The 70706-nt window shown below is 44.0% G+C and overlaps 3 protein-coding genes and 1 non-coding gene across 5 annotated transcripts; 2 read left to right on the plus strand and 2 right to left on the minus strand.

The window, feature by feature from the left end:
* The first annotated feature begins 2770 nt into the window (after window positions 1-2770).
* Ube4a (ubiquitination factor E4A) lies at window positions 2771-46545 on the plus strand. Of its 2 annotated transcripts, none has more exons than XM_028866417.2 (21): window positions 2771-2875; window positions 4830-4921; window positions 8076-8236; window positions 15455-15628; window positions 16469-16581; window positions 18276-18428; window positions 19509-19668; window positions 20431-20633; window positions 21661-21852; window positions 23267-23600; window positions 24703-24823; window positions 26760-27064; window positions 28294-28426; window positions 29481-29668; window positions 32512-32612; window positions 32725-32838; window positions 35037-35211; window positions 37465-37645; window positions 38561-38708; window positions 40074-40231; window positions 43710-46545. In XM_028866417.2, exons 3-21 carry the CDS (start codon window positions 8116-8118, stop codon window positions 43834-43836), a joined length of 3201 nt encoding a protein of 1066 aa, XP_028722250.1. In that variant the 5' UTR covers window positions 2771-2875; window positions 4830-4921; window positions 8076-8115; the 3' UTR covers window positions 43837-46545. The 2 variants fall into 2 exon arrangements, with proteins under 2 accessions (XP_028722250.1, XP_028722251.1); XM_028866418.1 differs by having other exon boundaries at window positions 2772-2887; window positions 43710-43934.
* Window positions 10317-13080, minus strand: LOC114691192 (N-acetylglucosaminyl-phosphatidylinositol biosynthetic protein-like). Its single transcript, XM_037207550.1, has one exon. The coding sequence runs from the start codon at window positions 12733-12735 to the stop codon at window positions 11293-11295; it is 1443 nt and encodes a 480-aa protein (XP_037063445.1). The 5' UTR covers window positions 12736-13080; the 3' UTR covers window positions 10317-11292.
* A 2177-nt stretch (window positions 46546-48722) lies between the features above and the next one.
* Window positions 48723-55024, plus strand: Atp5mg (ATP synthase membrane subunit g). Its single transcript, XM_028866415.2, has 3 exons — window positions 48723-48855; window positions 53295-53455; window positions 54824-55024. Exons 1-3 carry the CDS (start codon window positions 48804-48806, stop codon window positions 54920-54922), a joined length of 312 nt encoding a protein of 103 aa, XP_028722248.1. The 5' UTR covers window positions 48723-48803; the 3' UTR covers window positions 54923-55024.
* Window positions 55025-69606: 14582 nt separating this feature from the next.
* Window positions 69607-69737, minus strand: LOC114691304. Its single transcript, XR_003734190.1, has one exon. It is a non-coding gene; the product is annotated as a U6atac minor spliceosomal RNA (small nuclear RNA).
* Between the last annotated feature and the right edge of the window lie 969 nt (window positions 69738-70706).

Raw genomic sequence — 70706 nt, forward strand, 5'->3', positions numbered from 1 at the left:
TAATCTCTAACACCAATTTGCTTTTTAGATTTTTCCAGACAGGGTTTCCCTGTGTAGCCCTGGTTGTCCTGGAACTAGCTCTGTAGACCACACTGGGCCTTGAACTCAGAGATCTGCCTACCTCTGCCTCCTGACTACTGACTACTGAAATTAAAGGTGTGCACCACCATGCCACGCTTCTAATACCAAGTCTGTGATTGTATGTATGCATGTTGTACACATGTGCACGTGTGTGGAGGTCAGAAGACAACTGCTTTCCTCCTACCTTTATATGGGTTCCAGGGATTGAACTCTAGGGACCAACCTTTTGCAGCAAGTACCATGAACTGCTGAGCCATCGCTCCTACCCTGAAACGTTTAATTTTTAAAACTAAACTTCAATTCTCAAAGGTTGTCTTTGATCTACACACATTTGCACACCTGCACTCACACTCACACATCACAAAGGCACACTCATATACACACCTGAATTTTTTCCCTATTTGATGTCTTTAGGAGGTAGAACAGCAGTAGATACTCAAACACTGCACAGTGCTTTTATGTATGTGATAAAAATATGCATGACACAAAATTTGTTATTTTATAGTCTTTTGTTATTTTGATTTGGTGTTTTAGGGGTAAGATCTTGCTTTGTGGCTCAGGCTGGTCTTGAACTTAATCAGAATCCTCCTAGCTCAGTCTCCCAAGTGCTAGGATTATAGGCATATTGCACATGCCTGACTAAAGTTACCATTTTAGCAATCCTGATGATTATTAAAGCACATTTGTTGATGTGGGACTTGCTCTGGATGGACCATCCAATGGCCCCGGAGCTCCAGTGTGATAACCAGGGAGGAAGAAGCCCACTGTTAACGGCATTCTCTGCTGCTTGCTGTCAAGGGTAACCAGCCTCTGCCACGAGCTCTTACCACCATGGCATTTTCCTTTGACTTGGCTGACCTTAGATGGAAAGGTCTGAAACTGGGAGCCAAAATCAGTCCTTGCCTCTTGGCATTGTTTCCGCGGGTATTTTATCACAGCAATGAAAACCACAGTCACTTTTGAGTGTGCCGTTCCACAGCATTAAGTGCTTTCCAACTGTGGGGCAGCTGTCACCACTGTTCATTTCCAGAACGTCTTCATCACCATGAACAGAGACTCTGAGCCCATTCCCTACCCATCCCTAACCCTTAGTAACATTTTCCTGCTTCCTATCTCTATAAATTTGCCTATTCTAGGTACTGCATATACATGGACTCACACAGCATGTGTCCCTTTGTGTCCAGCCTACTTCAAGTAGCAGGTTTCCAAGGTCTGTCCAGTTTTAGCATGTATTAGAGCGCTATTCCTTTTTAACACCATAAGCTTGTGTTAGGCTTATGTAATCTATGTTAATATCTGTTTACCCATTAATGGACATTCAGGGTTGTTTCTACCTTTTGACTACTGTGAATCCTGCTGTACTCTGGTGGACAAATTCCTATTTAAACCCTACTTTCAGTTTGTAAGGGACATCATAAAATTTAGGTTACTGATTCATGTAATAATGCTATGTTTAACAGTTTCAGAAATCACCAAAATGTTTTCTAAAGAGGCTGCACTATTTTAAATTCCCATCATCAAAAGATAAGGGTTCCGCCCAGCAGTGGTGGCACATGCCTTTAATCCCAGCACTTGGGAGGCAGAGGCAGGTGGATCTCTGTGAGTTTGAGGCCAGCCTGGGCTACAGAGTGAGTTCCAGGAAAGGCTCCAAAGCTACACAAGAGAAACCCTGTCTCAACAACAACAACAAAAGATAAGGGTTCCAATCTCCCCTCCTCCCATCGCCCCTCTCTTCTTGAGAGTTTTGCCACATAACCCAGAAAAGGCTGGAATCTGTGTATCCCAGGAGTTCCTAACTTGTGAGTTGAGACCCCTTTTCGTGCTCGTGGGCGCATGGGTGGGGGTGGGGTTTGTGGTGGAGCATATCAGATATTTCCATTACGATTTGTAACAGTAGAAAAATTGCAGTTATGAAGTAGCAATGAAAATAATTTTATGGTTGGGGTCACCACAACATGAACTGTCTTAAAGGGTTAAAGCATTTGGAAGGTTGAGAACTGCTGTATAACCCATACTGGCCTGAACTTCTTGATCTTCTTCTCTAACCTCCCTCCCCAGGGCTTGGATTTCAGGTATGGACTACCACACTCAGTGAGTTCTAGTTCTTTATATATATTCTTAATATTAATCCTTGATTGCTTATGACATGCAATTTTCCCCTCATTTTCTCATTTTGTGAACAGTACTCTTGCTGCTTTCATTAATTTTGTGTACCTCAAAACAGACTAGTAGGATGTATACTGTTACCATTGTATATATAAAACTAAGTCCAACCCAAAATAGCACAGTGCTTGGCACCAAAACCAGCTCAAAACTTCTTAGACATTGTCTTTGTTGGTATTGTTAACTACGAAGAGTAAGTGGATCGGCTCCAAAAAGCCATAGGACAGGTGGGAGTGGAAAAAAACAAAGCCGCAGTTTGTGAGCAGAGCCAGAGATCACAATATTGCATCTGCCCTCAAGAGGTGGATTTCCAGGGTCCAGCTTAACATTCCACTGAACGCCGAACCAGCCCCGCCCCGCCCCGCCCCGTCGCCTCGCCCAATCCCAAGGCCACTTCCGGCCCGCCCCCCTGCTAGCCGCCAGCTAGTGTGCGCGTGCGCCCTGCCGGTGTTTTGCCTGCCATTAGTGGGCGAGGACCGACAACGCCCCTACTTCCGGCGCAGGGTAGAGACCAGACAGGCGCGGCGCTCAGCGATGATGTCAGCTCCGGTTGCCTTTGCTGAGTCGGAAGTGGGAACCTTTTGGTCGCTGTGGCTGTGAGGTGTCGTCGTTGTTGCCCTTTCAGGCTCCGGTAAGACAGAAGGTATCTTCAGGGGAGGAAAGTGTTGGGCCTGCGGCCGGGGTTTTCAGCTAAGCAATTGCCAGTGCAGGCCTCTGCACACTTGCAGCTCTCCCATGCCTGACCTGGGTCCCTCCTCTTGAACTTCGACCCTGTCTGATCTGGAAACCCTTATGGTGCTCCAGCGTCGGGTGTCTCTGCACATGTTCTTCTTTGCCAAACCCTGCTAGAAAGGACCCTAATGTCGGCTGTGGCTGTCTTTCGACTTCTTTTATCTAGGACCTGCGCCGGGTGGGTGGGTCTCCCTCCTGCCCACGAATCTCTTGCCAAACCCCAAGATAAAATATAAAGAGTGGACGACAGAAAGCCAGATGCAAACGGGACGAAATGAAGCTAGAGTCATAGTAATCACCCCAGTTGAGTGCATGTAGCAAGATGTTGATGTTTAAAGCGAGTGATGGGCTTGTCGCTGTAACTCTTCTGAGATTCTGCTCGAGTTTTTCTTGGATTGAGAAAACATTCTCAGATTGAGTGACCACAACTCAGAAGCTTTGTATTCAGTGGTGTTCCCTTTAGGATCCGTTTTTGTCTCCTAGAGCAAGAATGGGTTTTGTCTCGCTGTCATTGACTTTTTTGATTCCAGAGAGAAAACTATAAAATGCGTCCCAAGACAGGATGCTAGGGTTTGGTGGAGTTTGGGTTTTTTCCTCTTTTTTTTTATTTGGTTTTTGTTTTGTTTTTGGTTGGGGCATGTATGTGTTTCACTTGATGAAGTCCTTCTAGCTTGCAGATAAATGTGTTACAAGGATTTTCGTTGCAATACCACAGGTAGCACTAAAGCTATTTCTAGGTAGAGCATGTTAGCCTGGAAACATTTTTTTATTCCAAAATAGAGACTTTATGGAGTACGATTTGGTACAGCTTAATTGGGCAGGGACTTTCTGGGATTGGAACACAAGCGCTGGTATATAGTAAATGCCCTAGCACTGAACTATACCCCACCCCACCCAACCCTATCCATAGAGCTTGGTTTCGACAGTCTCTGTTTTAAAGTGCTACTGGTAGTTCTACTTTAAAACCAGATCAGACATGATCTTAAAATATCTGTATGCTCAGAGGAGCCAATAGTTGCCTTAAAAAATTAACATTACTCTACATAAGTGAAAGTTTAAATCAGGAGAGGATGGGAGAAATTTATGGGACCAATGGTAGACACTTCTTATAGATGTAGACTTTTGTAGTAGGTATACAGAGTGAAATTTGTTATCAAGGAAGACTTATTAAAAACAAATCAAATCCAAAGGCTTTGAAGGGCTGGTGGTTGTACCATCCCAAAAGCTAACAACGGAATGGGTGTGTTTCTGTCTGGCAGCTGAAAACAAGAGATTTGTTTATTTTTATTACTGTTAGTGTTTCTTTTCTAAAAGGATATTTTACTTATGTGTACATGTAAGGGCATTGGATCCCCAAGAGCTGTAGTTATAGGAAGTTATGAACAACATGGGTGCTGGAAACTGAACTCTAGTCCTATAGAAGAGCAGCAAGTGCTCTTAACTGCCAAGCCACTTCTCCAAGCTTTTGTTTGTTTCTTTCTTTCATGTAAAGATGTTTTTTTAACTTTATTTATGGGTGTATCTGTAAGAGTGTGTGGATACCTCCAGAGAACAGAAGCGGTTGCTAGACCCCTCAGAGTTGGAATTGCAGGCAGCTGTGAGCTGTCCAGTTATGGGTACTGGGGTCCATGCGCTGGTCCTCGAATGGAGCTGTAAATCATCCTAAATGAGCCATCTCTTCAACCCTTCATTTATTTCTGAGTCAGGGTCTCACTGTGTAGCCTAGACTGGCCTCTTGCTTCCACTTCCCAAGTGCAAGGATTAAAGGTGAGCACCACAGTACTCAAACTGAGAAATTTAAAACAAACAAAATATCAAGGTTCCATTTTATGAGACTTTTCTTTTCTTTCTAGGTACTTTAATTTACATGTGTAAGCTCAATGACTATATCTAAACTGGAATCTCCACAGAGATTTTCATCAGGTGATCGGCCCTCCTTTTCCCTGTAAGTTGTTACACCATTTAGCCTTGTTTCTAAAGAAAGAAATTCTCTGTACTGGTTTTAAGAAAATATAAAAAAGATGAGTTTAGTAGGGTAGGCGAAAACTGTTGTGGTGATGGTTGTTGTTTGTTTGTTTTGTTTTGTTTTATTTTGTTTTTTCAAGACAGGATTTCTTGTCTGTGTAACTAGCTGTCCTGGAACTCAGTTTGTAGCCCAGGCTGGCCTTGAACTTGTAGTGATTCTTCTGCCTCTGTCTGCAAGTGCTGGGATTAAAGACGTGTGCCACCACCACCGCCCAGCTCAATTATATTTTTAAAAATTACTCAAGCCAGGCATGGTAATACATGCCTTTAATCTTAGCACTTGGAGACTGAGGCAGAAGAATCACTACAAGTTCAAGGCCAGCCTGGGCTACACAGTGAGACCCTGCTTCATTCAATAACAACAGCAAAGGCCTGGAGATGACTCAGTGGGTCAGAGCTATTGATGCCCCAGCATGAGAACCTGAGTTTAAATCCTCAGCACCTATATAAAGAGCTAGATGTGTCCACATGTACATCTGCAACCCCAGCACTATGGGGAATGGAGACAGGTAGTGCTTGCTGGCTCTCATCTTAGCTCCAGGTTCAGTAAGAGAGCCTGTCTCCAGTGAGAAAGGAGAGTGATGAAATAGGAACCCCAATATCCTCAATTGGCCTCTATAGCTGTATACATATATGCCTCATACCTGTATCACACACACATACACACTTAAAACTGACTTATGCAGTTATGGACTTTGCCTGCATACCTGTGTGCCACACACACACACACACACACACTCTTCAAGCTAACTTTTGCATTTAATTGACTTCTATAACTGAAGTCTGGAAGGTGGCAACCCTAGGCTTGTGTTTTACTAGCCTAGCAACCAAAGAAGAAAGAGTTCCCTTCTTAATCGATTCAGCCAGAAGTCCAAAGACAATGTTCACTGATTCCTGTAAGCCTTTATAGGGTCTTTTGCTCATTCTTAGATCAGTCACTTTGTCCTCTACCCCGCTTCTTGGAACCGGTGGATGAGATCAATGCATCTGGATATATGTCTTGAGTGAAATTGATCCTCAGAGGAGAAAACTATGGTAATATTGAGGGAAAAGATGCCATTTTGTCTCTGGAATATTGCCAAGAGTTCACTATACGTTTTGCCATCTTTTAGCGTTCAGGATACCTTGGGGTAGGGGAACGGTGGTAGGGAGCCAACAATGAGACGACAGTTGAGTGTGGCATCACATGAATTAGAGGAGAACTAAGCTTATCCAGTGGTTATATGGGAGAAAGTCCTCTCAAGGACTGTTAATTCCAACATAAAATATGATACTTTTTATTAAGTTCAACTGAATATACATGGCAAAGAAAAAGTAAAGCAGCACCTAAGAGTTTATTTCCTTAGAGTAGGAAAGCCATGCACCATCCTCGAGGAGGCTAGAATGACTGGCAGTCACTATGGCTAATTAGCTTTTAGCTCTGATGCAGTAAAATAGCAGAGGCCATAAAGCAACTGACTGAAATATCTCAGAAGTGCCAAGAAGTGATATAAACTCTCTTCCTCCAGTAATTAAGGGTGACTTTTCCAATTTGTAGTAGCTTTTCTTAATATGATTTTGTAAGGAGCCTTACTTCCATGAACTGAAGGTAAGTTAAGCGTGGTGATTTGTTCCTATAATCTCAACACTGGGGTAGCTGAAACAAAGAGGATCATGCACTCAGGCCAGCCTTGGCAAGACCATATAATGGTGATGCACTCCTGTAATTCTAGCACTCAGAAGGCAGAGACAGGAGGAGCATAAGTTTCAAGCGAGCCATCAAGTTCCAGGGAAGCTTCGGCTTTATAGTGAGGCTCTGTCTCAAAAACACAGACTAATTAACTAATTAACTAATGGTAGATCAAATGTTCTTCCTCCTCCCTATCCTATCACCTCATCTTTGAGGTGTTTTATCTATATTATGTTAGTCTCCCTGACAGTTGAATTTGGTTTTTGAATATAAAAAAATAGATAAGCAGTAAAAATTAGTATAGAATCAAAAAACCTAGTTGAGCATAATGAATGCCAGTAACTCCAGTACTCTAAAGGCTGAGGCAGGAGGATCATTAGTTCAAGGCCAGCCTAGGCGATATAAAAAGATCCTATCCCATTTTAACAGAAAAAAAAAAAAAAATCAAACAAGAATGTTTAGACTTTAGTTGAAGAATGATCTGTAGTTTTGTTTTTATTTGTTTGTTTGTTGTTTGTTTTGTGTGAGGAGATGTTTTGCCTGCACATATGTCTGTGTACCATGTGCATGCTTGGTGACTGTGGAGGCCAGAAGAGGGCATCAGATGCCCTGGGATTGGAGTTACAGGCAGTAGTGAGCTGCCATGTGGGTGCTGGGAATTGAACCTACGTCTTCCAGAATGGCAGCTGGCACTCTTAATCGATGAGCCATCTCTCCAGCTCCAGATCTGTAGTTTTAAACCTGTGAGTAGAATTAGGTTACTTAATATACATGAGAGACCTACAAACATACAGCTAATCTGATTCTGTCCTTGATCCAGCATTCATATCTGTTCAGCATTCCAAATCTGACTATCAAGCCAGGCATGGTGGTGCATGCTTGTAATCCTATCACTTAGGTGTATGCAGAAGGATTAGGAGTTCAAGGTCCTCCTGAGCTACATAATGAATTTGAGCGCCCCCTCCCCTCTCCATGTATGAAAACCTGCCTTTTAGAAAAAGAAGAAATCAGTTCCTGTATAGCTAAGGAATTCCCAGCTTCAGCCCTGCATTGTAGCGGTCTGGGCAGGTGGCAGGTGCCACCTCATCTTCTGCATGTAAATGAAAACTGGTCTGCCAGCTTAACAACTTACGGGAAATTCAGAATTCTCATGGTGGTACGTCTCAGTGCTGTGGTTACAGTTAGTGGGGAATCGCAGTCACTGACTGTCTTAGCTGTATCCAGTTGGTAGGTTTGTAACCATCTTGCCAAATATGTCTTGAGTTTGGGAACAGGAATTGGCAGGTCTTACTCCAGAGCATTTTCAAATGCGTGGTGCTCAAGAAATGGGAAAAGAACAAGGGTGGGTCTGCTCCAGTGCTTGTGTTACCTGTGCTTCTGAATCTAATTCTTGTCCTTTGCGTAGCCCCGCCCCCTAGACTGGATGGAGGAGACCCTAAAGTGAAATGACAGACCAGGAGAATAACAACAACATCTCAAGTAACCCCTTTGCTGCTCTTTTCGGCTCCCTGGCTGATGCCAAGCAGTTTGCAGCAATCCAAAAAGAGCAGCTGAAGCAGCAATCTGGTAAGTAGAGGAGCCAGTGGCAGCAGATGCCACGACCCAGAGCCGGGCCTTCCCAGGGGAAGGGCTCTTTAGGAAATTCACTGCTGTTAGAACTTAAGTTTGGGGCAGAGGTTGTTTTGCTTTTATTTTCTATCTGTCTGTCTTGGTTTGAAGGCAAGCGTTGGTTTGTTGTTGGTTTTCACGGCTTGCTTTGTCTGAGGGGCCTCCCCTGTGCTGTCCTCACTCACATAAAAAGAGGTTGGCTAGCCGGTCGGTGGTGGCACACGCCTTTAATCCCAGCACTCGGGAGGCAGAGGTAGGTGGGTCTCTGTGAGTTCAAGGCCAGCCTGGACTACCAAGTGAGTTCCAGGAAAAGGCACAAAGCTACACAGAGAAACCCTGTCTTGAAAAACCAAAAAAAAAGAGGTTGGCTAACAGGTGCTTCCAGAGGGGCAGGTGACAGCCCTGATCCCGAGGCTGTCGGGTGTTTCAGTAAAGGGAAATCTGCTGTCTGGTAGCAGCTGTGTAGCGTAGGAAGCCAAGGTGGTGTGGTAAGCAAGCTGCACGCAGCTGTAGAAACCAGATCTCAGAATCATAAAAGCCGTCTGGTCTCTTGACAAAAAAGAGCTGTTCTTAAGCCAGCACTTGGGAAGACCTCTCAGGTGAAGTATATCTTTGGTTCTGCTGAGTGGCCCCCTTTGTAGCTCACTGCTGCTTAGGACAGACTGCTAAGAATCTAATCTTAGCTTTAATATGAAAAAAATGAAACTCAGAATAATCTCTCAATAGCCAGAAAAGTGTTCCTCATTTGGAACTGAATTTAAGATTGAGTACAGCTCCTTTCTATCTGGAGACAGACCGGAGAGATTAGAATATATTTGTCCCCTGGGACAAATTGTCCCCTGGGAGAGTCACAACATTCAAACTAGAAATGACCACACACACACACACACACACACACACACACACATACACACACCAAAAAAAAAAAAAAATAGTGTTTTTTTTTTTTTTTCCTTTTGATAAAGGAGAAGTGGTTTACGTTTTCCCTTCATTTATTTAAAAAGGTGTGTCGTTGAGGTGTGCTGCTGAGTTTGGCCTCGATTTACGATTCGGATTGACTAGGCAGGAGGGAAGAGGACAGACAGGGGAAGAAGAGGTTGTAGACGGAGGAAGAGAAAGGAAGTGTGAGGCTTTCGAACTGGCTGTGATCGGGCTGAGAGCATCGTAAGCCGCAAGCTGTAGGAACAGGGCAAGGACATGCTTTCTGTCACTGGCTTGGTACCTCATCACTTAGTTTGTTTACACTGAGCTCCTCATGCCACCAGGTCCAACCTGTTTGTCACCAGCAATTAGTATTCCGCCAGAACCTTTGGCCTCCTGTGCTGAGCTTCAGGTCTGTGAACTCATACAGGGAAGCATATCTTACTTCTGAGAGTTTGGTCCAATTTTCAGAATACCACTTTGTCAAGAAAGAAAAGAAGTCGGCCAGGGAGTAGTGGTGCACACCTTTAATCCCAGCACTGAGGAGGCAGAGGCAGGCAGATCTGAGTTCAAGGCCAGCCTGGTCTACAGAGCAAGTTCCAGGACAGCCAGGGCTATACAGAGAAACCCTGTCTTGAAAAAACAAAAAAAGAGAAAGAAAAGAAGTTGTCCACCCTCATAGTTTCTTCTGACCGGCAGGCACTATTTTTATAAGTACAGTCCTGTGAGTGCCCTTCTGAGAGGCAACCTTTGAGTTGCTCTATAAAACTTTAAAGGAACTCAGTTGATAAGGGGAGGAAAGGTAGGAAAAACTAGAAGACAAAATGTGACGGCAATTTAAATACCAAATGATGAAAATTCCAGTCTCTCTAATCTATAGGAAAATGCCTGTTGAAACTACAGTAGGGGCTGTTGAGATGCTCAGGGGGCAAAGGCTCCTGTTTCCAAGCCTGATGAGTTCAGTCCCTGGGATCCTCGTGGTGGAAAAAAAGAAAAGACTCCAACAAGTTGTCCTCTGACCTTCATGTGCTCTGTAGCAAGCATACAACCAACCACACATCCACACTCTAAAGAAATGTAATAAAAAAATTAAACAATTAGATTTTTATTTGTTTGTTTAAAATGTCAAATTCTTGTCTTTATTTTTGGTCACGAGCATGTTTTAACAGCCTTGGTTTATGCATGCGACTATAACATCAGAAGCAATGCAGTTAAAAAAAATACAACTTTTTAGAAAATTCCTCAATGTTCACTTCACGTTAATTATAAATAGCTGGGTGGAACAGTGTGTTTCTACATACACTGACAGTTATAATCAAGGTATACAGAAACACATTGTTCTACCCTACATACATGTCATAAACACACAACAATAATAAGTAATTTTTTTAAGCCTACAACAGTGGTACCAGCCCCTAGGACTTGAAAAGCAAAATCTCTTCATACGCACATGATATGAAGTGTCCACCTAGGAGAATGCATACAGCAGGATTAGAGAGGTACTAAGAGTATGTGATGTGGCATTTTCCTCAAATTAAGTAACTTGAGCATTTGGGACATGTTAACTGTTTGACTGCATCACATTAACTAGTCCTAAGTGGCAGGCACTACCTGTCCAATATTTCATACAGAGCAGGCACTCAAAACATGTTGGCAAGTTGCTCAGATTGTATGGTACACTTACTGAGTAGACCTATGTGTAAGAGTATAATCTCAGGGTCTAATAAAGAAACATCAACTTGACTTCAAATAGTTCACATAGCTTTACATCTCCCTAAAGAAAGCTTATGTGTGTCTGGTGGTTGTTGAATTGATGGTATAATGTTAAAAACTGGCCAAAAATGACCTAGCACCCAAGGCTCCCAACTGGAGGGATTTCAGTAGTCTGAAACTTTCAGACCTGAGTGGCCCAACTGGTCTCCCTCAAAGGAGTGCAAGGAGCTTCCAAGCTCAGGAATCATGTGAGTGTTCGGCTTTCCTCAAATGAACCGGTGAATGCTACAGAGGTAGCATGGTTTACCAGGTTACCTTCGAAGCCCCAAAACAAAAGCACAAGGTTCTTTTTCAGCTGTATTAATAGAACTGTCTAAAGTTTACAGTTCAGGCTCGCTCTTGGATACCTTGTCGATCTCATCTCCTTTTGTATCACGAGGGCATTCATGAGTCCACGCTCCCCTTGGCCCAGTGGCATCTATTGCCACATCGATGGCAGAATCGGGAGTCATCCATCTCAGGAACATGAGGAAGAGATAGCTGAAGACAGCCAGCAAAGCAAAAATGTGGCCTGTAAGTGGGCCACAGTGAGAGGTGAGCCTGGTCAGCCTCCCGTGCATCGGCAGCACAGCTTCCTCCGCCACCCTCTCGTACACTTTCTCGGTCCTCTCGGCCACATTCCGCCAGGTGTAGAAAGCCTTCACTACATTGTGGATATTTTCTGCATCTGAGAACATCCCCGACTTCACTTGGAAAATAGCTTTTTCCAGCCCTTCACACAAAGATTTTACTGAAGGTTCACATAAAATAATAAGATTCTCCGGAAGCACTTCAGGAATCCCACCAACCTTGGTGCTGACGACCCGTAGACCACAGCTGGCGGCTTCTAGGATCGCCATGCAGAAGGCTTCGGTCAGGGAGGTGTTAAGAAAAATATGTCCTTGAATTAAGACATTTCTGACATCCTTGTGTTCTAAAGCTCCCAAAAGATGCACTCTGTCATGTAGTTGGTATCTTTCCCGTACTTCTTCCAAAACGATGCTCTTTGGTCCCTCTCCCCCAATTAGGAAATTTAACTCGGGATATTTCTGACAGAGTTCGGGTATTATACCACTAAGCAAGTCGATCCCTTTTCTGTAAACCAGTCTGCTCACGACAACAATCGTTATTACACCGCCATGCCTCCTAAGTGGTCCTGGGGTGAAGTCAGTGGGATCTACAGCGTTAGGAATGACGGACACTCTTTCAGGGTTCAGGGCTGCCCGCAGTACAGTGTTTTCCTTGCTTGTGTAAGAGACACAAATGATGTGATTTGTGTCACAGAGAGACACAGTTAGAAGCTTGTTTGTAAGCACAGAACTGACATCAGCAAATCCAAAAAGGGAATGATCTGTGAAAACTGTGTGAAGCCTCATTGTCTTGGCGTGGAAGAGAGCGTCATGGGCCATGGCAGAAAAAGAACTGTGGGAATGGATTATTGTAACTCTCTCCCGGACAAATATGTACCTGAGCAATGGCAGACTGTGGAAGAGAGTCGTGGCTGTAGATTGGTTGTACATGACTCTGAGAGGCAAGTAATAAACTTTGAGACCATTGGTGAGGTAACGGATGCCCTTTCGATTTCCGTAAGCATGGGTGATAATTATGACCTTGTGCCCCCTCTCAATGAGGCACTGAGAGAGCTGATAAATGTGGCTCTCCACACCTCCCATGTTGGGGTAGAAAAAGTCAGAGACCATGCATATATTGTGTGTGCGGGTGCTGTTGGTGGACGGCATCACTGAGGGGCGCTGCCCATGCCCACCTCCTCCTCTGTAGGCCATGCTGAGTTGGTGCAGGAATCAGTTCTCAGTGCAAGCCAGTTAAGAAATGTGTCTTCTGTCACCTCGAGTTCACATGCAATGATTTTTCTCCTTATTGAAGGGTAGTGGTGCTCAAGCAGTCCCCTTCACGTTTTTCTTGACCTTCCCTGTGGTCCTGTGGGCCTTTCCTCCGTCCGTGCCTTCTTTCTAGTAGGCAGGCGCCTCTATTTCCATGCTGCCTCTGTAATTAGATCACATTTATTAAAATCAAGAGACATTTTCTCATGCCCCTAGCTAGTTATACAGATGAAAGCAGTCTCTTTGAGAATAACTTCTGTTAACTTTTAAAATACTGAAGTGCTTTAAAAAATTTGTATTATGTTCATTTGGTGTGTGTATGTGGAGGTCACAGGATAACTTGCTTTGTTCAGTTCTCTCCTTCCACCATGTGGGCTCCAAGGGTTGAGCCCGGGGAACCAAGTGCCTTTACCTGCTGAGCAGTCTCACCTACCCTAAAGTTTTCAAGCTCTTTGAGCCAACAATTCTATTTCCTAGATTTTTTTAAAGATTTATTTATTATATATACAATGTTCTTCCTGCATGTGTCCCTGCAGGCCAGAAGATCTCATTATAGGTGGTTGTGAGCCACCATGTGGTTGCTGGGAATTGAACTCAGGACCTCCGGGAGAGCAGCCAAGTGCTCTTAACCGCTGAGCCATCTCTCCAGTCCTCTTTCCTAGATTTTTGTCTTACACAAATACTCACCCACATAAACAAAAACAGTTAGATTACATTCAGTGCTGTATTACTTAAGATCATGAAACCCTGGAACAGTTTCTCATGTTTACTTGATGAATAAACATGGAGTTTAAGTGACTACATAAGTCATAGTAAAGGCAAAAATTACATTACAATGCAACTATTAAAAGTATGAGATGGACTGGGCCTGCTAATGCAGGCTGGTGATCCAGCTACTCAGGAACCTAAGGCAGGAGCATCAGAGTTCAAGCCGTCCTCCCCACAGAGTTTAAGGCTGGCCTGGGCAATATAAGACACTGTCTCAAAAAAAATCAAAAAATAAGGCTGGGGATAGAGTTCATTTGGTAAAGTGCTTGCTTGCCCTGGGTTTAATCCCTGGTACCACATAAAAGCAGATGTGGTGTGCATCCCTTTGATTTTGGGAATTTGGTGGTAAAGACAGGAGGATTAGAGGTTCAGGATCATCTTTATAGGGAGTGTGAGGACAAGAGGAGGCCTGTTTCAAACACACACAACACACAGGATTAATCCATGGAATGAAGAAGGTCTCTACATGACTTCCAGGGAATAGTGTTGGTGTTGGTAAGTTAAGGCCTATTGAAGGGCTGGAGAGATGGCTCAGCAGTTAAAGAGCATGTGATGCTCTTGCAGAGGACCTGGGTTTGGTTCCCAGCACCAACATGGTGGTGGCTTGTAACCATCAGTAACTCCAGTTCTAAGGCTTGAAAGCCCTCTTCTGACCTCTTCAGCCATAAGGCACACACACATTGCACATATATACATCCAGACAAAACACCTATACAAACAAATAATTTTTAAAGCCAGTTGAGAAGCTAGAGATGACCCAGTGGTTAAGAGCACTGGCTTTTCTTCCAGAGGTCCTAGGTTCAATTCCTAGCACCCACATGGTAGCTCACAATCATCTATGACTAGTACCATGAGATCTGATGCCTTCTGAATAAGTGTGTGTGTGTGTGTGTGTGTGTGTGTGTGTGTGTGTGTGTGAAGCCAGTTAAGACGGCTCAGTGGGTAAAGGCACTTGCTTCTAGTTCTGATGACCTGAGTTCAGTCCTTGGATCCACATGGTGGATGGAGAAAAAGGACTTCCTTCCCCAAGTTGTTCTGTGATCTCCAAATGCATGTCATGGCACATAAACATACACACATACAAAAGTAAGTAAATGGTAAAAAAAAAAAAAAAAACTGTTTTAAAGTGTGGTACAGATCTGTCATTAAACAACAACAGAAAAGATGGAGAGATGGCTCCGCATCACATTCCCACACACAATGCATACGTACACATCATTTTAAACGCATCTTTAAAACAATGATCCTCAGGAGATGGCTCAGCAGGTAAGGTGTCTGCCACCTGGTCTGATGACCTGAGTTCAGTCCCCAAGACCCACGTAGGAGGAGGAAAAAACTGGTGTTGCTACAGGCTGTCTGTCCTCTGACCTCCAAGTGCACACTGACACACATTGCCTGCACACAAAACCAAACGTCAAAGAGACAAGGAGAGGCAGCTGAAAAGCGCGTCAGTTTTTTAAATGAGAAACAGTGATAATGCACAGGAGTCTGGAGCACACTGCAGATTAAGCAGCTGGCTATGGGGTGCTGGTTGGAGGAGCCCTTCTACAGGAACGATTCCTGAGTGTAAAATTACCACAGCCAGTGTATTACTGCCATCTGATCTATTTGGTAGTTATTTTTTTCTCGAAGAAAGTTAGGTAATGTTGCTAATTTTGTCACAATGGGGTACGATTATGGGTGGAAGTAATGACACTTACTGTATAGAAGGCAAGATTTATAGCCGGGATTTCAGACTCCTGCACTTCACTTCTCTGGCTTGAATTGCTCACTAATGAGATGAATAATTTGTTTCACACCTGCAATTGTCCTCCTGGTGGTTACATTCATTCTAGGTAGTGTGTTTTGTTCTAAGGGAGGAACACACTGTGTAACGGCTTATGTGTTCTGACAGATGAGCTCCCAGGAAGCCCAGATGACTCCGATAATAGTGTGTCAGAGAGCCTGGACGAATTTGACTACTCTGTGTCTGAGATTAGCCGCTCCTTCCGGTCACGGCAAGAAATATGTGAGCAACTCAACATCAATCACATGATCCAAAGGATCTTCCTCATTACTCTGGACAACAGTGAGTTGCAGACTTGCCCCCTCCAATTGGTTGTCTGTTCTTCCCTCCTGGCTTAGGCGAGGGACTCCTTTGGCTCTTAGAAAACTTCTGTAACTAATGGAGCACAGGGTTTATTTCAGTAAGTTTAAAAAATTAAAACAGTAGTTTAAAAACTTAAAAACAGTATTTCAGCCACGCAGTGGTGGCACACACTTTTCATCCCAGCACTCAGAAGGCAGGGGCAGGTGGATCTCTGAGTTCAAGGCCAGCCTGAGCTACAAAGTGAGTTCCAGGATAGCCAGGCCTATACAGGGAAACCTTGTCTCAAAAAAACAAACAAACAATATTTGTACAAATCTAACCTCTGTTGCCATTTTGGTGCTGACTGGGCTGTGCGACTACATGTCTGTACTACCTTTAAAAGGAAGTAAAAAGAGTAGCTAACTCCATTTTCTTGCATGGATGCTGAGAGGTTCAGACATGTTTTATCTATGTGCCCTATCTGTAATTCAACCCTAAAGTTAATGCTGGTATCTGGAATTTTCTTCCTAAATGTCGTACTGAGGGTTCATAACAGTCCATGCTCTATAACTACTTTATGTATCAAGATCACTCTAGTATTCCTGAGTTCAAGAGACTTGCTATCAGGATCAGTTGTTGTAAGCTGATCACAGCTGTACACGCCTTTGGTCTCCAATACTGGAGAGGCTGAGGCAGGAGGGACCGCTTGAGCCTAGAAGTTAAAGACCAGCCTAGGCAACATAGCAAGACCCTGTCTCAGAAAAGGAAAACAAGACAAAGCAATGTCATGGGGACAGGGACATTACCCTTAACCTATAGGTAATGAAAACTGTTTCACAGGTGATCCAAACTTGAAAAGCGGGAATGGCATCCCCAGCCGGTGTGTGTACTTGGAAGAAATGGCAGTAGAGCTGGAAGATCAAGACTGGCTTGATATGAGCAATGTTGAGCAGGTACCACTCCTGATTATGTGCAGACCACAGCTGCCCTGCTAAGTCCCGGTCATTCTCCAGACACGACTTGGCTTGCTTCCACCTCTTCCACTGTGTGTGTGTGTGTATTCCTCTCTGGCCACACATCCAGATCCACCCATTGTTTAAGAACCAGTTAAAGCTGGGCAGCAGTGGCGCATGCCTTTAATCCCAGCACTCAGGAGGCAGAGACAGGCAGATCTCTGTGAGTTCAAGGCCAGCCTAGTCTACATCCAGGACATGCAACAAAACTACATGAAGAAACCCTGTCTCAAAAAACAAAAAAAACAAAACAAAAAAAAAGAACCAGTTAAAATGCCTTCATAGTTGCCAGAAAAGAGTTCTCATTTCCTCCTCCGAGTTCCTTATCTTATCCATTTCTTATGGGAACTGTCACTGTCTCTTGTGGTTTTTTATTGAACCTGTCTTATCACTCCTATTAGACAAGGCCCATCTCTTTCTTACATACTTTCACTTTCAAAAAAATTTAAAACAGGCTGGGGAGATGGTTCACAGGCAGGTCTGACTCCCCGGCACTCACATGAAACTGACTGTGGCCATGTGGGACAGCAAATGAGAGGGGTAGAGAGAAGAGGACTCTGGGGACTTGTTGGCCATCCAGCTGAGCTTAAAAATGGTGAGCTCCAGGCTTAATGAGCGCTCAGGGGAATGAGGTGGAGAGTGACAGAGCAGGACACCCAGTGCCCTCCTCTAGCCTCGTTCTAGTCCTCAGGAGATCAAGTCCAGAAAGCCATCACCTGTTAGGTGGAACTGTTTCCCAGGGGATCAGAGCCCATGATAAGCAATACTGTGCCTTTGAAAACCTGATGAACAGCTGGGCATGGTGGCAGATACTTTTAATACCGACTTTGAGAGTCAGAGGCAGGCAGAGCTCTGAATTGAAGGCCAGCCTGGCCTACATAATGAGTTTCAGGACAGCCAGGGTTACAGGAGAAACCTTGTTTCAAAAAACAAAATACGGAGGCTAGAGAGATGGCTCAGCTGTTAAAAGCATACATTGCTCTTAGAGGACCCAAGTTCAATTCCTAGTACTTACATCATATGGCTCACAGCTGCCTGTAACTCCAGTTCCTGGGGGAACCAATGCCTCTGACTACCATGAGTGCCTTCAGTCATGTGCATATATCCACACAGATACCCATAATTAAAAATAATAATAAATGTTTAAAAAAAATTGAGTGGTCTGCAGAGCAAGTCTGTCTGCAGAGAGGCTACACAGAGAAACCCTGTCTCAAAAAAAAAAAAAAACAATTGAGAGGAAAGACTGATAACTTGGCATCTACCTTTCACATTTAAAGCAATCACACAGAAAAGTAGATTTCACATGTTTTGTCCCTGGTCCTTACCCCCCATCCCCACCCCCACCCCCAGAGCTGAGGATCGAACCCAGGGCCTTTCGCTTTACCACTGAGCTAAATCCCCAACCCCTCATCCCTGGTTCTTCGCACCATTCAGCAAGTTACTGTTTGCTGTGACTGTCCCAGACATCCGAGTCTTGCTTTATAATAACTGTCTATATAATTAGCTTCTAACATTTCTAAATTTATACTGAGCTATATCTGATTCTTGCCAAAGCATGTATCAAACTCTTTATATCTTAATGTTCTAGGATTTACCTTGCAATGGATTGTATTTGTGTTGATTTCCGTTAATAGGCCATCTTTGCCCGGTTATTGCTTCAAGATCCAGGAAACCACTTGATCAGCATGACTTCTTCTACAACGTTAAATCTCTCTGCTGATCGAGATGCGGGGGAGAGGCACATCTTTTGTTACCTTTACTCCTGCTTCCAAAGAGCCAAGGAAGAGGTAAAGCCCCGTGGAGTTTTAGATTATCCTCTTGAGTAACTTTAGCATGTGAGTGAGGGTTGGATCAATGTCTTTCATGTCATAATATATATGTATCTCATGGCATATCTGGAACAGAGTATTCATAGCACTATGAGATTGCCATAAAACCTTAGTCTGTCTGTGGCTTGGGTTCCATCTCTCTCCGCAGTTAACCAGTGCCTCTTATTCTCCAAATATAACTCTCTAGAAATCACACCCTTAAAAAAAAAAAAAAGACTAAACACCTGATCAGTCACATGCCTGTAACCAGCACTCATGAGGCACAGGCACAGTGATTGCTACAAGTTCCAGGCCAGCCTGGTCTCCATGTCTACACAGTGAGACATGCTACAAGTTCCAGGCCAGCCTGGTCTCCATGTCTACACAGTGAAACAAGCTACAAGTTCAGAGCCAGCCTGGTCTCCATGTCTACACAGTGAGACAAGCTACAAGTTCCAGGCCAGCCTGGTCTCCATGTGTACACAGTGGGACAAGCTACAAGTTCCAGGCCAGCCTGGTCTCCATGTCTACACAGTGAGACAAGCTACAAGTTCCAGGCCAGCCTGGTCTCCATGTGTACACAGTGGGACAAGCTACAAGTTCCAGGCCAGCCTGTAGTACACAGTGAGACTGAAATAAAACAACATAAACCAAGCAAGACCCTTCTCTGCTAACAGCATTTCCAGGGAGATGGAAATCCTGAACTGGGCTGAACTTGACATCTTCAGGATTAGAATTTTATCAGGTGACCTTTTAAGCCAAAGAACAAGTCTGTCATGAATTTCCAGTCCCCAAGAAACCAATACTGCCAGACAGTGGTGGCACACACCTTTAATCCCAGGCATAGGCAGGTGAGTCTCTGAATTTGAGGCCAGCCTGATCTACAGAGCAGGACAGCCAGAACTACACAGAGAAATCCTGTCTCAAAAAAAACAAAAACAAAAAAAGAAGAAAGAAACCAATACTTTTTGGGGACGTGATGTGTGTTCCATTCTATTTACTGTACCCACCCTTGCTCCATGTTATAGAAAACTGTGTGCTTTTCTCTCTTTGTTGTAGATTACCAAAGTTCCAGAGAACCTGCTCCCCTTTGCAGTACAGTGCAGGAACCTCACTGTGTCCAACACTCGAACAGTTCTCCTCACCCCAGAGATCTATGTTGACCAAAACATCCATGAGCAACTGGTAGATTTGATGTTAGAAGCCATTCAGGGAGCCCGTGAGTATAAAAGGAAGGTCTTTCAACATCTACATTTAGAATACCAATTTAAAACTCCTCTAAGCAGGGCAGCGGTGGCGCATACCTTTAATCCCAGCACTTGGGAGGCAGAGCCAGGTGGATCTCTGTGAGTTTGAGGCCAACCTGGTCTACAGAGGGAGTTCCAGGACAGAAACCAAAACTACAAAGAGAAACCCTGTCTCAAAAAACCGAAAATAAAGAAAAACTCCTCTAATGGTTTTAGAGTCTTAGAACCATTATGATTCTGATAGAAATTAAGGAAGACATCTTACACCTTGATCTTTAGGCCTCAAACCATCAGAATTCTAAAAAATATCATCGAGGAGCTGGAGAGATGCCTCAAGAGTTAAGAGCACTTCTAGCTGTTTTTCCAGAGGACCCAGGTTCAATTCTCAGCACCCACATGGTGGCTCACAACTGTGTGTAACTCCAGTTCCAGGCAGATCCACTGCCCTCTTCTGACCCCCACAGGCACTGCATGCACTTGGCACACAGGCATACAGGCAGGCAAAACACCCACACACATAAATAAAAGTAAGTAAATCATCGAGGGCCAGTGTTTGGAAGTGGGTACGCAGCTCATTGGTCAAGCGCTAGTCGAACACTTGCCTGACATTCACCAGGCCTTTGAGTCAATTCCTGTACCACAACAGAGACAGACAGACGGAGAGAACGTGAAACAGTGTATACAGACATAAAAACTGACATGGCCTCCTTCCTTTCTCATCTGTCTTCTGTTAGATTTTGAAGATGTAACTGAGTTTTTAGAAGAGGTCATCGAAGCCTTGCTGTCGGATGAGGAAGTTCGAACATTTCCTGAAGTCATGATTCCAGTGTTTGATATTTTACTAGGCCGAATAAAAGATCTGGAGCTCTGCCAGACCCTACTGTATGCATATCTGGATATTCTTCTCTATTTCACTAGGCAAAAGGATATGGCCAAGGTAGGTCTCAAAGGCCCCCTCTGCTCATAGTGCTGACAGCGTAGTACTTGATGCTTCCTGTCCTGACAGCACTCTCATATTGCCTATAGAAGCCAGATATGGTGTCATGTGCCTGGAGTCCTAGTACTTAGGGAGTGGAGGCAGGAGGATCAACGTTATCCTCAGCTACAATGGGAATTTGAGGCCCTGAGGACAGGGCTGATGAGATGGCTCAGTGGGTAAAGGCACTTGCTAGAAAGCCTAAAGATCTACACTTGATCCCCAGAACCCACATGAGGAAAGCAGAGAAGGAGAGAACCAACTTTCACACACAAGTTGTCCTCAGACCTCCACACTGTGCCCATGGTACGCACACACAGGCACACAAATAAATAAAAGCTTACAGTTTTTTCTTGTAATTTGAGGCTGGCTTGGCTTTTATAACACCTGGCCTTTAGAAGGAAAAAAGAAAAGAAACAAGAGAGCCAGGCAGTGGTGGCACATGCCTTTAATCCCAGCACTCGGGAGGCAGAGGCAGGTGGATCTCAAAGTTCAAAGCCAGCCTGGTCTACAGAGCAAGTTTCAGGACAGCCAGGGCTACACAAAGAAATCCTGTCTTGGGAAAAAAGAAAAAGAAAACAGAAGGGCTGTAGAGGTGGCTAAGTGGTTTAGCCCACTGGCTGCTCTTCCAGAGGTCCTGAGTTCAATTCTGAGCACCCACATGGAGGCTCACAATATCTATAATGGGATCTGATGTCCTCTTCTGTCTAATGCCCTCTGTGTCATGCAGACATATATGCAAATAGAACACCGATATACATTAACTAACTAAATAAATCTTTATAAAGAAAAAAGTATGTGTATGTAGACATATGCATGCATACATGTGTATATGTATATGTGTGTGTGTGTGTGTGTGTGTGTGTGTGTGTGTGTATATATATATATATATATGTATATATATATATATATATATATGAGACCCTTGTAGCTCATCCCCTTTATCTCACCATACAGATGAATAAGTAGGTTTTGTCCTTTCCTACAGGTTTTTTTAGAATACATTCAGCCCAAGGATCCTAGCAATGGGCAGATGTATCAGAAGACCTTGCTGGGAGTAATTCTGAATATCTCGTGCTTGTTAAAGACTCCGGGTGTAGTAGAAAATCATGGCTACTTTCTGAATCCATCTCGTTCCAGTCCTCAGGAGATCAAAGTACAAGAGGCCAACATTCATCAGGTGGAACTGCTTCCCAGGGTGTCACAGCCCCCTGATTTGAGATGAGCATTTCCTCAGGAACCATGTAGGGATAAGGCTGCTTCAGCCTCTTTGGGAAGGCAAATTGGTTGGCTTCTGTCATAATAACACAACGAAATTGCCTTCTTATTGGGAGGGATCGGGTGGCTTGTAATCCTAGCACTTATGAAATAGAGTCAGAGGATTAGGAGTTCAGAACCATCCTGAGCTATATAGCAAGTGCTAGACAAAACTGCACTATAGAAGAGCCTATCTCAAAAATGAAGGAAGCAAAGAAATCACTCATGGTATACACTTTTAATCCCAGCACTCGGGAGGCAGAGGCAGGTGAGTCTCTGAGTTTAAGGCCAGCCTGGTCTACAGAGCAAGTTCCAGGATAGCCATGGCTACGCAGAGAAACCCTGTCTCAAAAAACAAAACAAAACAAAATCCCCCTCTTCATACCCTTCACTTTGAGGAGAGGATGGGCTTCGGTGTTGGGTGAGGACAAACGTAGATTATATAGAACCTGCCGTGTGTGACAGCACTGTCACATCCCCTTCCGTCCGTGCCCTTCTTGCCAAGACAGTTATTGTCACTTGACTCATGAAACCTTTTGACTGAAGGCCACCTTATAAACTCTTTGTCCCTTGTCCTTCTCTTTATGTGTAGACCTCTCAACGTAAAACTTAGCAGAGTCTGACTGGTATTAGATGGCTGGCTGTGGGGCCCTGGATGGCTGACGGGCAGTTAAAGTGTCCCGTTTACTCTCTAGTCATCGTGACGCTGTCAAGCAGGTCTTCAGCAGGCGACAGCAGTAGCCAAAGCCAACTGCCCATGTTTTTTTGTTTTGTTTTGTGTAAGATTTACTGTGGCCAATGAGATGGCTCAGTGTCATCCAGCCTGATGATTTGAGTACAGCTCCCAGGACCCACATAGTGGAAAGAGAGCACCTGCTCCCAAACATCCTCACACGTGATGCTCAATTGCACACCCCTCCCACATACTAAATACGTTAACACTAAATAAATATAATATAAAAATTAAAAATATTTATTGATTGTAACCATGTCTATTTGTATTGTTTATGGCTCAGTTTCATTCTACAGCAGAGTTGAATAATTGCTATGAGAACTATGACAGAGCCAGAGAATTTATCATTGACACCTTACAGAAAGATCCCAAATGTAAAACCTATACAACTTTCTGCAATTTGGCAGCTGACCAGAAAATGTCTCAAAAATACACATATTTTTAAAAACCAGAATCAGAGAATAAGGTATGAAAAGAGTGAAGGAAAAGATTAAGATTAGCATATTTTTAGAAACTTGTATTTGCTAGGGTTTAGGAGTGAAAAAAGAAAATACCAGGATTGTGAAATTGGAATGTTCTGTGGTTGTGTTTTCTGGTTAAACAGTTCATGGCTCAGTTCCATGAAAAGATCTACCAGATGCTGAAGAACTTGCTCCAGCTCTCTCCAGAAACCAAGCACTGTATCTTGTTCTGGCTTGGAAACTGTTTGCATGCAAATGCAGGCCGCACCAAGATCTGGGCCAATCAGATGCCCGAAATCTTCTTCCAAATGTATGCCTCAGATGCCTTCTTTCTGAATCTGGGTGCTGCTCTCCTGAAGCTGTGCCAGCCATTCTGCAAACCCAGATCCTCTCGGCTCCTCACTTTTAATCCCTCATACTGTGTCCTGAAAGAGTTGAATGATGAAGAACGAAAAATTAAAAATGTCCACATGAGAGGTAGGCGGGGAACTGGGCTTTTCAAAACAGTGAATGTGTGTGTCACCTCTAAAGCATTTGCTCCCTTAGCCTCTGAGAAAGTGCCTCTTGTTTAAAACAGATGAGGCACACTGGAGAGCTGGTGAAAAGATTTTAAAGACGGGTTTTTAAAAACAACTGTCATCTTTTCAAAGTCAGGCCTTGGTGAGACCGTCTCTCTGTTTTGACAGCCGTGGATGCCCACTCCCTCATCTTTTATAGGACTCCAGTAGACCACAGCTGCCAGTTTTAGAACTCAGAGGACAGACAGGTTGACATGGTGACGGCAGAGCAGGAAGGGGTGAGGGACCAGCTCTGCAGAAGCTGCTGGGGTCTTCTTCATGGCTGAGTCTTGAAAGACACCTCAGGGCTTAGCAGGCAAAGGAGCAGGAGTGTCTGGCAGGACAAGAACAGGGGAAAGTCTGGAAGGAGCGGTGGGGCGGGGTGGCGCATGCCTTTGATCCGAGCGCTTGAGAGGCAGAGGCAGGCGGGTCTCTGACTTGGAAGCTGTCTAGAAAAAAAAAATCTGTGGAAGGTCTTTATTGAGGAATAGTAAGAAGTTCCATGTAGTTAGAGCAAGGGGAGTGAAAAGTAAGAGGTGGGAAGTGGGAAGGAAGAAAGTTGACACAGGCTGGAGAAAACTTGAATCAACACAGAGAAGTAAAAATGAAGAAAATGAATCAGCCCTGATTCTGTCACTCAGAATGAGTCTCTCCTCAGTTTTGATGGATTTCCTTCTAGGCTTTTTTTTAATCCTCTTATAATTACAAAACTAATATCTGCAGCAAAGTCACTCAGCTTGAACATAGAATAAGTAGAAATGGTTCATTGCCTATCACCTTGAAAAGATACAATATTACCACTCGTTTTAGTTTTTGCTGATTTCGTTGGTTTCAGCGAGAGATTTAACTATTTCTGTGGATAGCAAGGAGCCAGCCAGTGTTTTTAGACAAGGAAGTCCTAGGAGCTGTGTTGTGAGGGAGATAGCATTGTAGCAGTGTGGGCGCCGAGCAGAAGTCGAGGGAGGCTGAAGACCACGCCAGACGAGTGTGAGCCATCACTGCCTCTCTTTCCCTTCCTCGAGGTTTGGACAAAGAGACCTGTCTGATCCCCGCTGTGCAGGAGCCAGTCTTCCCCCAGAGCTACAACCTTGTGACGGAGAACCTGGCCCTGACAGAGTACACCCTCTTCTTGGGCTTTCACAGGTAACTCCTTGGATGTCCTTGGGAAGGAACTGTTTGGGAAGAACGAGGAGCTGTGTTGACAGCGAGTCTAAGACTCATGTTAGCATGGCAGAAGGAAAGAACTCGTGTGCGTGGCTTTAAATTTACCTGAGGCCGCTTTGTACAGATTACTTTGTACAGTTTTTATCTATTTTTAAAAAATTAACAACGTGCTACTGTTTTTCTCCACATTTTCCAAATTTTCAATTCCTATCTTTCTGTTATTATCTAGGAAAGTCAAATTATTTTCATTTTACATTTCACTTTCTACTCTTGAATTCTTATTACTTCTGATACCAAAAGACCAAGAGACAAAACTGAAAAAAATTGAAAGAATGATGATAAGGGATTCCAGTAATTCCAATATGACCACAAAAGAGCTGTGAGCCTAAGAGAAAGGATTCTAAAAATGGGAAGGCTGAGAACCTGTGTGTAGAAGTTCCAAGAGGGTCCGTTTCTAGCAAGCCAGCTACATGTCACTCTACAATGTCCGCCTCTTACTTAGCTGAGAATGATTGCCAGTATAAGGGGGGAGAGATGACGTATTTCTGATCTATAGAAAGTATTATGAATACCAGTTTTGTTTTTACTTGGGGTCGGGGGACAGGATACACATGCTCATGTGTGATTTAGAAGTCAAGGGCTGGTGTTAGGTGGCTTTCTCAGTCACTCCCCACCATATCTTTTGAGGAACGATCTTTCACTGAACCTGGAACTCACTGACTTGCAAGACTCCAGGCGTCCCCCTGTCTCTAGCCAGCATCAGGACTGCAGGAGCACACCACCAGACTCCGCTTTTACAAGGGATCTGGGGTCTGCATTCAGGTCTCATCCTTTCACCACAAGCAACTTTCCCAACTGAGCCAGCCCCCAAACCCCAGGAACACTAATTGTTGCTTCTTTGTTTGTTTTTCAAGACAAGGTTTCTCTCTGTAGTCCTGGCTGTCCTGGAATTTGCTCTGTAGCCCAGGCTGGCCTCAAACTCAGAGATCCGCCTGCCTTTGCCTCCTGAGTGCTGGGATTAAAGGCGTGGCGTGCATTACACGCCTGGCCTGGAATACTGATTTTTTGTTTTAAATGCCTTCTCAGTACTTAAGGCATTTTTTTTTTTTCAAAACTCCAGCAACAAATTATTGGGGGGAAAAATATATCTTTGTTAGATACTTTTTCTAACCTGTTGTTGACATTTTAAATGTGATGACAGAGTTGAGCATGTATTGAACTGCTCAATCTGCTTGACAGTCTAGACTCAGTCTAGAGGCCAAGCATCTAGTTTCCAGTCAGTAACCCTAGTCACTGTCCACAGAGAACAAAGGGAGGAGGCCGGGCCGGTGGTGGTGCACACCTTTAACCCCAGCACTTGGGAGGCAGAGGCAGGTGGATCTCTGTGAGTTTGATGGCCAGGGCTACACAGAGAACTCCTGTCTTGAAAAAAAAACAAAACAAATAACAACAAAAGAACCACGGGGGTGATTTAGAACTGTAGATGTAGAAGCAGTTATCAGTAGCTTTTCTAGGTCTTCCTTTCAAGTGACGGATGCTTTATGTGTGGTCGTTATAATCAAGACTTGTTTTTTGTCTGCTCAGTTTTCTAAGCAAAGATCACCCACTGACCCCACCCTAAAGCTTATGCTGGGCTGCTCATACTCTGCCTTGTTAAAATGACTGTCTTCAGTAATAACAGCTCACTCTGCACCCTGCTCAGTCAGAGGACATAGTAACATTTTCCCAGAGCAGTGTACCTTGCTTCTGTCCAGTCAGTGACTTTGTGAGTGCCTTCTGTGTCATTGTGCCTACAACTGTCTACAACCTTAGAATACTAGAATAACCAAACGAGGATTTGCTTGCCAGCGTGGTCTATACTACACTGCCCCACATGAGCCTCCCTGACCAGTCTCTTCTGCTTTCTTGGGGGCAGGTTGCATGATCAGATGGTAAAAATCAACCAAAATCTGCATCGGCTGCAGGTTGCCTGGCGGGATGCTCAGCAGAGTTCTAGCCCTGCTGCTGACAGTCTCCGTGAGCAGTTTGAACGCCTGATGACCATCTATCTTTCTACCAAGACTGCTATGACTGAGCCCCAGATGCTGCAAAACTGCCTGAATTTGCAGGTGTCCATGGCTGTTCTGCTGGTTCAACTGGCCATAGGCAATGAGGGCTCACAGCCAATAGAGCTCAGTTTTCCTTTGCCAGATGGCTACAGCTCTTTGGCTTATGTGCCAGGTAAGCAGCCTGTCCCTTGGGAACATACTATTAATAGCCACCTAAGTTTAACTGGGTCACCTTGGAAGCTTAATCCTCAAAATACCCGTCCTTAGTTATCATCCCATTGTTTTTAGAGAAAGTACTCAAACTTGCAAATAACATCTCCTGGCCAAAGCATGGGGGCACTCACGGTTGTTTCCCCTGCTGTGTGTCTCCAGTGTTCTGACAGTCAGAAAACAGCCTTCAGAAGAGGAACTGTAGTCAGGGTTTTCACAGCTCTTAGCTTCTGTCATTAATATTGTTTGTCTTTCAAACTTAGAATTTGTCTGTCTAACTCTCCCTGAGCTCTTTTAGAAAAAAACAGACCACCTCTTGTTAGTTAACTCAGAAGGAGGATTGTGTGTATGTATGTCAGTGAGGGGTCAGTAGATGTTGCTCACTAATCAAATTAAATGTTCTTGAATACTGTACTGGTCTTGCATGGCTATGTAACAAGTTACTTCCCCCCAAACATAGCAATTTAAAACAACAAACATTATCACACATAGCTCTCTGGATCAGAAATCCAGGAACACTTGACTGTGTGATCCTAGCTCAGAGTACTAATGAGTTTGTGACCAGCTGTCAGTCAGAGCCATAGGACTCTGAGCACTCCATAGGAGCTGAAGGATCCACTTACAAATCCAGTCATGTGGCTGTCAACAGGCCTCAGCTGTTTGCCCCACACATCCCTTAGTACCACTTGTGGTGTGCCAGCACAGGTGACCCAAACGAAAACTGCAAACTTGATAACTAACCTTGACAGTGATGCACTCTAATCAGGGCATCGCCTAGCCTAGAATAATGCAGAAAGGGACTTGGCCAAGGTATGAGTGCCAAATCGGGGTGTGGGGGGGATGCTTGGAGGACCACCCCGGAGCTCCTTGCTGCAGTTAGCTAGTATAATTAGCCACACCTAAAGTGTGGCTTAAATTGTGACTGGCCTTTGGGGCACAGCATGCTAGTGTTAGCAATATTTTGTGTCACTACTGTTCATGTTTCTACTCAGATAATAATAAAGCTTGATGCACATGTAAGAGATCCCACAGTTGGTAACTTACTACCATCTCTGGTACTTAGATGGTGATAAAAGTCTAAAAGACTTTTGGGTTTTTTAAACCTTCGTTAATTAATGTGAAAGGAGGGACTGGGATGTTGTTTGGGACCAATGAATAGCTATTTGGCTAATTCTAGCAAATCTTTTTCAGAATTTTTTGCAGATAACCTGGGTGATTTCCTCATTTTTCTCCGGCGCTTTGCTGAGGACATCTTGGAGACATCAGCAGATTCCCTGGAGCATGTCCTTCACTTTATCACCATTTTCACTGGAAGCATAGAAAGGTGATGTGCTGGAAGCTTGCCCCAACACTCTTAGAGCTACAAAACATTCTGCCTGCTGTGGTGAGACTTAATAAGCAGAGGACTCTGCCTACAGAGAATTTGAACCTGAGTATAAAGTGCCTGGTGGGAATTCCACTGCTGGTCCCTGGTTAAAATAGTTAACCAGAATACCAGAGGCCATACCAGTGGCAGCCAAGTGCTAAATTCTTCACTAATTATGTGAACCAAAGCTTGCTCTGGCTCCTTGAGTTGCATTAGTGGTAAACCTAGGTTCATGTTACTTCTAGCCTTTGCTCTGACACAGAGATACTATAGTTTTTAAAACTGCTTCCCTGATATTTTTATCTGGGGTTGGGGGTTGGGGTTATATATGTAGGCCAAAGGAAATAATTTCTGTGCACAAAAGGGCACATTTGCTGCAAAATAAAAAGTCCACAATTCTCTAAGGGACATCAGATTATAGAAGCCAACCTTCACTGAGCTGGGCAGACCCAAAGGGAAGTCGGAAGCCAACAAGCATTGATTAGACACACAGGTTGGGAATATGGGTGCTATACGATAATTATAACCTAACCTTTGCCTTCAGTAAGCTTGGGAAGGCAAATTTATTCAAGATGAATCCGTCAAAGAATAGTACATAGTAGATAGTACATTGATATAGAGAAGAAAATCGAATGTCTAAGCTTTACATGGAAACCAAAGTGCTCCCTCATACATGGTAAGCTGTCCCCTCAAGAGTTAAATGGATAGGCATAATAGTGCACTTCTATAATCCTAGCACTCAGGAGGCGGAGACAGGAAGACTGCCACAGGCTCAAGGCCAGTCTAGTCTGCAAAGGGAGTTCTAGGACAGCCAGGACTACATGCATAGTAAAACCATCTCAAACAACATGTTAAATGGTATACCCTGCATCAGCCAAGTACTGACAAACTTGAAACAGGGGTGACTTTTATGTATGTGATAGTGATAGAGCATGTTCTGGCTCCTTGTGTGGAATAGGATCATACCGGGGAATCAAGTTCTCTTGCTCATCTTGCTTCCTGCCCTCTGCAGAATGAAGAATCCCCACCTAAGGGCCAAACTAGCGGAGGTGCTGGAAGCAGTGATGCCTCACCTGGATCAGACCCCAAATCCCTTGGTGTCCAGTGTGTTTCACCGGAAACGTGTGTTCTGCAACTTTACATATGCTCCCCAACTTTCAGAAGCCCTAATCAAGGTTTTCGTGGACATTGAATTTACAGGTAAAGAAGTCCTGTGACTAGCTCTACAGCTGAGAACTAAGTTTCACAGCTTGGTCACTTTTGAATGTCACAGAAATGTCAGCCAGCATTTCTTGAATACTTACTGTGTGCTAGGCTTGATGCAGAGTGCTTTATGTTTTCCTTTATATTACCTTGTCTATCTGAAGGTTTATCTATATTGTTCTCATGTTATATGTGAGAATACAGATGCTCAAAAAGTTTTAATTATCTGTCTGTATCATACAACTAAAAGAGGTAGCACCAGCTCTGTCTCACAAAAACACAAACAACAAGAGCAGAAAAAAAAAAAAAAGAACCCATCTGCATAGTGTTGGCAAGCATGGCAATCGTGAGGACCTGCGATCAGGCCTTAGGACCCAGATAAAAAAGCCAGATGCAGCAACATGCACCCAATCCTAGTTCTAAGGAGGCAGAGACAGGAGCATGCCTGGGGCTCGCTGGCCAATCAGTAAGCTCGGATTTAGTGAGAGACTCTGTCTCAAAAACAAAAAACACGGTGGAGAGCAATTGAAGAAGACACTTGGTGTCAACCTTTAGCCTCCATATGTCCATGTGCAAATGTGCACACATACATATATGGACACACACACACACACACACACACACACAAACATGTATATACGTATCCAAAAAATGAGTTAAAGAAAACATTGCCAGGAAACAACACTGTCTTTCTATTCATCCTGAGCCCCTGGGTTTGATTAAGCAGAACTTCGTCTGAATTAGTAGGCAAGATATGTTCAACAGTTGTATGAGAGTCTTTTTAAAGGGAACCTCTGCCGTCTGGTGACACATGCAGTTGACATTTAAAGAGGCATTTAGCATTTTATTAGCTAACTCTCCATATTTGTTTTCTGCCTTTGTCTCTTGCTTACTCTGGGTCTCAATTTCCCCACCTGTAAAATGAGTCAAAGCCAGGCATGCCTTTAATCCCAGCCCTCGGGAGGCAGAGAGATGCAGAATTCAAGGCCAGCCTGGGCTACAGAGTAAGTTCCAGGAGAGCCAGGGATGCACAGAGAAATTGTCTCAAAAAAAGACAAAAAAAAAAGTGATGACTCGGTGACATCGTGCATGTAAACCTTCCCCTGTAAGGAGGACGTGCACAGAGGTCACTGTGGTGCTCCCACTGTGGCCAGACTGCCAGAGAACTGTCAGGAAGTCAGAACAGGTTTGCTCAACCAGGCGTGGTGGTGCGTACCTGTTGTAATCTGAATGCCTGGGAGGCAGAGACAAAAAGATGTAGTTAGAAACCAACCTAGAGGGCTGGAGAGATGGCTCAGCGGTCAAGAGCACTGGCTGCTCTTCCAAAGGACCCTGGTTCAATTCCCAGCACCCACATGGCAGTTCATAACTCTCTGTAACTCCAGTTCCTGGAGACTCAACACCCATGGCAAAACACCAATGCACATGAAATAAAAATAAATAAATTAAAAGAAAGAAAGAAGAAAGAAAGAAAGAAAAACCTAGAGCCAGCTGTGGTGGCTCACACCTTTAATCCCAGCACTCAGGAGGCTGAGGTAGGTGAAACTCCATGACATCCTGGTCTATATAGCAAGTTCCAGACCAGCCAGGGTTATATAGAGAGACCTTGCCCCCCCACACACACACCCCAAAAAAAGAAGAAAAGAAAAACCACCTTGGGTTATATAACAAGAGCCTTCTCAAAATAAATGAGTGAAAGAAAAAGAGGAGGATGTGGGAGGAGGAAGGGGGGGCAGGAGACTTGCATTAAGCAGAACGAGAGAAAACTCGGCCCCTAATCCAGCTATGGTACCTGTCTAGCTTCATTCTTCCTTTATTATGAGCCAGTCTGGAGAGTTCTTATGATAATGTTGATAAATCAGACCTGTATAAGACTCAGATTGCTAGCATCTGACAGGATTGTTTGGAATAATCAAGAGCCAATTGGCCCCATGGCTGGGATGTTCTCTCTAAAGAATGCGGTGATCACTTAGTGTTCCACTCTGCACATGACTTTTGCTGCCGCAGTGGCCTCACAGAGATCTCACTGCATGCTCCGTATTTGGATACGGAAACCTTTGGTCTTGGCCTCTTTTTTCTTTGAACAGCTTGGTCCCGACCCTTTACTAAGTGAGCTGCCCTTTCTAGCTGTTTCCCTGTTTTGTCAGGAAAACCAACACTTTTCCAATTCTAGGCCTTAGAAATGGTCAGAGAAAGCTGGGAGCGGCGGCGCAGGCCTTCAGTCCCAGCACTCGGGACCCAGAGGCAGAGGCAGGTGGATCTCTGGGTTCTGGGCCAGTCTGGTCTATAGAGTGAGCTCCAGGAGAGCCGGGACTGCACAGAGAAACCCTGTCTCAGGGTGGGGGTGGGGTGGGGTGGATTCTTAGAGAAGGCTGGGGATGTAGCTCAGTGGTAGCACATTTGCTTAATGTTTGCAAGGCCTATGGTTTGTGTGTTGTGTGTGTTTTTAATACAATATCGTTATCTCTTAACAGTTTCATACATGTAAAGAATGCTTCATCATATCCACTCCCAATTCCCGCCCCCCACCCTCTCCGGGTACTCCCTATATGTTCCTTTTTCTCTTTCACGTCTGCACCTTTTTTTATCCACAACCCACTGAATCCAATTAGTGCTGCCTGTTGGAATGTTACTAGTCTTATTGATGTGATCTTGTGCAAGTAATCATAGCTACAGCCTAGGTTTCATCCCGGCACCAGAGGGGTGTGGGCTGGGGGAACTCCTGGAGAAGATTTTGGCAGCAGCCTTGACATTCAGAGTGAAGAAAATGCATGTGCATAAGCTCCTGCTCCTTCTCTATTAGACCACCCTTCTGATTTCTCTTTCTTGCCTTACTCTAGGGGACCCCCATCAATTTGAACAGAAGTTTAATTACCGCCGCCCTATGTATCCCATCCTAAGATACATGTGGGGGACAGATAGCTACCGGGAGAGCATTAAGGTAAAAGAGGTTTTCATGAAACCAGTTGCTTCAGGTCAGCCTCAGTAAAGTTGTAATTTGGCACTAAAATATCTTCTTCTTCTTCTTCTTCTTCTTGGGCTGGGATTTACAGGATTTGGCTGACTATGCCTCTAAGAATTTAGAAGCTATGAATCCCCCACTGTTCCTCCGATTTCTTAACCTGTTGATGAATGATGCTATCTTCCTTTTGGATGAAGCCATACAGGTAAAAAAGAAAGAACTGTATGTGTTCCTCTACCATCTGTAGTGGTGTCAATGAGGAAGGCTTCAGATCATCAGCATTGGTGGTGGTAGGGTGATGGTCATAGTGTTTGATTTGGTTTGGTGTGGGGGGGTGGGAGGGTGGGGGAGGTGTTTAGACAAGTTTTCTCTCACTCTTTATCCCAAGCTGACCTCAAACTCACAGGAATCCTTTCACCTTAGCCTCTTAGAGTTTTGGGATTTCAGACATGAACCAGTACACCTGGCACAGAGTATATTCTTTTGACAGTTTAATTATAATAGAGTAATCCTTGCCTTAGAACAGTCCTGCACACCAAAAATGTCTGTGTAATTGTGTGCCCCATTCTTGCCAGTATGCCACTTTCTAGGTCTATCATTTCATTAGAGACAAGGTCAAGGGGTCATTGTTGAAGCTTCATGGGCTTGGGTGGTTCTTTGGTTGAGAGTTTAGAAGATGGGATTGGGGCTAGAGAAATGACTTAGTGGTTAAGAGCACTTATTACTTATTGCAGAGGACCTGTTCCCAGCACCCACAAGGCAGCTCACAACTACTTGTAACTCCAGTTCCAGGGCATCCAACACCATCTTCTGACCTCCACAGGCTCCTGCACACATGTGGTGAACATACATACACATGAATCATTTTTGAAAGTGTAATAAAGCCAAACTAAGGTGTACCAACAGGCCAGCAATGTGAAAAGAAATCATAGGATCTTAACTTAGTCAGCAACTGTCAGATTTTCATTGCAGAGCACCCGAGAAGAACAGCCTAAAGAAGGAAGGATGCTTTTGCTCACAGTTGCAGCAGTTTTAGTCTGGGCTTAGCTGTGTGCTGTGTTAGCCCTGCAGCTGGACAGGATCTCCTGGTGGAGGCAGGAGCATCAGTATGACCAGGCAGTGACCTCCAGGAGGAGGTACAGCTTAGTTTGAGGGTAGCCTACTGGACAGTCAGGAGCTCTCGTTGATAACCCACTAAGTAACTTGGGTTCGGTTTGTGAGAGGGATCTGGCCTCCTGCTCTTCTCATAATCCTGCACTCTGACACTGAGGTAGGTTCTCGGAGGAAATGAGAGCAGTTCCTCTGATAAACAGATCTAGTAAGTAGGGACAGTATGATTCAGGGAGTGGAACAAATGGCATTCTCCTGAAATTGGATAACTCATTGTTTGCTGCAGTTGTAGGATGATGAGAGGTGAAAGCTTTAGTAATTAGGACATTCTAATTAATTTTAGACATCAGGCATGTTTGTAGAACTTTGGTTTTTCGTGAGCAAGTTTTGAACATTTTGTGTTTTTGTTTTAGGAAGGATTCCTTTTTCCTGGTAGCCTGGTGTTTTAGCCTGGGCTCCATATGCTGCTCCACTGGTCCTCCCTCCTCTCCAGACAGTGTCCTAGTTCCAGACAGTTACCTACCAGTCTGCTCAAGCTGAGACAAATCTCTATGAGGACTTTAAGATTTAGTGTGTGTGTGTGTGTGTGTGTGTGTGTGTGTGTGTACACTTGCTAGAATGCACATGGAGGACAGAGGACAACTTGAGGGAGGCTGTTTTCTCCTTTCACCAGGAGGGTTCTGGGCATCAAACTCAGGTCATCATTCAGCCTTGGTAACAGTGCCTTAACCCACTGACCCATCACACTGGCCCTCCAAAAGGTCTTAAGCTCCAGCCCTGTATTGACAAAGGCTCAGGACCTTTACATGGTGTCTGATTTTTTTGTTTGTTTGTTTTATTTGGTTTTTTTGTTTTTTGAGACAGGGTTTCTCTGTGTAGCTTTGCACCTTTTCTGGAACTCACTCTGTAGACCAGGCTGGCCTCGAACTCACAGAGATCCACCTGCCTCTGCCTCCCGAGTGCTGGGATTAAAGGCATGCACCACTACCACCCGGCTTTTTTTTTTTTTTTAAGTGTATTAGTGTTTTGCTTGAATGTATGCAAATGCATACAGTGCCCATGAAGGCCAGAAGAGGGCATCCGACCCCCTGGAACTGCAGTCCCAGGTGGTTATGAGCCACACTGTTGGTGCTAGGAGTCAAACCCTGATCCTCTGCAAGAGCAGCGAGAGTTTGTAACCATTGAGCCACCGTTCTAAACCCAGTTGACTGGATTTTAATTAAGCCTTCTTAAATGTTATGGCCCTTCAATTGCATTCTCTTATCTGATGTATCACATTTCTGGTTTCCATAGTATTTGAGCAAGATAAAGATTCAGCAGATCGAGAAAGACCGAGGAGAATGGGAAAGTCTGACGCCAGAAGCCCGCCGAGAGAAAGAGGCTGGCCTGCAGATGTTTGGACAGCTGGCACGTTTCCATAACATCATGTCCAACGAAACAATCGGTACCCTTTCCTTCCTGACATCAGGTAAGAACATGATGGTCCGCTTCCTCAAAATTCAGGAGTCAAGGTCTGTTTCACTTAGGGGATCAGCCCAACTAAACGTTAAAAGAGTTAGAATCTGGAACTGGACTGCAGCTCAGATGGTAGAGTGCCTGCCTAGCCCAAATGAAACCCTGCATGGTGGCACACACCTGTAATCCCAGCACTTTGGATGTTGAGGCAGGAGGATCAGAAGTTTGAGGTTACTCAAATCTACATAATAAGTTCCAGAACACTTTGGGATGCACGAGACCCTGTCCAAAAGAAAATTGGACTCTGGTGACTCTAACTTCCACATCTGAGAGTGAAACAAATCAGGGAAACTTCAAAATGAACGATGGTGCCCATTACTGACATGCCAGAAAACAGAAGCTAGTAACACAGTTGGTTTCTTGAAGGAGCTTGGAGTGCAGCTTAGTGGTAGAGTACATGCTTAGTGTGTGCAAAGCCCTAAATTCAATCCTGATACCCCAAAAACTGCTGTTAGGATGAGTTAACCATTAACTCTGTGTGTGTGTGTGTGTGTGTGTGTGTGTGTGTGTGTGTGTGTGTACACCATATACACTGTACATCATATATGTTCATGTATGTGTACATATATTCTGGAAAATACCTCCATCCAGGTTAAACGAAGTCAATTTCAAAAAGACACTTATTTCCATTCTCATTACAGCAACACCGCCCTGTTCAGTAACCACTTGCCACGTGGAGCTATTGAACATTTACAATATGGGTAGTCAGAATTAAAGTGTGCTATGTTGTCAAATCCATATTGTAAGATTGTGTGTGTGTGTGTTATAAAAACATAAATCTAGGCATGGTTTTGCATCCTCTTGGGAGATGGAGGCAGAAGGACTCTGAGTCCTGAGCCAGCCTGAGCCTGGGGCAAATAACAACAAATGAGGGAGGGAAGAGGACCAATAATTTTCATTCAGTGATTAAATTTAGTGTGATATGACAACCAGTGAGCAGGAGTAAAAGGGAACTGTCTAATGAGAATTACAGAAATAGATTTAAAAAACTTTGTTGTTTGGTTTTTGGTGTTTTGGGTATTTTTGTTTTGTTTTGTTTTGTTTTTTTCTTTCTTTTTTTTTTTTTTTTTTTTTTTTTTTTTTGAGACGGGGGTTTCTCTCTGTATCCCTGGCTGTCCGGGAACTCACTCTGTAGTCTGGGCTGGCCTCAAACTCACAGATCTGCCTCCCAGGGTGCTAGAATTAAAGGTGTACACCACCACCTGGCTACAATTTTAAAATTTTTTAAAGCTTCTTTTAAAAACTATCAGGTCAGGGAAATCAGAGAATATAAAGAAGCCACAAGCAAGAACAAAAGCCACAAAGGACAGGAAAGACATTTTGAATATTGAAAATGTAGCTTTAAAACTTTAGATAGGGGCTGGAAAGATGGCTCAGTGGTTAAGAGCACTGGCTGCTCTTCCTGAGGACCTGGGTTCAATTCCCAGTACCCATATGGCAGCTCACAACCGTCTGTAACTCCAATTCCAGGGGATCTGACACTCTCACACAGACACACATAGGCAAAACACCAATGCACATAAAAATAAACAAACAAACTTTAAATATTCAATGAAAGGGTTAAAAAAATTAACTCGAGGAACTCTCCCATTAAAATGGAGCAGAAAGAGCTGGAGAGATGGCTCAGAGGTTAAGAGCACTGACTGCTCTTCCAGAGGTCCTGAGTTCAGTTCCCAGCAACCACATGGTGGCTCACAACCATCTATAATGAGATCTGGTGCCCTCTTCTGGCCTGCAGTCATATATGCTGTGTATACATAATAAATGAATGAATGAACTTTTTTTAAAAAAGGAGCAGAGAGAAAAGGATGAAAAAATGAACGGTAGATTTAGGAATTCTGAAATACAAGTAAAATGTGGGGCTCCTGGATGAGGGCATCTGCCACCAAGCCTGACAACCTGAGTTGGAGTCCTGGGACCCACATGGTGGCAGGAGAGCACTGACTGCACAGCTGTCCTCTGACTTCACACCCTCGCTGTAACACATGCAGGTGCACACAAAAATGTATTTTTCTAATGTTTTAACAGTGTTCATGTGTGGGTAGTAGCTTTTGTTTCCTTCTTGTTTGATTTTGGTTTTGCTGGTCTGTGATTTCTCCACTGAAAATGTATTATGTAACGTAAAATCCTAGAGGTCTCTGATGAAATTAGATATAAGGGAAACATTACTGATAGGTTGAGTTCTGAGACTTTGGCTTTTTTCCAGAGATCAAGTCACTGTTCGTGCACCCCTTCCTGGCGGAGCGCATCATCTCCATGCTGAACTACTTCCTACAGCACCTGGTTGGCCCCAAGATGGGCGCTCTCAAAGTCAAGGACTTCAGCGAATTTGACTTCAAACCTCAGCAGCTTGTATCAGACATCTGCACTATCTACTTAAATCTTGGGTATCTGAGATTGGCATTGAGCAAGCTGTGGGGGTGCTAATGTTGTGATAGCAGAATGGCTGGCTAGCCATTGTGTGAAAACAGTGAGGGGAGGAAGACTCATATCTAGCTGATAAATGGAAGAGAGATTTTATCTGATCCATGGGACATGGTTCAGGATTTCCAACATTCTCTTTTGATCTGTGCAAAGATGCTATTTGTTATGCTATTTGTTAAAACATTGTTTAGGGCCATAGAACACTTCATAGAGACATCGTTGTAGAAAATTAGATGTGGTGGCACACACCTTTAGTCTCAATACTTAGCAGCAAGAGGCATGCAGATCTCTGAATTCTATGCTAGTCAGATCTATAGAATGAGTTCCAGGACAGCCAGCCCTACACAGAGAAACTCTGTCTCCAAAAAAAAACAAACAAAAAAGAAGAAAGAAATTTAGATGTCAAGCCAGGGAGATAGATATCTTAGTCAGTAAAATGCTTGCCACACAAACATGAGCATCTGAGTTCAGATCCCTAGCACTCACCTAAAAAGCTACATGTGGTAGCATGCATCTTTAATTGCAATACTGGGTAAGCAAAAACAGGAGGATCCCTGGAGCTCACTGGCTATCTAGCCTAGGCAAGCTGATGAATTCTGGGATCAATGAGAGGCCATGTCTCAAAAAATACAGTCTGGGGAGTAATTGAGGAAGACACCCAACATTGACCTCTGGCCTCTATACACATACTTATACATGCACATACATATACACCACATACAGAGATACACATACACACAGCAGAAATAAAATGTCTTTCTAGTTGAAAAGAGCACTTGTGGCCTATACATGATAGAATGATTGTTCTGTAGCCCATCTGCTGTTTACACATTGACTGTGCTCTGATGCTCCGTTTCTTTCTAATGCTGACCTCCTAGGGATGAGGAGAATTTCTGTGCCACTGTGCCCAAGGATGGCCGTTCCTATTCCCCTACTCTCTTTGCACAGACAGTCCGAGTCCTGAAGAAAATCAATAAGCCTGGGAATATGATCGTGGCTTTCAGTAACTTGGCAGAGAGAATCAAGGTAAGGTCGAGGATAGTTTGTTTTCTCATATATTCAGTAAGAAGTGCCACACTGTCACCTCAACTCTGCTGCTTTTGCTTTCAGGGAGAAAGGGGTTACTGCCTAGAGGCATTGGAAACAGGTCCTTCCTCCTAGTCAGTCAATAACTGGGAACAGTCATCTTACTAAATAGTACCCCTTCCAAGGGAGAGTAATATAACAGAATTGAAGATGTGTCTACCAGATGAAAAGAAAGTGCATTTGTGAAGTCTTTCTTTAGACTAACTTTTATGTCCCAGTGTTAGGAAAGATTTGAAAACCTAGTGTTAATGCAAAAGAACTTTTTAGAATAAAATTCAGGAAGAAGGGCAAGGCTTGCTGAGACATGGCTATAACTCAGCACTCACCCAGCTGAAGCAAGAAGAGTGCAAATTCAAGGCTAGCTTGGGCAACATAATGAGCTCCCAACTCAAAATAAATAACAACAGAGCCAAGATGAGTTGTCCCCAAACACTGTTTATACTGCTTTTCTCTGTTCTCCACATTCCTATTGGTGGCTGGTTTATACTGAAAAGCATTTTAAAGACTAAGATACTCTATTGTCCTCAGCTAATTCTTCCAGCTGGACAATGGGGGGAAATTAGAAATGGAGGGAAAGGAAAAGTACCTGGCACACAAGTCTAATAGAAAGCCTATTTGTTTTCACCTAAAGTGCAGTGATGGCACACACCTTTAATCCCAGCACTTGGAAGGCAGAGGCAGGAGGATCTCTAGGTTCAAGGCCAGCCTGGTCTACAGAGTGAGTTCCAGGACAGCCATGGCTACACAGAGAAACCCTGTCTCCAAAAAAGAAAAGAAAAATAGAACCTTCAAACCTTCTTTACTGGTGTCTGCCTTTCCTTTTTTTTTTTTTTTTTTTTTTTTGAGCTGGGCTTGATTGGCTCAGCCAGACACAGACCTAAGGAAGTGAGTTAGAGGATCAGTTGTTGGAGGCAATCAAATTTCTGTACCTGCTTGTATCAGAAACTGCTCTTCAAACAGGCTGCGTAAGGAGCTCAGTAATTCCGCAGCTACCAGCCTCTGCCCTTTCCCCTTTCAAGTCCTAGCATCCAGAGCCGAACGCTGCCAGAAAGAGGTATTCCTTCTTTCTCCTGCTGACACTTGCATCCACTTCCAGCCATGACTCCCAGCAGCTGAGCCAACCTGCAGCAGAACAACCTCTGCTTCTAAAACATGGGTCTTGGGCTTGTTCTTGAAAAAAAAAAACCAAAGTGTAGCTCTGTCGTCTCTGTGGAGGGTTATTGATGACCAAATTTAAGGTGTAGTGACTGAGCAGTTTGGGAGCTGCTCTGAGTTCGCTTTAGAAACCAGCTGTTGTCACCTCAGTCTCTTGCAGACCTCCAGCAACAGGAAGAGGAGACATATGCAGATGCCTGTGACGAGTTCCTGGATCCCATCATGAGTACACTGATGTCTGACCCTGTGGTGCTTCCATCTTCCAGAGTCACTGTGGACAGGTCCACCATTGCCAGGCATTTACTCAGGTATACCCGTCCACAGAACTGCCTCGGGAACACAGCTGTGTTTTTAGCTTCCTGTGTGTGCTTGCCAGCCACTTAACACAGTACTGTGTGCACAGTACATACAGAGTCATTGGGATAGCACCACTTATCACCTGTTTAAGATTTAGAGATTCACAAGATAACTGTATTGAAAGTACTAGCTCTTACCTTACCTCTTCCCTCCTGAGCCAGGTGTGGTGGCAGGAGCCTGGAATTCCAGCACTTGAGAGGATTGCCCTAACTTTGAAGCCAGTATGGTCTACATAGCAAGTTATATAGGCCAGGCGAGCTGCACAGTGAGACCTTATCTCAAAATACAAAAGAAAATAATTTTTGTTTTGGATTTTTTGTTTGTTTGTTTTTCTTGTTTTGAGACAGGGTTTCCCTGTGTAGCCCTGGCTGTCCTGGAACTCACTCTGTAGACCAGGTTAGCATCAAACTCACAGAGATCCACCTGCCTCTGCCTCTGCCTCCCAAGTGCTGGGATTAAAGGCATGTGCCACCACTGTCCAGCAATAATTTTATCCACATTATGAAATATGTCAATGTGAAATGTATTCTGGCCTGAAATTGTTTTAATTTTATTTAAATTGTAAAAATGTCCAAAGTGGGAAGGTGTTGGTGTTTTTAACTGGGATTTTATACTCCCTTCAGTTACTATATTTGTACTCAGGTATGATAGCTGGTAGTAACATAAACTTCACCAGGCTGAGTGCTGTTTGGACAGTCACCGTGCAGATAGGTGTCCATAGGAACAACAGGCAGGCAAAGAGAAATTGAAGCCAACCAGTGCCCACACAGCTCCTGCCTTCTCTCTAGAAGAGTGTCCTGTAGGTTGGGGAGGGGATGCTAGGAACTGGAGTTATATTCTGTGACCCCTGCAGTCAGCTGTTTTGTTTTGTCTTCTGTGTGTTTGAGTGTCTTGCCTACATGTATGTATGTTATGTGCAGTTCATGTATGCCTCGTGTCTTCAGAAGTCAGTTGGTGTTGGATCCCCTACAGCTGGAGTTATGGATGGTTGTGAGTCACCATGTGGGTGCTGGAAACCAAACCTGGGTTCCCTACAAGAACAGCGTGTGCTCCCAACTGCTGATCTAACTCTACAGTCCCCAACTTTTTTATTCCATTATTTTTGAGATAGGGTCATGCTGTGTTGCCCAGGCTGGCCTCAAACTCCTGAGCTCAAGCAGTCTCCCTGCCTCAGCTTCCTGAATAACTAGGAAAACAACCCTGTATCCAGCTTGCCCCCTCCTTTAAGACAGGATGTCATGTAGCCCCCAGGCTTCCTTAATTCACTTTGTAGCTGGAATGACCTTGAAATCATGATCCTCCTGCACATCAATCAAGTGCCACCATTGCTTGACTTGGCCCCTTACACTAGTTAAGTGTAAGATCAGATAGGAAGGGGTACTGAGAGACCGTGATACCTATTTAAAATGCTCTTCTGTAAGTCAACTCAAATTAAGGAACAGGACATTGAAAAATGAATTTTCTGTTTCATTTTGTATTATGCTTTTTGCTATATGATGCTATGCTAAGTAATATCAGTGAAAAATCATGGTGCTGTCAGATCTATTGATTTGGGGTTTTTTATTTGTTTGTTTGTTTTTTCCTGGAGACAGGATTTCTCTGTGTAGTTCCTGGCTGTCCTGGAACTTGCTTTGTAGACCAGGCTGACCTCAAACTCACTGAAATCTTCCTGCCTCTGCCTCCCAAATGCTGGGATTAAAGACATGCACCATCACCACTCAGCAGATCTATCAATCTTTAAAGTATATCATGAATCTTGTTTTGTTTTGGAATCAGATTCATGTAGCCCAGTCTTGAACTTGCTATGTACGTGAGGATGACTGATCATCCTGTCTCCCCTCCTAAATGCTGAAATCACAGACGTGCACCACCATGCATGGCTTATATGGTACTGAAGATCCAACTTAGGGCTATGTCCACATGAGAAGGCATTCTACTAGCTGAGCTACATCACTAGCCAGTCTTGGGGCTTGCTTTGTTTCTTTTGATATATTTTTTTAAATAACATTATTTATTTATTTGTCTATTTGTGTGTGTGTGTGTGGTTTGCAAGTGTGGAGGTAAGAAGACAACTTACAGGAGTTCTCTTCTTCCACTGTGTGGGTCCTGGGGATCAAACTCAGATCTTCAGCCTTAGCAGCAAGCTATATCACGCAATGAGCCATATCGCTGGTCCCACCTTTGTTTTTTTTTTTTTGTAGTGCTTCGAATCAAACCTAGAACCTTGCGCGTGCTAAGCAAGCACTCTGCCACTGATCTATACTCTTCAGCACTGAACCATAATCTACATTGACTTGCATAGCAATCAGCTAATTTAATCAAATGTCAGTTACAAGGGCCTTATCTCGTAACAGCTTATACTGTTCCAAGGATCTGTCACTCAAATTACAGGTAGTGAACCTGGTTCAGTAATGCTCATCTGTAGTCCCAGCTACCTGGGAAATTTAGGCAAGAGGTTATTGGTGCCTGGGAATTGGAAGCCAACTTGGGCAACATAAAAAAAAACCATTTCAGAAAAGGGGGGGAAGCCAGAGGGTGGTGGTGGCGCACACCTTTAATCCCAACACTTGGGAGGCAGAGGCAGGTGGATCTCTGTGAGTTCGAGGCTAGCCTGGTCTACAGAGTGAATTCTGGGACAGCCAGGACTACACAGAGAATCTCTATCTGGAAAAACAATAACAATAACAACAAAACAAAACAAAAACAACTATAAATGGTGATTTATGATAACACAAGTGACTAGGATCTCTGACTTGAAATCTAAAGACTGATGACAAAGATAGCATTTCTTTTTTTTTTTTTTTGGTTTTTCAAGACAGGGTTTTTCTGTGTAGTTTTGGTGCCTGTCCTGGATCTCACTCTTTAGACCAGGCTGGCCTCAAACTCACAGAGATCCACCTGGCTTTGCCTCCCAAGTGCTGGGACAAAAGGTGTGTACCACCACCACCCTGCTCAAAGATAGCATTTCTTTAAAAAAAAAAAATTATTTATTTATTTATTTTACTTATTACTTATGTGTATGAGTATTTTGCTTATCATGTGTGTGCCTGGTGTCCATAGAGGTCAGAAAAAGACATTGACTCCCTTGGAACTGGTGTTACCGATGGTTGTGAAACTCCATGTAGGTACTAGAAATTGAATCCAGGCCCTCTGGAAGATCAGTGAATGCTCTTACCCTAAGGCATCTCTAGCCCCCACTAGCATCAATATCTCAATGGCAGTGTTGGATAAAGTTTATTATCGGGCAGAGAGACAGGGTAGCTGAGGAAGATTTGAGAACATACCTTTCTCATTTCCTTTTTTCTAACCCCAGGTCAGCACCTGACTCAATCACAGTGCGCCATGCTCGAGACTCAGCAGCAAGATGCTTAGATGTTTTCTATCGGAACTTTCCAGATTAACTCACTCTCCATTCTTTTCTTGTCCTAGTGACCAAACAGATCCTTTTAACCGTAGTCCCCTTACCATGGACCAGATCCGGCCAAACACAGAACTCAAAGAGAAAATCCAGCGGTGGCTGGCAGAGAGGAAGCAACAGAAGGAGAGGCTTGAATAGAGACTGTGAACTGAACAACCCAGACCAGCCCAGGATGTAAACAGTTTTTTGTGGGTTCTCTTTCTGGCTCTGGTCCTTCCTTTCTTCCTTCTTTCCTTCCTCCTTCCTTCCTTCCTCCCTCCCTCCCTCTCTCCCTTCCTTTCTTCCTCTCTTTGTTTTTGTGTTTTGGTTTATTTCATTCATTGTTGTTGTTTTACTAAATTAGAAAATTGTTCTTGTGCAAATTATGATAATTAAGATTCTTAAGACCATGTTGTCTCCCGGGCTTTCATTAAATTCTCTTTCTCACAGCATCTTCATAAATCTTCACTAATTTTCAGCCTTGGTTTTCCTATTCCTCTTGTTTCCTTTTCTTCCCTAAATTATATTAAGTCCAACTACAAAAGTGTCCTGCCACTTTATTCTTTCCCTTCCCAAGTACCGTTCAGACATGTTTTCGTGAACACTACTTTTAAGTCTGTGATGTCAGCTACTTCAGTGACAACCGGTAGTATCCAGAAACCCTGTTCCCTGTGTATCTTCTAGCCGGCGAGGGCTGGACTTAAGCCCTGTCCTTAGTATAGCTCTGTAATGTTACAGAGCAACTTTTCAGATAAATGCAAATACCTTCGTGTGTGTGTAGACTTTTAGCTGATGGATAAGATTGGGGGGAACCTTATACAACTTCTGTCGGTTATCTCTTAATTTTGTATTATCTTGTAACTTAAAGATACTATCACAGACACTCCCACGAGGTTGTCACCACCAGCAGCTTAGCTGCACAGTCTTTTCAAGGGTGACAGTAATGGGTGAAACTTCCAGCAAGAGAATAAGTAAGAGGCTGTTGGTGCCCTTTTCTATTTTGTGCCCCAAGGACTAGGCCTGGGTAAAAGAGGCAATAAATAAATAGTGTATCTATGGAGATGTTATTTTAGGACACCAATGCAGTGTATCTCAGTGTGTGTGTTATACACACAGATACTGTGTCCTCTTTTTATTGGTCTCATATGAATTGAGTACCACATTATATTGTGTCCTCCATGGTAAATGTATGTGGTATGTGGCAATGTCTTCTCGCATATTCATTCTTGTTGGGTAAAATGGTAAGACTATAAAATGTATGTAGCTAATGTTTGGGCTGTGACATGGCTCCTGAGAGCCGCTTCTAATCTAGCCTTAGTTTATCAATTCACAAAGTAGAGACTGGAGCAAAATCTGGCCCACAAACCATTTTAAATATCCACCTAGCTCTGGGCACATCAGTATCAATCTCAGCCCAGAGGTGTAAAAGACAAGAAAATGGAATTGTGGCTTCCTTTAAAGAACATTACTGTTAGCCACAGCCTTTCATAGACAGAAGCAATGTTTCAGTATTCCAACACAAGTTGCTATAAGTAGTCCTTTGTGTATTTTCTGATGGTGTCAACTAGAAAACCTCTGATCAGAGAGGACCTCTCACTCTGGCTGTTAAACAAATGTCAGCTGTTGCTGTGCTTGTCTGTGAACAGGGAAGCCCAGGACACACTCACAAATGCCAGATTGTTAAGACAGACACCATGTGCCCAGCTGACAGGATTGCTTTTCTTTAAATGAACTTGATTTCCTGTGTGTATTAATTCTCCTCTTTCCCTCTCTGGGAATGAACTGCATTTGAACTAAGCTTCTACCAACTGCATCTATTTTTCCCAAAGCTAGTGTGGTAGGGTGTTTTTATTTGAAAAGGAGGAAAGACCAGAGTTTTGCAGGTGAAAACTGGAGGAAAATGGGTACAGAACCTCAGAAGACAACTGTTCCCAGCAGCTTTCTAGCTAATGGCTGCCTCTCCTGTCTACCTGTACTCTACTTCTGAACGGAACCTGCAGCTTGTAAGCCTTTTTTGGCGAGTTTGTTCTGTTCTGTTTGAAGCTCTCCTGGTACTGTCTCTGGACGGCTGCTCACCACGGATGCTGCCCAGCCCTTCCACCACCAAAGCAAGTGTGTAGCTTCAGGCCACTGTTGGGGAGGAGACCAAATGTGCTCTGTGCCTTCTTTCTTTCTGCGAACTAATTCAAAGACATCCAGAAAAAGGAACTCTGGAGACTGCTGTCTTCTACAACAAGAAGCATGTGTGCATTAGCAGAGGTAAGGGGTTTGTCTGGAACTCAGCAGCAGCTGTCAATCTGTTAAGATCTCCTGACAGACCTAGTTTTCTGTGAAGACTTTGCTGGAGTACGAAAGGAAAGTGAAGACTTCAGTCAGCTCTGGCATTGCTCATAGCTCACCCAAAGGCTAATGCTAAACTTGGGTTCAAGCAGTTGTTTGTTTGTGTGTTTAACATGGCTTTCCGTGGGTATGTGAAAATTGAAGGAAACTTGAGAAGTAGTCTAATGGTGTAGGTGAAGATGCCATTTGCTGTTCAGTACCACACTCTACACAAGTTTCATTACATTTTTTTGATTCCGATTGCTGAGCAGCGATTGGGCAAAGCCTAAGACTACTGGGTACCTTTACAAGCCAGGCTGATGCTGTACCATTGTCATGTGAGGAAACAGTGCACGTGTCCTAACTGCTAAACTGGAAAAGAACCTAGAGACAGAAAATGAAGAACAAAACAACAGAATGGTTGGCTGAAATCAAACTCGATCAATATAACTATGTTTAACATTCCAGGAAGGTTACTTCTTGTCAAACTTGCCTGGGGATGTTGTTTGTTCAAAACTTGTAATTAATAAATGAGCACCTGACTTACCACTCTGTTAGTCCTTTATTACAGTATTAAAAGCTAGCAGCCTGGTATGGTGGTGTGCTGTGCCTGTAATCCCAGCTACTAGCCAATAGGAAGGAAGGGCAAGGCCTGCTAGGGCTACCTAGTGAGTTCAAGACTAGCCCAACTTAATTTTCTTTTTCTTTTGGTTTTTTGAGACAGGGTTTCTCTGTGTAGCCCTGGCTGTCCTGGAACTCACTCTGTAGACCAGGCTGGTTTCAAACTCACAGAGATCTGCCTGGGGTGCTCCACCACTGCCTGGCTCAAACTAAAATTTAAAAGGGATGTAGCTCAATGATAGAGAGCTTGCCTAGCATACACATTGCTAAATTCCTTCCCAGTACCACCACCACAGAAAGAAAAAGAAAAAGCTAGTGACATTTCAAAAGTCCTTCTGAAAACCTAGAGGGTTTTGCCACTTTCTCTAAGCAAGGTACTGTTAGTGAAAGTAACAAAGCCTTTAGAGTGCTACAACCACAAACTTGTGGACTCTACTACTGCCCAGCACCTCTTCTGTGTGTCCTTAAGATATTTTAAATTGAACTGGAGAGATGGCTCAGTGGTTGAGAGCACTGGCTGCTCAACCAGAGGACCCGGGTTCAATTCCAGCACCCATTATGGCAGCTCACAACTGTCTGTAACTTCTGTTCCAGGGGATGTGATACCCTTACACAGACATACCTGTAGGCAAAAAACGCTAATGCTCATAAAATACAAATAGTTTTTTGTTGTTGTTGTTTTTTTTAAGTTTCTAAAATTTAGACTCTCCTCTGAAATTTTCTCTCCTTTCACACTCAGGTGGCATGCATCAGATTCCTCACTTTGAAACTTTGCTCCCATCACGCCATTCAAGGAAAGGCCCCACCATTCTCAAACTAATTCCTCTGTCTTCTTCGCTGTCTCCCTCCTCTGACTTCAGTTTCTCTTGAGCCCCACATTCCCCTTGAGTTAGTTATCTGACTTACGGTCTCTTCCATATTTCCTCACTGATGCAATCTGGTTTCTGAGATTTTGAAACTTTCTAGTTAATATCACAGATGTTCATACTGATAATTTGCTTGCCTATCTTTCCCCAAAAATAAATGGTCTTACCCTGTGGTCCAGACTGGCCTGAAACTCCCAGTCCTCAGGCTCCTGTATGCTGAGATAACATGGGTTTCACCACCCAAGTTATCTTTCCTGCCGTAATTTGACATCAGTATCTAAGGCAGTTTGTCTCTCCCTCGTTAAAATGCTCTTGATTCCTTAATCCCACTTCTAATCTGTCCTTCTACCTAACCATCCCATCAGTTTCACTTCCAACACTTAGGCTTGTCCTCATAAAATACCACTGTCCTACTTTTTTTATTTTGTCATATCAAAGTTCCAACCCTTTGGAATTTGTATGTTTTCTTGCACATCAAGTCTTCCCAGATCAGCACCATGCCTAATCTTATGTCCCTCTCTCAGTTTATCTTACAATTCTGGTACGTACTCCTTATATGACCATTTAGGAATCTCGGTCTCTAAGGGGACAATACCCAAAGCGTCCACTGGATTACAAATGCCTGGCATCGTATACACCCTCAACACACACACACACACACACACACACACGACTTTCTTCCTCCTGTCCGCATTGCTCCACGAGACTTGTTTGGAAAACGGGGATTGGATTCCAATTCTAATAGTGGCTGCGGAGGAAAATAGGATTATAAAAGGGCAATTAAAAAAGTGGTTGATTGGGTGAGTCTGGTGACTTGCGTTACGTGACGCCTACACGGCCCCTTAAAGCTCCTATTCGGCCCTGGACCTGCTATGTCTCTAAAACAAACATATCGGCCCACAAGCATCTTACGATGCCCTCCAGCCTCGATTTCCACGTTCTCTAAAAAACTACGAAAGTGCCACAAGCAAAAGTGGAGATCAAGCTAAGAAAAATCAACGACGCACGCGCATTTCCTCACCTCAACGGTCTTCCGGGCCGCCATGAATGGCTGCCCCAAGCAATGCCTGTTTCCCGAGGAATCTCATTATTCTCGACATGTTCTCTCACCTCATATTTTCATATCTGCATTTTATTTGTGCCTAACAAAATCAGCTGACCAACTATGTTCCACAAACAGGGAAGGGATAGCTATATATTTTGAACAGGCACAGAGAGGGACAGCCTGACCTTGGAAGTCGGGCAGGGGGCCTGCCACGGGTCCTTCGGAGGGTGACATTCAGCCGGCGGTGCGAGGAGACGGACCTTCCACCCTAGACGATGGCCAAGTTAGTCCGTAGCTTCGCGGAGAAGGCCCCGGGGCTCGTAGCCGGTGAGCGCGGCCCGGGGGAGGCTCGCGAGGGGCAGGAGTGTGCTGTGGGCACCGAGGGGCCCGCGGGCGTCGGGAGGGCGGCCAGGAGGCAGCCGGGAGGCTGCAGCCTCTCCTGGCCTGCACCCGGCTTCTTAGGTCGCACACGCCGCTGGGCCCTGGCCGCGACCGCGGGGAGGGTCGTGTGAAGAAGCCCGGTTTCACTCCGCCGCGAACGCCATGAGGCCCCCTTACCTTGCCCCGGAGAACTGGGAAGGGAGGACGGGAACGGTAAAGGTCGCACGTCAGGCCTCACGGGGTGGTCTTGCGAAGGACTAGAAAGTCATCAGAAATTCTTAAAGACCCGGACGGCCTCTTCTGAAAGTTGTGTTTGCTTACCGTCTTGGTCAGATCCTAGAGGGGTCTGCATCCGGCGAAGGGAAGTAGGAACGTAGGGATGGATATCCCTGCCTCGGTCCGCATAGAAAGCGATGCCTGTCCACAGTCGTCTTTATCATGGTGGCTCGGCATCCGCGGCGGGGTTGCTTTGTTAGAAAAGTCTGCTAGAGTGCCGTATCTCAGATGAACACTGAGTAGTCACAAGCCTGAATAATATATCCTGTCGGTACAGTTCTCTTCTGAGTAGCAGATTACTCGTTTAATTTCTGAAGCGGAAGGTGAAATTTACATTTCTTTCTCTTCTGTATTGTAGTAAATGGTTGAAGGTCAGATTTCTAAATAGCTGCATTTCTTTATGTTCAGATTTGGTTATAAAATGTGAATATAAAGCGAATTTTAAAAAACATGTAGTGCTTTTGGGCTTGTTTTGCTGTGTTTGGATGCTTAGTAATTCGTTTTCTCCTCCCTTTCATCACCAGCCAAACAGTGATGAGCTTAGAGTGCCAGACTCAATAAATACTAAATTCCCTCCTACAGAACACTTAACTAGTCAGCTAGTAAGCCGTTTTCCTCATTTTTCCAAAGAATTTCTTGTTTTCAGCCTTACCTTTACTATGATCATCTGGCTGTGTTGCAAACTGCTAGGATTTTACATTATACAACCCAGAAGGCTTCACACTTGGACTCTGGTGGTTTGAGGTGCAACATTTAATATTTCATATGGAATTTTTTTCCTAGCAGTATGATTTTTGCATAATTTAGGTAGCTTGTATTCAGGAATTTAAAACTGGTGTTATTGATAAAATCCCAAAAGAAAAACATTACCAAGGTAGACTTTGGTCTTGTAACACTTAACTCTTTCCACTATTGTGAGTAATTGAAAGGTAATTTGTTCTTCCAGAAGAACTGAAAGGGAGGGAGCTCTGGTGGGGTTGGAATGTCAGGTGGACTTGGCTCTATAGCATACACTGATGTATTGAGTGTGAATGTTAAAGTATTTGATACTGATACTAATCTCTCAGTTCTCTAGGGTATGTAGCTTTATCATCAGACCTCCTTAGGAAGGTCAGAGTCTTTCTGTTTTTTCTCCCCTTAACTAAGCTGAAGATTTTATTTGGGTTTCACCAGTTTTTCCATTAATATCTTTCACTTCTAGGTCCCAGTCCTCAGGGTATTCTCTTTTTTGTTTGTTTGTTTGTTTTTGTTTTTCGAGACAGGGTTTCTCTGTGTAGTTTTGCTTCCTGTCCTGGATCTCGCTCTGTAGACCAGGCTGGCCTTGAACTCACAGAGATCCACCTGTCTGCCTCCTGAGTGCTGGGATTAAAGGCGAGCTCCACTACTGCCTGGCCAGGGTATTATCTTACAATTAGTTGTCAGTCTCTCCAGTGTCCCCTTTCTTATGTCTGATCTTTCAAGATTTGGCCACTTTGAGGTATCTTGTCTAGATATCCTGAAGAGTGTTCCCCAAACTGGTTAATTTGGGTTTCTCTGATAATTAGTTTGGAATTGGGGATTTTAAGAACAAGAACTACAGATCAGTCACCCTGATCACATATTAAGAGGTTCATGATATTCATATCCATCTTTTTTGGGGTTTTTTTGGGGGGACAGGGTTTCTCTGTGTAGCCCTGTCTGTCCTGGAACTGGCTGCAGAGACCAGGCTGGCCTTGAACTCAGATCCTCCTACCTCTGCCTCCCAAGTGCTGGGATTAAAGACATAGAACACCACTGCCCAACCCATACCCATCTCTTGATCTAATAAGATCTTCCACTATAAAACTATTGATTTCACTTTCTGTGCCTGTTTTTATTTTATTTTTATTTTTATTTATTTATATTTTTTTTTGACAAATTTTAGTACTTTTCACATACACGCCACTCCCCCTCCCTCTCCTGGACCTCAGCAAGTCCACCTCCTACCTTCACCTCTTCCCCGAAAAGAATGTTATTTTACTATGACATGATGGTGGTGACCGACCAGCCTTACGTCTTTTGTGTCTACACCCATCTTTAGAAGCAAGTAACCAGAGCAGGAGGGTTTCTGTTAGAGTGTTGGGTGGGTCTAGCTTCTACATAGATCAAGTGGAATTCTGTGAGAAAGATCTGTCTTGTTTTCATTTCCTTTTTTTCTTTTTTCTTTCCCATTTCTTTTTTTCTATTCTAAATTATACTGGCTCATTTTAATTTATTTCATGCTTTCATATCTAACTCTGTGTCATTTATTGCTGAGATTGTGCCAGCCTTGGCCATCTGTAGATCTTTTAAGTTGGCACCTCTGCCCCCTTTAACATGCCTCCTTATTTTTTGGTACCACATGATGAATCATCTTTTTATTTTCTCTGTCCAGCCTTAGAATTGGCCATTTCTCCAAGAAGCCCTACTTCCTTTTATTAAACAATGGAATTTACAAATTGTCATCTAGGTACTGGGTTTTTTTCTTGCTACTAGAGTCCACTTTAAATTTCTCTCATTGGACAGTTTCGTTTGCTGTGATAAAATACCATGGCCAAAAGCAAATTAGGAAGGAAGGGGTTTATTTCATCTTCCCAGTATGAAATCCATCATCCAGGGAAATCAGGGCAGGAACCTGGAACCAGGAACTGAAGGAGAGATTTTGGAGGAGTGCTGTTTACTGGCTTGCTCCCTGTGGCTTGTTCAGCCTTTTTTTTTTTTTATAGCACCCAGGTCCACCAGCCCAGAGGTGGCAGCTTCCTGAGTGAGCTGGACTCTCTTCACATCAATCACCAATTAAAAAAATGCACCACAGGCCGAACTAGTAGGGGCATTTTCTCAGTTGAGTTCCTTCTTACCAAATGACCCTAACTTGGGCCAAGTTAACACAAAACTTGCCAACACGAGCATTCAGACACATGCTGTATTTTATGTTAGTCTGTATAGATAAGTAATTGTTTCTGGGGCAGGAGAGATGGCTCAGTAGTTAAGAGCACTTGTTGCTCTTGCAGTTTGTTTGTTTTCTTTTGTTTTTCAAGACAGGGTTTCTCTGTGTAGTCCTGGCTGTCCTGGAACTCTGTAGACCAGGCTGGCCTTGAACTCAGAGATTGACCTGTCTGACTCCCAAGTACTGTGATTAAAGGCCTGCGCCACTAATGCCCAGCTGCTCTTGCAGTTTCTGCATGTTTTTCTCTCCTCAGTTTGTGCGTCTGTGTCCCTCTCTCTCACAACGTCAGTCCAGGACTTTGCATGTGCTCTACCACTGAGCTACATCTCCAGGCCTTATGCTGATTTTGTGATTATTTCTCCTTCTGAATTCATTGATTTGAAATAGTGAATAAATACATCAAGGAATTTTAGGGCTTTGGTTGGTTGGTTTGTTTTTGTTTCTCTGGTTTGTTTCTCTGTAGTTTTGGCTGTCCTGGAACTCACTTTGTAGACCTGGCTGGCCTAGAACTCACAGATCTGCCTGCCTCTGTCCTGAGTGCTGGGATCAAAGGTGTGCACCACCACCCGGTGCAGTCTAGTTTCAATTGCTCTTACCAATACATGTAAGTTTTATTTGCATTAATAGTGCAGTTTTTGAAAGGGGATGCAGCTATGCATGGTGAGAGATTTAATCAAGCATGTATTGCTAAGGATACCAAAAATGGATACTTACTGGTATAATTCCCTCTGGACTTGTGGTCAATATTGTGATGAGCTCTGATCTTTCTCTTCTGGACTCCTCTTCAAAATATGGTGTTTCTACAAAGAAAAATGAATAAATTGCTTTGTCTTTGTTTCCCAATTAGGGACTAGTAACTTTAGAGTTAATTAGATTTGCCATTTAGAGGTGAATAAGTACTAGCTGGCCACTAGTGAGTCCTGGCATAATTGACTGCTTAGAGCTTCCTGTCGGTTGAGTGGCCCTGTGACACAGGTGTTCTGCGTCTTTAAAAGCCTCTTGTTACCAGGGAGCAGCAGCTCTGACTTTTCACACCGGCTGCACATTCAGTCCAAGCAGTGAGTGGATGTGATACATGAATAAATATTTGTGTCCAGCCCACACATCTGCTTCTTTCGATCTCTAGTGAGTTCATCCTGGGTTTTTGTTTTGTTTTGTTTTCCAGCTGCGGTGACTTACTCGAAGCCTCGATTGGCTACATTTTGGCGGTACGCCAAGGTTGAGCTGATTCCCCCAACCCCTGCTGAACTCCCTGCAGCTATTCAGAGTGCGAGAAAAATAATTCAAAGTGCTAGAACTGGTAGCTTCAAACAGCTTACAGTTAAGGTAACTGTGGGCTATGAAAAAGTATGTTTGTGATAGAAAATGTCTTCCCTGGGGGTTTTTCAGGTTCTTTTGATTACTATATATATTTTCCAATAAAGCAAAATCCAACATGAGAAATAATCTCTTTTGACTGCCAAGAAAAGACATTTTTTTCTCACTTTGTAATCTGGATAGCACTAACTCAGCTCTTTGTCTTGGTCTAGTTGTGGTCTTAGAACAAAAAGGTGAGCATCTTGACTGGCAGCCGTGATTTTCTTCCTAATCTTAGCTGGTATATTATAGTCTGATAGCTGCCTTTGCTGGGTTTTTGTTTGTTTTGTTTCTGTCCTGGAATTATCCCCGTTTCAGCTAAAGACCTCTAGAATTATTAGGCAGAACAAAAATACCAAAATCTGGGTTTTCAAATTGCGTACAGACTAAAGGCCACAAGAATTGGAACTTGGAGCCAGGTGGTGGTAGTGCGTGCCTTTAATCCCAGCACTTGGGAGGCAGAAGCAGGCAGATCTCCGAGTTTTGAGGCAAGCCTGCTCTAAAGAGCAAGTTCCAGGACAGACTACAAAGCTACACAGAGAAACCCTGTCTCAAAACAAACAAATAAACAAAAAAGAATTGGAACTTGACTTTTAATTTCCAATTCAAGTAACTGCTGGGTTCGAGCCCTCACCTGGGGAGTGGTGACAGGAGACTTCTGATGGCCCCTGGCAATGACCTCCAGAAACACTCTTAGAAGTAAAGGTGTCCAGTTTGTTTATGGAAAGGAATTTTTTCCAACTAGAGTTTTTAGATACAAGTTTGTGTTTAAATGAAACAATGCTTTCAAGAACCATGTGTGGGTTTGTTTGTTTGTTTTCCCTTTGGGGGGCTCAGAAACATAAAATGGATATTGAACACTTGGAAAGAATTAAACCAAATGATAGTAAATAAAAATGAAGTACATGGGGTGGGTGTAAGGGAAGAAGACAGACTTCTCTCCATCTTTGATGGACAGAAGTGTCTATTCAGAGACAAGCCCTCCTATGAATGCCCTGTCTAATGTGTGAGCAACTTCCAGGATGTGGGTTGTTTTAGAGCCCATAAAGTGTCTCATAAACTAATAATGAAAGGGTTAAGTCAGTTCAGGTCTTTAAAAATTCCTTTGAAAGAATTTATAAGCTCAGGCCCATTTGCCTTACAAAATTGAAAGTTCAAGGTTTTCAGAAGTTGAACGTTAAACATTAGTAATTCCTGACTTTGGCTAAAACTGTTCTGTAGTTTTGAATAACATTCTTATATTGTCTGTCAATCCTGAGAGAGAATAATTTCAAATATGTGTTGGGTTTTTTGTTTGTTTTTTAAAGTACCTTAAAAATTGTGCTTTTTCTTTTCCAGGAAGCTGTGCTGAATGGTTTGGTGGCCACTGAGGTGTGGATGTGGTTTTATGTCGGAGAGATCATAGGCAAACGTGGCATCGTTGGCTATGATGTTTGAAGACTGATCTTTAACATCTGATTTATTTGAGTTCCTATTTGAATGTTCTTGGACTACATGTAATGATACTGCTATCTGAATAAAATATTAGCTGTCGAATAGCAGTGTTTTCTCTGTCAAATACTGCATAGACGGTCACAGTTTTTCCTGATAGTAAGTTGAGTTGTCTTTGTCCTTGTTACATTGATACTGATTTAGTGTGTGTCTGTTTAACCATCAATTAGAAAAGATGGATGTGAATATATATATTCACATGATACATAATACGTGATGGTAAAATTTTAACTCAAAGGTTTAAAACATTATTAGCCAAGTGTAGTGGCCCATGTCTGTAAGCCTAGCATTTGGCAGGTAGAGTTGGGAGATGACAACAGATTTGAAATTTGTCTACATAGTTCCAGGTAGCCATGGTTATAGAATGAAACTTTCTTTAAAAAAAGAGAGAGAGAAAGACACATCAAAAATTTAGGCAGATGTAGTGGCATACACCCAGCAACTTAAAAGACTGATGTAAGATCACTTGAATCAAGGAGTTCAAGACCAACCTGAGAATATAATGAGACCTTGTCTCAAAAGGACATATGGGGGAGGGGCAGGAGTTTAAAGTCATCTTGAGCTACATGAGACCTTGTCTCAGAAAAGGTAATTACAGAAAAGAAATTTGGATTATTTTTCTCAACAATTCTGTAAAAATGTTGGGGGTACTTGTCAATTTGAGTATTTGCCTCAAGAAAGAATAGTAGGGGGTAGTATTCTTAGATGTATGTTTATAATATCTTTGACAGTAGAGCAGGGTGAAAGAGCCATGTAACTGGGATGCTCTGGTTTGGCGGCACACTCCTCTTACCCCAGCACTTGTGAGGCAGAAGCAGGCAAATCTTTTAATTCAAAGCTGTCCTGGTCTACATACCAAGTTCCAGAACAGCCAAGACTACTTAGATCTTGTCCCTCTCTATTTAAATAAATAAATAAATAAATTTTAATAGGGATATATTATATTAATCTAGTTTTATCACTTTTTCGTAGCTTTGCAAGATCCAGTAGATAACAGTTATGATACTGTCTCCCAAGGGTCTAAGTGGTGTGTTATGGCCTGAAGTAAACAGTGATTAGCATCAATTTGTCTTGTGCATATAAGAGATACTGATCCAACATTGCCTTTTGCTGTAGCCTTACAGTCTCTGGTTTGCTAAGGAGTGTTTCTAACCCATTCTTAATTTTGGCAGCTGCTGTAAGCAAGTTATTGTACATTTCTTACTGTAAAAGTGTATGGTCTACAGTACAATATTGATCTTAGTGTTCGGCTTTTGTCTTTTAAAAAAAAAAAAAAAAGATTTATTTATTGGGCTGGATAGATGGCTCAGCGATTAAGAGCACTGACTACTCTTCCAGAGGTCCTGAGTTCAATTCCCAGCAACCACATGGTGGCTCACAACCATATGTAATGAGATCTGGTGCCCTCTTCTGGCCTGCAAGGACATATGCAGACATTACACTGTATAATAAATAAATCTTTTTTTTTTAAAAAAAGATTTATTTATTATGTATACACAGTATATATGACTGCCAGCCAGAAGAGGGCGCCAGATCTCATTACATATGGTTGTGAGCCACCATGTGGTTGCTGGGAATTGAACTCAGGACCTCTGGAAGAACAGCCAGTGTTCTTAACCGCTGAGCCATCTCTCCAGCCCCCCAGCTTTTGTCTTTTTAATCCCACTTTTACACCCTGCATTTGGAACACTGCTCCTATACCCTAATGAAGAAATGGCACAGCTTTTCTAGAGATAAACAACAAGGTCTCTATGGAGACTGCTACTCTTCCGAATACGAAGTAATGTCCAACAGCTTCTGCAGGAACACAAGTGTTCAAAATCGAAACCACCCTGTTGGCAGAAGTATTCTGTCGTATAAATTGCATCAAAGTGAAGGGCTGCAGAGGACTTCCACAGTGATTTAGGTGAATTTCTTTTCCATGTAGTGCATGACTAGTAAAATTCACCAGGAGAAAAACACAACAAACTGTGGAGTCAGCCGGTGCCTGCTGTAGCTCACAGAAGTTCATAATATGTAATGCTCCTTTTTAAAGCAGCAGTCACACCAGAAGGCCCTCAAACAGTTTCTACTCCACTACTTCCTCCTTTACCCTACACACCTCTATCTATGACTCACACTGTGTGTCTAGATTTTCTTAGATTAAAATAGCAGTGGGCTGCTTTGTAGTCATTGCTGGGTTTCACCAGGCTTCTTGCCCTCAATGCTAACACGTACCTTGCCTTCTAGAACTGTGTGGAGTTTCATAAAAGTTGTGAATGCTGAGTGCTTTTTTTCATTGTAGTTCAGGTGTTCTATGTGTATCATCTGAGTTCCTAGTACTTTCTAGACATAGAAACCTGCTCAAGACTGTTCCCTGTTCTAAGAGCTCGGTCTGCTTTTCAGATGAGGACAGAGGAAGATGCACTTGAAAGAGGCTAACCCAGACTATTTTGAGAAGTTGGACCAAGAGAGGTTGTCTGGAGATAACCTAAAATAAACTAGGGAGGCACACTTGCTCTTATTTACATTGCTCAAGACTGAGGCAGGAGGTTCAAGAGTACGAGGCCAGTCTAGGATACTTAGAGCCCCTGTCTCAAACCAGAAGACATGAAGAATGGAGCAGAGTATGGAATAACCACAAAGCTATTCTGTGGAGGAAAACAAGCATGCATCTGTAATGCCAACAAGGAAATGGAACAGGATGATGGGAAGGTCAAGATCAGGGCCTGAAGAGAAGGCTCATTAGGAGCACTGGCTGCTCTTCCAGAGGGCTTAGGTTCAATTCCCCGCACCCATCTCTAACTCAGGGTCCAGGGCATCGATTGCCATCTTCTGACCTCTGCACCAGGCATGCACATAGTGAACAGAATACATACAATGTAGGCAAAACACGCATACACAAAAGAATTTTTAGGTGTATGACAAAACTTTTACTGGGGAGATACAACACACATCTACTCACCCCAGACAGGAATCCCCTGACAGACACAAATAAGATACCACCGAAGTTTAACTTGGTGAACCAGTGAATTTTATTGGGGTTACTTAGGGAAGCAGAAATGACTCAGACAGCTGTATCACCAAAGCACACTGCACAGCCTGAAGGCAGCTCAACAGACTGGAGAGTGTCCTTTCCAGGTAGGTCTAAGTTACTTGGCCTCAGTTGGTCGAAACCACTTCCAGGAAGCTGGGCTGGTCTCAAGAGTCTTCTTTGCAGCTTGGCTTGCCTGAGTTTTTTGTAGCTCAGGCTAACTTCTGAGGGGTACCCTCAGCTTTTACTCTGGCAAGGAGGGGCCTAGTGAATCTGGTCAGTTTCAGAGACTTCCGGAAGCTATTTTGAGTTGTTTACTTCCTGCCTCAGGAGCTTCCCTGTAGAATGGCATGTTTCAATCTCAGGAAATTTAGACTACAAAAAGGTCAGGGTAATATTTTGCTACATAGCAAGGATACCAGCCTGTAATATGTTGATACTCTGTCTCCAAAAGAAAAAGTAAGCTGAACAGTAGTTGAGTACGCCTTTAATCCCAGCACTCCAGAGGCAGAGCCAGGTGGATCTCTGAGTTCGAGGCCAGCCTGGTCTATAGAGTGAATTCCAGGACAGCTAGAGCTGTTAACAGAGAAACCCTGTCTTGGAAAAAAAAAAAAAACAGCACCTGAAATTTCTGGCATAGTGGACAATCTGAAAGACCAATATGTATGAAGTAGCAGGAGACAGTAGTAAGAGGTAAAACCAGAATGTTGAGAAGAACATGAAATATCTTTTATGCCATATTAAGAATTGCACTGCCTGGTTGTACATACCAGCAAGATATGCTGAAGAGCCATAGGCAGAAGGATCATGAGTTTGAGGCCAGCCTGAGCTATTCCATTGAGCCCACAAGATGACTCAGTGGGTAAAGGTACTTGCTACCAAACCTGATACCTAAATTCAATCCCTGGACCACACATGGTTAAAGGAGAGAACCAGCTGGGTGGCAGTGGCACATGCCTTTAATCCCAGCAGCACTCAAGAGGCAGAGCTAGGCAGATCTCTGTGAGTTCAAGGCCAGCCTGGTCTATAGAGTGAGTTCCAGGACAGGCTCCAAAACTACACAGAGAAACCCTGTCTGGGGGTGGGGGAGAGAGAGAGAACCAACTCCATCAAGGTGTCCACTGACTTCCACATGTGCTCAGTCATTGCCATCTGCCAATACAATTTCTTTTTAGGAAAAGGATTGAATTTGGACTGGAGATGTGTGGCTCTGTTGGCAGATTTCTTGCCTAGCACACCCAAGGCCTTGGGCTTGATTCCCAGCATTGCATAAACCAGGACTGTGGCACATGGCCTGTAATCCCAGCACTTGAGAGGTTGAGGGAAGAATATCGGCAGTTTAAAGTCCTGCTTGGCTACAAGGAAGTTCGAGAACAACTTGAGAGGCATGTCTCAAAACAGTGAATTCAGCCAGGTGGATAGCACACAGCCCAGGACGCAAGGCTGAGGCAGAAGGATCAAGAGTTTGAGCCCAGTTTAGGTTACTCACTGGCTCAAGGCTAGCCTGAGCTACATAGTGAGACCCTTTCTCAGAGAAAAAACAGCTGTAGTACGGGACAGATAATGTAGTGCTGTGGATATCACTCTATATAAATAAAACACTGATGGCCAGTGACCAGACAGGAAGTATAGGAGGGACAAGGAGAGAGGAGAATTGGGGAAACAAGAAGAAGGGGGGGAGACACTGCAGCCACCGCCAGGACAAGCAGCATGTAAAGACTCTGGTAAGCCACCAGCCACGTGGCAAGGTATAGATTTATAGAAATGGGTTAATTTAAGATATAAGAACAGTTAGCAAGAAGCCTGCCATGGCCATACAGTTTATAAGTGATATAAGCGTCTGCGTGATTATTTTATACATGGATTGTGGGACTGCGGGGTTTGGTGGAACCTGGAGAGAAGCCCTCCAGCAACAGGTTATGGATGACACTATCTGCAAGTGGCAATTTCAATCCCCTGTGACAAAAGCTAGGGTAGAAATGCATAGGGTGCATGTCCTGCATTTCAGCAGTCTGCAAAGGTTCCAAGAAGAGTAAACACAAGAGGGAAGGTGGTAGGTAGCCTGTGCGGTGCAGCCAATGCCAGTTCCATCGTGACAGTCACTGCTCCATAGATCATCCTGCTTTCTTATGTCTCAACTCTGTGTTGCTCTACTCTCAAGCTAGGCCAAGATTTGCTGCCTCTTAGATCTTCCTAACCCTAAATACCAAATAGCTTTGTGGGACTTCTCATCCCCTAATGAGTTTGATTTTGGTTTCTGCCGGGACATGTGTTGCCCTGACTGTGGTCACTCTTGTGACGAGGACCGACACAGTGCCCCGGGGACGTGCCGTAGCAGTGCACTTACCTGCACCTGCTCCACACAGAAGGCTCCCACACTAATTGGAACACTAGCAGCCAGGGCCCTTGACAATCTGTCTTTGACCTTGCCTTAATCCCATTTTGGGCTACCAAATATTGTTTAGCCATACCATCTCTAATCAATTCAAATAAAAACCCAGCTTTTAAATATTAGGTCATGTGATCGTCTACTACTGCCTCTGGTTGCCTTCTGATCGCCAGGTCACTCCCTTTTATCTCTTGGCCTTTTTGTCTCCTGGTTCATTGTTACTCTATAACACAGTGGTTCTCAACCTTCCTAACACTGCGACCCTTTAATAGAGTTCCTCATGTTGTGGTGACCCCAACCATAAAGTTACTTCATTGCTATTTTATAACTGTAATTGTACTACTGTTATGAATGGCAATGTAAATATCTGATGTGTAGGATATCTGATACATAACACACCTCCCATGAGGGGTCACAACCCACAGGTTAAGAACCACTATTATAACACTATTAGCAATTTCAACATACATGTGGGTCATTGATTTCAAAAAAATGTCCCTGGACAACAGTAGCATCACTTTTTACCAAGGATCTTTTAAAAAAAATATTTATTTTGTATGTTTGTGGAACACTTGTGGTGATCAGAGAACATGTGGAAGTTGATTCTCTCCTAAGATGTGGTTTCCAGGGATCAAACTCAGATCTTCAGACTTGGAGGCAAGCACCCCTTAACTGCTGAGCCATCTTGCCAGCCCTCACCAAGGATCTCAGAAATGTAAGTTCCCAGGCTCTATCCCAGAACCCCTGGGAGTAGAAACTTGCAGTCTGCATTTCGTTGGCTTTCCATGGAATTCTGAACCATGTTTAACTTTGAGAAAGATCCACATAAATGATCCAACAGTCTGAACTCTCAGCTCGTCTCCAAACTCCCCAACAATTAGCCTTTCACCTTCCTTTAGCACTGTTTCCCATGTCCTTACAAAACACAGCATCCCTTTCTAACCACCTACCAGCCCGTTCCTTGAAATACTCAGCTACATTTATCTGAAGACACTTTGACCATGAGCAAATTGATCCTCATAACCCTGACATTTCCCTCATTTCCCAACTTTATTTATAGTCTGTAATCTGTGGTTATCATTCTTCAGAACACACCTTCAATTTCCTTGCCTCTCACCATGGAACTCATTTGCCAAAACCACATCCTTGGCTTAATCCAACCATCTAACTACTCTGTGCTTCACCCATGAAGCTAAGTGAAGTTGGAGAAAACAATCGTGGTGACTAGCTTCCTTTATAAACACAATCAGAACCTTAAGACAGCACTTCATAAGACCTGCCAATCATATTGTATTTCTTTTCCTTAGGCCATGATTATTTCCATCAACAGATGATCTTGCTTCCCACTTGACTAAGAAAATGTAAGCAGTTGGAGAGCTTCCACTTCCGAGACATCTACACACCTACCACTGTTTGCACCCATATAAATATAGATGCGGGCGTGACTCAGCTGGCACCAGCTCTGGAGCAGTCTCAGCCTGCAGGCCTTCAGGAAGTCAGTCCCCGGGGCCTGCATCTCTCCTACTGTGGCAGACTGCCACCGAAGCCTGCTGTGTATCAGCCCAGGACCAAACACAGCAAGTGGTACATTTTGCTCAAACTAGGTGCAGCAGATTGCAAGCTCCAACCACACAGAACTCAAGTGTACAAATTGTGATGGGTAGGATTAACGTATCCATTCAGGATCCATGCTTTATAAACACTTCTCCCTCTGCCTCTGGTCCTGGCACATCAGAGTTCCCACTTCTTCAGTTCATTATCTCTTGAGAAGTCTCTTTAGATTTGTCCAGACTGTCCCCCTTGCCCTCCCATGGATGCCTTGTACAGCCCACATCATTGTACTCTAGTGCTTATTTACGTTTATTTCCCTCGCTAAGCTGTAAGCTTCTTAAGGAAGACATGGTATCCAAGCGTCCTTTGCAATCCCAGCCTATCACATTATCTGGCTTGTATATAGTATGGTCTCAAACTATGAGAAAAGCGGACTCTCCTTGCTGTGTTTGGTCCTGGGCTGACACACAGCAGGCTTCGGTGGCAGTCTGCCACAGGGAGAGATGCAGGCCCCGGGGGACTGACTTCCTGAAGGCCTGCAGGCTGAGACTGCTCCAGAGCTGGTGCCAGCTGAGTCACGCCCGCATCTCAACCTCCTGCATTCAAACAGATTTGGATCCCGATCCAGTGTGTTGCTTGCCTGGCTGTTCATGCAGGGATGCTTCTGCCTGAGGGCTAGGAAGGAAGAGCCAGGAGGTGGGCCGCTGAAGAGCCTCTACGAAGGGAAGACTTATGCAATAGACTCCTGAAAATCCCTGGAGTGCTCCGAAACCTACCATCTAAACACCACCTTTGCTAAGTCTGCATTTCAGGGTCATCCTCAGTGCAGCTGAAAGAACGTCATAAATAGCGTGCTTTTTTTTTTTTTTTATACAGGATTTTCAACATGCAACCTATAGACCGGCATTGATGAAAATTATACCTGGGGCTTCTTGTGTGAAGCAAGAAAGGTTATCTTCAGAAACTCCAATGCCAGAGTTGTCAAATCCAAAAGCAATTAAAACACTGTTGTGTGGTTTGGAATTATAGCTTACTTGTTAAAATAGCTACCATTTCCCCTAAGGACAGCCTGCATATTTACCCTGATGTCATCTCACTCTGGGTCTCAAGAGGGTAGAGAACTCTAAAGCAAGTTATTTAAGCCAAGTATGGCAGTACATACCTATAATGCCAGTGCTCTCAAAGCAGAGACAAGAGGACTGCTCTAAGTTCAATTCCAGCCGGTAAAGATAGTGAGTTCTAGGCCAACAGAGCTGCAAAGGAAGATCCTGTCTCAAACAAGAATAAACAGGTAAATGTTCTAACACACCATCAATTAGAAGACCGTGGGAATGTGGCTATCAAGTCTAGTGAGACTCAGAGTCACGGAGAGAAGGCCATGTAATCCAGGACTGGTGGGAAAAATAAAGCACTGATAATCAAGAAAACATTTAGATGGTGTGGCCTAGACCCTGGGCATCTACATGGCCTTTGGCAGTAACAGGAGCCACAGACATCAACATAGCCCTGGCTTTGGTAGGGCTGCGGACCCAGACATGGCCCTGGGTAGCAGCACAGACCATCCAGATCAGTATGGCCCTGGCAGCAGCCTGGCCCTCAGATACCAACATGGCCCCAAGTGTGGCCCAGACCTTGGGCATCTACAGGGCCTTCAGTGGTAACAGGAGCAATGGACATCAACACAGCCCCTGGCTGCAGTAGAGCCATGGACCCAGACATGGCCCTCAGCTGCAGCTCGGGCCCAGATGGCACTATGGCCCCAGGTGGCAGAGCAGGCCACTCAGATAGGCCTGGCCCCTGCAGCAGCCCAGCCCCTGGACACCAACATGGCCACAGATGGCAGCCTAGACCCCAGGCATTCATGTGGCCTTGGGTGGCAACAAGGCCACAATGTCAACACAGACCCTGGCTGGGGTAGGACCACAGACTCAGACATGACCTTTAGCAGCAGCCCTGGCCTAGATGTCTCCATGGCCCCGGATGGCAAGCAGGCCACCCACATCGGCCTATTCCTCACTGCCTTGCTTCTTCATTCTGCCTCTTTCCACAGCACATGAACCAGTTTGCTCCTCTTTCTCCCTCATTTCTACACCATATATTTGCTCATCATCAGCCAGCCCGGGCCGTGAAGACCCAGGTGACCTGAGGATGTCTCCAGCCAGCCCAGGCCATGAAGCCCCAGGTGGGCCTGTGGATGTCTCCAGCCAGCCCGGGCCGTGAAGACCCAGGTGACCTGAGGATGTCTTCAGCCAGCCCCAGTCTTCCACACTAAGCTTTTTGTTGTCATTTGCCTTAGGGTATCTATTACTGTGACAAAACACCATGACCAAAAGCGAGTTGGGAAAGAGTTTATTTGTCTTACACTTCCACATCATAGTCCATCACTTGAGGAAGTCAGGACAGGAACTCAAGCAGGGCAGGAACCTGGAGGCAGGAGCTGATGCAGAGGCCATGGAGGGGCACCACTTACTGGCTTGCTTCCCATGGCTTTCTCAGCCTGCTTTCTTATAGCACCCAGGACCACCAGCCCAGAGACAGCACCACCCACTATGGGCTGGACCCTCTTTATCAATCACTAAGAAAATGCCTTACAGCTGGATCCTATGGAGGCTTTTCTCAATCGAGGTTCCCTCCTTTCAGATGACGCCAGCGGGGTCAAGTTGACATAAGGTACACATAAGCCAGCACATCGTTGTTTGGTTGGTTTGGTTTATAGAGATGAGGGTCTCAATGTGTATCCAGGCTGGCCTCACAGCAATCCTCCTGCCTCAGACTCCTCTGAGATTACAGAAGCACCATACCTGGTTTAGGCTTACATTTTTGTGTTAGAGTGTTCAGTCTTAGAGGTAGGGAGACAGCTCCATCAGTGAAGTGATAAATTCCATCCTAGTACCCATATTCAAAAGCCAAGGATACCAGACGTAGTGGTACACACTTTTAACCACAGCACTAGAGGGGCAGAGGCAGGCAGTTCTCTGTGAATTTGAATTCCAGGCCAGCCTGATCTACATAGAGTTTTGGGCCAGCTAGTGCTACATAGACCTGGTCTCAGAAAACAAACAAAAATACATGATGGCATGTATTTTTAATCCCAACTCTGGGGCAAGCTGTGATGGTACACAACTTTAATCCCAGCAGTCAGGAGGCAGAGTCAGGCAGATCTCTGTGAGCAGAGGGCCAGCCTGGTCTACAGAGCTATTTCCAGGAGAGCCAAGGCGACACAAGGAAGCCTTGTCTTGAAAAAAACCAATACAAACAACAACAACAACAATAATCCCAACACTAGGAAGACAAAGACAAGACAGATCCTGTGGCTCTCACAGCCAGCCTAGCCTACTTGGTTAGGTCAAGACCAGTTCTGTCTCAAATAAAAAGTGGACTACTCCTAAAGAAAAACCCCGAGGTTGACCTCTGACTTCCATATACATGTACATACACATGTGTACACACACAGCGTTGTCTTTGATCTGTGTAATAGTAGCCATTTCTCATGGTTTTGTTTTTCTGTTTTCCACTGTCACCTCACAAAAGGTAAGTAGTGAGTATTTTTTTGTTTGTTTGTTTTCTTGTTATTGTTTGTTTTTTTCTAAGACAGGGTTTCTCTGTGTCACCCTGGCTGTCCTGGAACTTGATTTGTAGACTAGGCTGAACTCGAACCTGCCTCCTGAGTGCTGGGACTAAAGGTGTGCCCTATCATGTCCTGCCATAAGTATGTTTTTATACAATTGTCCACTGCTGTATTTGTAAATTAAATTATTTTGAACTGATACTTAAAAACATAAACATTTTGCCAGGCATTGGTGTGCACACCTTTAATCCCAGAACTCAGGATGCAGAGGCAGACAGATCTCTGTAAGTTAGAGGCCAGCCTGGTCTACAGGGCAAGTTCCGGGATAGCCAGGGCCACACAGAGAAACCCTGTCTTAAAAAAAAAAAAAAACACACAACAAAACAAAACTATAGTTATTTTGGAGTGCCATGTGATAGTTAAATACATGTATACCTTGTGCAGAGGTAGTAATTTTTTAATTTTATTTTTATTCTATGTGTCTGGGTATTTTGCCTGCATGTATGTCTGTGCATCACATGAATGCCTGGTGCCTGCGGAGGCCAGAAGAGGGCAATGGGTCTCGGGAGCTGGCGTTACAGATGATTATAAGCTGCCATGTGGGTGCTGTGAATCGAACTTCAGTCCTCTAGAAAACAACACGTGCTCTTAACCATTGAGCCAACTCTCCAACCAGGCAATAATTTTTGTTTATTTGTTTTTCAAGACAAAGTTTCTCTGTATAGTCCTGGCTGTCTTGGAACTCACTCTGTAGACCAGGCTGGCCTCAAGCTCACAGAGATCCGTCTGCCTCTGCCTCTTGAGTGCTGGGATTAAAGGTGTGTGCCACCACTGCCTGGCTGGCAATAATTTCTAAAAATTAAATAAATACAATGTCCAAAAAATTAAATACAATGGGGGGGCAGTAATGTGGCTCATCAGCTAAAGGAGATAGCCCCAAGCCTCGAGTTCCATCCCTGGAACCCACACAATGGAAAGAGAGAATTGACTCTCAGAAATTGTCCTCTGACCTCCACATGCACACACATTATGGCACTCTCGTACACATACAGACATGAGATGTAAAAATGTTTTTAAAATGTGCATTTATATATATATATTCAAAAAACATGTCAAGGGGCTGGAAATGTAGCCCTTTGTAGCACGTGGGAATAATAGTGTTGATTGATATATCAAGGCCCTCAGTGCTAATTCTCAGCACTTTGAACAACAAAAACACGCCAAATTATCTTTACCCAGCTGGTCTTGAGAGTGATGGCTTTTGGCAAATCTTTCAGGCCAGTCATGATCGCCAGAAAGAAAATAACCAAATCCTTGCTCAAATGTCTTTCTAAAAGATAGATTTCTAGTTGCTCAATACTGACACTGCTCTCCCTTATGGAATACATCTCAGAACTCAAGAACCGGCAGCTTCTAATGCCGCTAAGAATGTCCCTCAATCCACACGTTGTCCACCTAGCTAAGGGACAGCTTCCTGGAATTAAGAAGGCAAAACCTAGGTTATAATTAACTCAGACTTCCTCCTCTTGTACCTTGGCCATGACCTTAATCCTCACCTAGATTTTCCATCCCATCTAAGGATAAAAATTTGTTCTGAATTAGATCTACCGAACTGTGGTCCCATTAGCCTTAGAGAATTGGCTTGATAGCTGTAGGGAATCTTAAACATACATTTAGACTTATATAAACAGACAGACATCCCGTGTAGGGATAATATTGTCAGTTTTATCCCTCCCCCTTGTTTTACTTGTATTAAAAAAACAAACATTACTTGGTGAGGATAGATCCAGCAAACTTTTCCAAGGTAGTTTAGAGCAAACAGAATGCTCCCGGTTCCTGGAACCAGAGCAATGACAACCCAAAGGAAGGGTGAGCAGGTGGGATAAAACGGACGTGGCTTTGGAAGTGAGCAATTACCAGCTGGGTGAGTTAGAGTCGGAGGTAAATGGTGACTAATGAGCCCACTGAAAGGCCTGTCCTGTGTGACCCTCACAATTTTATTATTTAAATTTTGGTTTTCCTTTGAGACAGAGTTTCTTTGTGTAGCCCTGGCTGTTCTGGAGCTAGCTCTTTAGACCAGGCTGACCTTGAACTCACAAGAGATTTGCCTGCCTCTGCTTTACAAGTTCTGGAACTAAAGGTGTGCGCCACCACTGCCTGGCAACTTAAAAATATATATATATATTTATTTAATTGTATCTCTGTGTGTGAAGATGACAGTGGGTGGCCACAGAGGCCAGAAGCATCGGATCCCCTTGGAGCTATCGGGAGCTGTGAATTAGAGGCGTTGCGAGCTGCCCTACATGAGTGCTGGAAACCCAGCCCAGGTTCTCTGCAAGAGCAGTATATACTCTTAATCACAGAGTCATCTCTCCAGCCTCGGGCCTCACAAGGCAGGAGATGGAGTTGTCAGATTAAAGAATAGAATGAAGAATTTTAGTTAGTTACTTAGTTAGTTAGTTAGTTAGTTATTTTTATTTTATTCATATGGACATTTTGCCTGCATGTGTGCCTGTGTACCACACGTGAGCCTGGAACTTGCAAAGGCCAGAAGAAGGCTTGGATTCCCTAGAACTGGAGTTACAGACAGTTGTGAGCTGTCTCAACCACTGAGCCGTTTCTCCAGCCTGTATTTATTTAGTTATTGAAACAGGGTTTCATTTTAGATTGGCCTAGAACTTACTACGTAGTCAAGGCTGGCCTCAAACTCCCTGCCCTGCTTCCACCTCTCAGTGCTGGGATTATAGGCGTGTGCCATCCTGCCTGGTCTGAAAGAAGAAAAATATCTCGCCTGTCACTGGACAGAGGAACAGACACTTTTCAGCACAAGTTTCCCGTTTCCTCCTCTCATCTGGAACTGATTCGCTCCTGTGACTCTCCCTTCCCGTTCCTTCCCTCCATTCTTCTTCACTCTGGAAAGATTTCCCCAAACTGTCCCCCCACATTCCACCTGAGTCTCCTCCTATCTAGTCTTGCATTCTTAACTTGTATTCGTCCACCACATCACTTGTTCACTTACTTAATGATCAACCGAGTTACTACATTCCTGTTGTATATTTATATATTAGAATAATTGCTTAAGATTCTGAAGATGTGTGTGTGTGTGTGTGTGTGTGTGTGTGTGTGTGTGTGTGTGTGTGTGTGTGTAATGTGTGTGTAGAATGAACAGAGGCCAGAGGGGAACATCAGGTGTCCTGCTTTATCAGTCTCCAGTTTATTCCTTTGAAGCAGGGTCTCTCATTTAATCTGGAGGTAAGCTGGCAGCTGGCAGGCCCTAGTGGTCCACCTGGCTCAGCCCCTACCAGTGCAGCCATTCCTGGCTTCTAATACAGACACTGAGGATTCAAACTCAGGTCCTCACACTCACTCAGCAAGCACTCTTATCCACTGAGCCATCTCCCCAGCCCCTTCAGAAGTTCTTCCCCCCCCCTTTTATATTTTATTTATTGTTGTTGATTCGAGTAAGGTGCCCATATACCATGATGTGGGGTGGGGCAGAGGACAGCTTTCAGAAGCCGATTCTCTACTTCCACCATGTGTTCTGGGGATGACACTCTAGTTTTTTTATTTTTTTTTTTATTTTTTTTATTTATTTATTTTTTTTTTTTGGTTTTTCGAGACTGGGTTTCTCTGTAGCTTTGCGCCTTTCCTGGAACTCGCTTTGGAGACCAGGCTGGCCTCGAACTCACAGAGATCCGCCTGCCTCTGCCTCCCGAGTGCTGGGATTAAAGGCGTGCGCCACCACCGCCCGGCTACACTCTGGTTTTTTTAGAGTTGCATGGTAAGTGCCGTTACCACTGAGACACCTTGCCAGCCTTTGTTCTGAAGTTTTATAAGACTTACTTTCTAGCATGGCATGAGGTGCATGCCTATAATCTTAGTACTTGGGAGGCTAAGGCAGGAGGATTGCTATGAATTCAAGGTCAGTCTGAGCTACAAAGTGAGTTCTAAGCTAGCCAGCAAAACCCACAGTGTGAGATTCTTTCTCAAAGAACAAAAATAATTAAAAGAAAGGGGGGGGGAAGCATGTTTCCTGGATGGTAGCCAGATTGTTTTCCCTCTGCCAGGGATTGAACCTGGGATCCAGGCTGTATCCCACAGGGGTGGAGGCACATCAGCGGTTCGATGCCACAAAGCGCGAGGCAAGGCCTTAACCGTGCATGTGTTATTAAACCCGAGGACCCGAGGGCTTCTTCCATCTTTATCAAGGGAGTGGAACTTCTCTCCTTCCATACGACACAGCTCCGTGTTTCCTGTCTTGAAGAAGCTTACAGTTCCGAGGAAGACGTAGCAAAATAAGCAATCACAAGCCATACAAGTGCAAGATACGGTGCGGTGCGAGCAGCAGCAGGGGTCTGTACCGCACTCCAGGGAGGCCCAGGAGAGGCCGAGGGAGGCTGGGATGCAGCGGGTGATCCTGGACGTCAGCCAAGAGGACGGAAAGGGGACGATGGGCACCGAAGCAGGGTCCGACAGCTCTGAGAAGCTACCTAGGATTAGTTCAGCAAGGCAGGGCCGTAGGAAGAGATGTGTTGCGGAGGCAAAGAGTGAAGGAGATTTACAGTCAATGGAGCATCTTGAGGAAGTGAAGGATAGTAAAGTATTTTAAAGGACTGCACTCGGATTTCCATCTTGGGAAGTTCAATGTCAGAGCACAATACTGAGAAACACCGTGGAGTACAACAGTAATACATGGCAGGGTGCTTAGAAGAGGGAACACGAGAGGCAAACCAGGGCAAAGAGGCATCAGCACAGGGACATACTGGAGAAGGCGCCCAACAACGCATTGGGTAGGTGTGTCCGAAATTCAGAATGGCGTTTACTGCTGGATATGCAGTGTGGGGAGTAGGGGACTGCTTAGGAAGGAATCCCAAGCCAATTGAGCACAAGAATGTTCACCTATATCCTCAGCACCTTCCAGGCAGCAGGAAGCACTTGGAATTTAATTAACAAATAAAATAATGAAAATAGAGGGTGTCTAAGAATCTGGCTCTGAGAAACCACCATTGAGAGATGGAGAGAGGCTAGTGCAAGGATTTCAGATGGAAAGGTTAGGGAAGTGAGGACTGAGTCCGAGCCCCATGACCAATATGGTGGAAAGAGTGACAGAACTCCCAGAAGTCGTCCTCTGACTAACACACATGCGCTCATACATGTAATTTTTTTAAAAAAAAAAAAAAAGGAGAGAAAGTCGTCATTGTCTGAGCTG

Source organism: Peromyscus leucopus, chromosome 7, assembly GCF_004664715.2.
Source record: "Peromyscus leucopus breed LL Stock chromosome 7, UCI_PerLeu_2.1, whole genome shotgun sequence".
Classification (NCBI taxonomy): domain Eukaryota; kingdom Metazoa; phylum Chordata; class Mammalia; order Rodentia; family Cricetidae; genus Peromyscus; species Peromyscus leucopus.

Excerpts from the sequence above, each read along its gene's own strand:
- Ube4a (XM_028866417.2), top strand. The coding sequence starts at position 8,116 with ATGACAGACCAGGAGAATAACAACAACATCTCAAGTAACCCCTTTGCT. Across the intron at positions 8,237-15,454 it reads GCAGCTGAAGCAGCAATCTG|ATGAGCTCCCAGGAAGCCCA; the intron begins GTAAGTAGAGGA and ends GTGTTCTGACAG. Across the intron at positions 18,429-19,508 it reads TCCAAAGAGCCAAGGAAGAG|ATTACCAAAGTTCCAGAGAA; the intron begins GTAAAGCCCCGT and ends TCTTTGTTGTAG.
- Atp5mg (XM_028866415.2), top strand. The coding sequence starts at position 48,804 with ATGGCCAAGTTAGTCCGTAGCTTCGCGGAGAAGGCCCCGGGGCTCGTA. Across the intron at positions 48,856-53,294 it reads GGCCCCGGGGCTCGTAGCCG|CTGCGGTGACTTACTCGAAG; the intron begins GTGAGCGCGGCC and ends TTTGTTTTCCAG. Across the intron at positions 53,456-54,823 it reads TCAAACAGCTTACAGTTAAG|GAAGCTGTGCTGAATGGTTT; the intron begins GTAACTGTGGGC and ends TTTCTTTTCCAG.
- LOC114691192 (XM_037207550.1), bottom strand. The coding sequence starts at position 12,735 with ATGGCCTACAGAGGAGGAGGTGGGCATGGGCAGCGCCCCTCAGTGATG.